Here is a 72,089-nt window from a genome sequence, read left to right as displayed (position 1 = left end):
TTTCGGAATACGTCATGTTTTAGTAAATGCATAATTTATCACATGTTTTAAATAATTACTCGTTTTTAAATTTTAACGTATTTGTGACAGATCTTTGATACCAAGTGAAGGGGTAGATATTTATTGTTTTATTAATTTTTAACATTACTTTTTGTTAAAAAAAAAACCATCAGAACGCTGAATTTTTTCACATGTTTTTTAACGGCCCCAGAGTTATTATTCATATTATTTATTTTATAAATTTTTAAGAAAACGATAAAGATTTCACCGGTCCGCAAAGTTTTTCATTTGCTTTTACCGCTCCCGTGGGTCAAAAGAGGTTGAGAAACACTGAGTTAGAGCACGATCAGATGAATTAAAGCTATGAGCACTTCTTAACTATGTTGAAAGCTCTGAAATATGATCAAATGCTGTAATTACATGTTTTAATCATTTCCAATACCGAGTTCAATGTGAAAATGACCAAAACGTAGAATATTATAAATCAAAACAAAACTTAAAAAAAGAAAAAAAAAACACAACTGTATTCAAAAACACACACAATACGGAAGAGGGGGGAGTAGGATCTGAGTGCCATTTCTCTCTCCGAAGGTTCCTTTTTTTCACTCCGGCTGTCTAGTTTTTAAAAGGTGCCTGTGTTTCACCCTATTTAGAGGTGCGATTTCGGCTCCGCATTGGGTGCCGCTGGTGAACAAGCGTTTCTCCCCTGAAAGGTGCCGAATGCATCCTGTAGTTATAACAGTGTAGACACGCGCTAGCAGATAAGTACCAACCGGGAAAATATTAACAATATGTTTGAAAATGTTTTCTTTTATTTAAAAAAATCAATATATCATCGCTAAATATTTAATCAGTAGTCCTTTTAAATTATAAATAACCAATAGCGGTTTTTTTTTTTTTTTTTTTGCAATGCTCGTATTATTGCAAGTACTTACATGTTTCAGGAAAATGTTATTCGAAACTTCTAAGCTGTAATGAAATATAAAATGAGTACATAAATAAGAACCTATTAATTGTACTGTGAAACAAAAATTACTTTTTATTTATCCTTTAATGTATTTTAGTTAAATACAATCACGGGTACATAAAAATGTTGATCAAAATGTTTAGGGTTAATTCGGGTAAAGAAAATGAAACATTATTTTAATGTTTCAAATTTTGATTCTTCGCTTGATAAATTCGCTTGGCGATAAAATTTTGCGGATTTTGTCCAAGACTATACATTCTCTGAGGCTCAGGGTACTGGGTAGAAAAAAATTGGTTTTATGACCGTCACCTGAGCGTTTCCTTTTACCCAGGAAAGACTATAGGGTAAGCGGAAACGGAAACATACCATTTATTTCTCCATTAGGTTGATGTAGGTAGACAACTGCAATATACACTATATTAAATGACTTAAAAATTGAAAAGAACTGTGGGAGCTGAGCCTTCGTGAGCCCCCAGGCAAATTAAGCCCTCAGTATTAAAATAGCAACAAAAACAAGTAACGTTGGAATAATGCAAGCAATCGTTATTTCAATTCTCAGGAGAAACTATCCTGTAAAAATCTTAACAGATTTATGTTGCTATGTGAGCTTTTATTTTAACCCGATTGTTAACATACTAGTTTAAAAGGTATGAAAATTTGTTCGTTTAATTAATTTAGATAAATTTAAATATGATTAGGGAATTCACGTGAAAAATATGTTTCGAATCAAAGCGGAAACAAGCAACATACTGGGGGGGGGGGAATTGGTTTGTGGTGTACTCTATATTACTATTTATTTATTTATTATTATTATTATTTTTTTTTTTTTGCCGTAATATTCGCATACGCTCTGCTGCCATTTTCTTTTTGTTTACCTGTTATTCTTGCTCTGCTTTGACAATTTTTTTTTTTGGGGGGGGGCGTATTTTCCATAAAATACAACCCAAGAAAATTCCACAAATATGTGTTTAAAATTGAGATAATTGTTCCGAAAATTACAAAATATAAAACAGTGACATTTAAAAAATTAAATTATTTCAAATTTCATTTCATTTTTTTCTTGAACTAAACGTTCGAAAGATGCAGTGTTTGTTTCAAGCGATTAAGTTCGTCACAATCAATTTGTTACGTTCGTCACTCAGATAACCAATTGGTTTAAATATCTTAATAAGATAGATAAGATAAGATAAAATTTATTAACAAACAAAATACACATACATAACAGTAAGCAAAATTAAAAAAAAGGAAAGTACAAATTATAGAACATAAATTACAAACTTCATAACAAAACATTAAGAAAATCTTGACTATAGTTCAACACGAGTTAGTATTAAATTTAACACTAAAGAGCGCCAAAGGCACTGTCCGCAGTGTTTTTTAATTGATTTAGTATGGAGTACAAACACAAATATGTATTAACAGAAATATTTACAAATTAATTTTACACAAGTAGTAAAAATTTTACACAGAACAATTATTGGACTGTTTGACTCCAGAGAAAAAAAAACACAATAACTCGCATTGAAACATTCAATAGTATAAAAATTACAATACAAAATCCCCCCCGGTTGGCAAGTCAGTATATTTTATCAGCTAAAAGTTAATTGTTGATACAATGTCATTATTTTGTATATATTCATTGACCCCTTTTTTATATTTTTTAAAGTTCTTCTCATTCCTAACATCTTCCGTTAGTTCATTAAACAGCCGCGGTGCCAAGTAAAAGAATTGTTTTTTAATAATCGTTTTATTTGGTTTTATAACTTTATATTGTTTACCTGAAATTCGAGTATTATATTGTTTTTCATTAATTTCAAACCAGTTATTGTTGTTATGCAAAAAATACAATATTCTCTGTGCATATATTTCTCTGATATTATAGATTTTCTCTGACTTTTGTAAAATAGTATCGTTTTTATTAAGTTCTTGTTTAGCTCCATAAATTATTTTCAAAATTTTTGCATAAGTTCTATTTAAATTGGTAAGATTTGTTTCATAATCGCCTCCCCATGCACAAATACCATACGTAATTATTGAGTTAATCCAAGCGTAAAATAAACATCTAAGAAACTTTTTCCCAACTATATTTCTCAATAGATAGAGCCAATGTATTCTACCTCTTAACTTATTCACAAGTTTATCAGTATGGCATTTCCATTTTAAATTTTCACTAAAAGTTATACCTAAATAATTTATATTTTCGACTCTTTCTATGGTAGGGCAGTTACAGTTATTTGTGCTGTCACATGTTGGTTCGTGATATTTTATGCGTAAATCAATTTTATTAATTCCATTCTTTTTTAAATCAAACTTTATGTATTTTGTTTTATTTATATTAAGAGATAACATATTGTCAGTTAACCATTTATTTATAGCAGTTAAATCAAGTTCCATTTGGTTTTTTATATCATTAATGCTCTTTGCAGAATATGTTAATGCTGTATAAAAGAATAGAGAATGCATAAAAATTTAACATTTTAAATGCATTCTAGGTAGCTCTTGTGAAGAGAAAAAAGCTAAATTTTTATAGTCCTATAAAAAGTGTGGAAGGGAAAATGCGACGTTTGGTGACGAACGTTACAAGCCGTTTAACACAGAATTCAAATTAGGCTCAACGAGAAAAAAAATAAAAATTCAATGAAAGAAATTAAAGAAGCTCAAGTCTCAAAGTAAAAGCAGTCACTGAAAATAAAAAATTATATACATAAGATGTATGCTTGAAAAACTACAGGTCGCGTTTCTTGAATGCGTTTTTGTTAAGGGGGTCCGGGACACAAAAATCGTCTAATTTTGCAATTTTTTTTTATCATGTAAAAAATCACTCCGTGTTTTTCTGCTTAAGAGGAGGTTTGAATCTTGTTTCTATCTTAAATAGAACGAAAGATATAATTATTTTTGTTTCATGCATAATGTGTACTTAACTTTAAAACTTTAAACACGTTTTTCTCCATGATGCAATTTTTCCCGATTTCTTGCATTCAAACTCTTATAAGTCAGGAACCGATAAAGATAAAGTAAAGAAACTTGGAGCATATCTTTTTCAAACAGTTTACTTTAAATTTTATTCGTCGAATTTGAAAAAACGTTTACTGCAAAAATTACGATTTTTTAAAATAAAAGTATCTTCGAAGTTTTCGAAATTTTTCTTCAAATATTTTTTATTTTTTATTGAATCAATATTTTTAAAATCGCCGATTAAAAATTAAAGCTTAGATATTTGCGTAATTCATTGAAAAAAAATTGAAAATTGTTTAAGAATATTTTGAGTTATAGCAATTTAAAGCAACCCTATTTTTTATAAAAAAAAAAACTAATTAAATTTAAATAAAAATTTTCTTTTTTTCATATTTATGTTATGATTTTGCTTATTAAATAAATGGTGAATCAGTGCAAAAAATTTCAAAACTCTAAAGTATATAATAAAAAAAATTTCAAAATGTGTCCCGGACCCCCTTAAAATTTACATGTTGTTGTTGAAGATCTTCAAGCAGTAATTATTCTACGCGCGGAATCCATCTTGAAAAATGTTTTACCAGGTTCGAAAATTAAGATATTTATCTCTAAAATGATGAATGACACATTAATATTGTCGGAGTTTGAAATTTTGCCCTAGAGGTTGACATTTTTGTGGAATGACCCGCTTATCTGCATATTTTGCTCAGAAATATGCAGAATATCTGCAAAAAACTTGCTTTATTTGACTGCCCGCCTCCTGGCCGGTCTCTTATCCACCCTAGCAGACTGGGCGCTAAATGCTTGTAAGAGCTCTTTTCTCATTTACAAGAATGTTTAATGTACCTTATAATAACTTTTTTCTGTGTAGCTCGGGAGGTTTATTTTCTTCAGAACTTCTTCTTTTAAATAGGTAGTGTGGTTTTCATCTAAATATTAACGGAAAATTGAAAAAAAAAAGGTGAGCACTCATGCAAATCAAGCCCTGCCTATATAGCTCATTGCCAGTGGTGACTAAGAGTCCGTGAAATTTGGAAACGCCCATCAGATCTAATTTTCCTCGCCTGAGTTCCATTTAAGTGTGTAAAGTAATCCAAGGGAAAAGAAAAACACAGATGCGTCCTCAGAAATGAAAAAGAAGAGTGAATATCATAGCAGAACATAAGAAATAAATAAATACCTTCATGCGAAAAAATAAAAGAAAATATAACAACGTTAAATTGTATAAATTTGCAGATTACTGCATACATTTCAATGTAAAATAAGTAAGCTTTGTATGTAAAGAGATTTGATAAAAACTTTTATCGGGTTCAAAAACTCAGTTTTTGTATTGGAAAAGGAGTTCCCTGAAAACCCGAGACACGTGTGTGCAGTAATCTGCACATTTTGCGCAATATAATGTCGCTATATTTCCTTTGAAAGTACAACATAGATTACCCAATTACTACAGGGCCGGCGCAAGTACAGCGCCATGAAGCAGCAATCTTCTTCGCTTCTTATGTATTTTACAGGGATTGAAAATATTGGAAGACTAAAATCAACTGACATTAGTATTAGTGGGACAAATTTATTTTTCTTCCTCATTAGAGGAAATTTAATGCGAGGGAAAAAAATTCACGGAATTATTTCATAAGCTGGAAAAGTCCGCCATAATGCGTTTATTCTGTCGAAAATATTGCTCTCGGTCTCGATATTTGATAATCTAAAATCATTTAATCTGTCTTACCACATAATTGATGTGAAAAATATTTTTTGATTTAGACAGTGCACGCGCAGTAGTATTCTAAAAGCAGTAAATAAATAGAGAAACTTTTCTGTATGGTTCTTATAAAGAAAAAGAAATACATCTATTGATGCTATAATATAATATCAAGAGCAACTTTACCCCCCCCCCCACACACACTCCTCAAGGGCCATAATTTGTAGGAATTTGTGATGTTTTCAAAAACTTTTCCTTTTTTTTGGCTACATTCTGATGTCTAAACAACATAGAAAAAATATATAATTTGTAAATTATTTGTGTTCTATCATTTATAAAATGCATCTTGAATTTAGGGAACATATACATTCCATAGTCCTTCAAGTAGTTCAAGTAAGTCCCATAGTTCCTGTCCGCAAAAAAAGTGGATCAATGTTCATTTTAAAAAAAAAGTTTGAATTTTGAGATCTTGAATTCTCAAATTATATTTTTCGCAATCACAAATTGCGATAGGACCCTACTCGTTGGGTTTCTTGTTTCTACGAATGGCTTTTATCGCAACCATAATTGAATTCAAGAAGTCAAAATTCAAATGAATGCTGGGGCTGGATGTTATGTGTAAGGATGCTGGATGTTGTGCGCTGGATACTGTTTTTGCGTAAAAAGGTTTGTGTTAGTTCGAGAAGGTCGTACATAAATAATTCGATTCCGAGGCACATGGACACCTGCATTATAAATATAGAAAACTAAAATTAAAAGACTGACATCATTCAACTGTCAAGTGAAAACCATAAGCAAAGTCGTGATTGCTCAAAAAAAAAAAAACTGATTTGAGTGTCATCAAATCTTAACAATAAATCCGGAAGTTTTCATGCATGTTTCCAATGGTCACAGTAAATAAAGAAATATCATTAAAAATAATAATAAAATTATAAATAGTAGACATTGGGGTTTTACAAAAAGCCTATTCTTTGAGGAATTTGATGCAGTGGCTACTTCACAATTAATAAAATTATTTTAAAACATTTTGATGGATCATGATCATGAATTGAGGTGTCAATACTTTAGCAATCAAACTGTTTTATTCCTTCATCTAATTCTTCGTAGGCAAGTATTAAAGATAACTTTAAAGAACATAAAATATAATAAAAAATAAATAAATCTTATATACACGAATAAAAGGATGTGTATGTGTGTTCCTTATAGAAATCCAGTCTATATTGGATTTACCAAATATGGCACAGAGCCCTTGGGTGCTCAGAATTTCACACAGGAGGTAGGGTTGTCCCTCTATGGAGAGCCAAAACCCCATACAACATACATAGAGGTTTGTAACCCTCCCCTAGAGGTTTGTAACCCTGTGGATTTGAATAAGAGAATCATAAGATTCTCTTATTCAAATCCACAATTAACATCGGATCTTCTCCATATTTGGCACAGAGGACTTTTGATGTTCAGGAGTACACATAGGGGTTTTTTCATCCGCTATGAGAGGCGAAACCCTCGTCATGACGAGCCTGCTTGTTCCCGGTCTACACGTGACTTTATCTTGGAGAACAAGTGTCCCTATAAGTGTTTTAAATAAGTTAAAACATTTATTTTTGCTCCCTGTTAATTATTTGTTCATAAAAAAAATAATCACAAATTAAAAAAGGAAATAAAGCAAAGTCAACAGCTATAGAAACTAATATAATTAACAAACAAAATCAATTCTGAAAGAAAAATATAATTACATTGCTAAAAGAACTCCTATTTTTTCATCAGTCTTGATCAAGTAAGTATTCAGTAAATAAATAATTTAAAAAAAAAACTTGTTAATTTTAATGGATGTACTCTAAAATACTAGCAAAATTGGTATTTTGACGTCAGAACTATTAAAATATTTCAAAATTGACACCAAAAATCAGCTGAAGGGAGTGGTTCGAATTATATATATATATATATATATATATATATATATATATATATATATATATATATATATATATGTGTGTGTGTGTGTGTGTGTGTATTAGATTTCGAATTTTAACGACGATTTTGGTAAAGTAAAATATCCGACAAGCTTGGTAATAGATTTAAAACTTTGTTGTGGGGTTTTTAAATACAAATGATGCAATGAGGGGGGGGGGGTAAAAGTTGTGTCATGTGCCGCATGTTCAGCAATCAGGATTAAAGAAAAAAAACAGTGCAAAATTTCCCGTCAACGTGTCGAAAAGAGCAATTTCATTACTAAAAATTCAAATTTAGACCTCTTTGAATTTCTTTAAACATCCAAGGTTTCAGCGACTGTTATTAATAGGCGTTAACTCCATTTCACATATTTCTCTGCGAAAACCGCCGGGGGAAAGATCTCCCCCTGTCTCATAGGGCGGGGGGTCGAAAAAATCCTATGTGAGTTCCTAAACATCAAAGGACCTCCAAGCCAAATTTGGCAACAATCCGACGTATACTGTGGATTTGTATAAGGAACACACACACACAAATAAACCTCCATTTTTATATCTATAGATGTACAGTAAAGCATCGTTTATACGTTTTTATTATTTATACCTTTTTTTAAATTGATCAATGCAGAGTTCAATTTCATTCATAAGCTTTTTTCATGCAGTCCCTCCAAGAACGTATAAACAGTGCTTCTCTGTTTACTCTTAGTTGAATTTTCTTGATGGGAAAAGTAAGACTTTCTATGAATAGGGTAGGAAAAGGGAAAATGTGCAACAGAAAAACAAATGCCTATACTGAAAGAGATTAGAATTTTCTGGGGAAAGACGTAACGGGTTTGCAGTAATGGCTTTATTGCTGGAAGATCGGATGCAAGCAAAAAGCACTACTTCCCTGCTTTGCTCTTATTTTCCAAGCTCATGTTAAATAATGTTTAAACAAGAATGTTAGGGCAGAAAACCATTTAATGAGGGGATTCACTACGGGCATGGGGAAGGTATAACTATTGTTTGAGTCTTTTACGGTATTATTAAAAAGTGAACGTTGGATGGAGAATGACCACGGGCAGTTAAATGTGTGGTCTCGTTAGTTTAATGAGGGAGAAAAAGAGAATTTTCATGATAAACATCACTGGAATTCAGGCGAGCTATTAAAGATTTTTTTTTCGTAATTTACTTCTCAAATTTAAAGAGAAAAACTTCCTGAAAGAGTGTTAGGTGTTTTTGTCCTTTCTTTTCTGCTTTTTTTTTTTTTTTTCCAAAACAACATTTTCTTCTTCAAAATCAAATTTTTTCCCGCAGGTTTTATTTTAAACTAAAACATGGTTTTCCTCATTTCTAATAAGCCATTCAAATGAATGTATTGAAAAATGTTTGTTGTTCATTTTATTTTAAACTAGAAGGAGCAACATTATTAACCCCTCCAAGCAAGATTTTTGTTTTCGGAAAAACTTTTTTTTGGGGGGGGGGGGGAGGGGGGTTGGCGGAAAATGAATGTATATATACATGTAACAGTGTAAGGTTTTTTCTTGCAATTTCAGTTAAGTGTGGGAGATGGGGGATACTAGGCAGTGGGAGAGGGGGTTTTAAGGTTATTCCAAAAATCACGCAAAGTGTAAACGATTTAATTACATGTTTATTTTGAATTTCGAAATATTAAATTAAAACTAAATGAAATTCTCATACTGAAAAACGTCGTATGAATGGCTAACCAAGTTATAAATGCTAGTAACTGAAACAAGTTACAAAATCACTTAGTATAAATCGGTTTATAGTTGAGTGTATACTTTTATGATAATAAACGCAATAAAACTGGGTACATTACTTTTTCACACCAAGCAACTGCTTTACAACAAAGAACCAAAAACTCTGAACAGACTTATAATGAATCATCAAAACGAGCCACTTGGTTTACACAAGAAAAATGCTGCATAATGGTACTCTATAAATGGCAAATAAGTTTAATCATAAACTAGTACATCTATTTTCACTAAAGCGGATATCAGACGGGCCATGAACATTAGAAAAACGAGCTGATGTGTGCATCACATGACTTCCTTTTACTCCAATTTAAAGTAATTTCCCAATTATTAGCAATTTTAATGCAATTCAATTGTTTACTCTCTAAATATCACCAACAGTGGCCAAATTGAAACCAAATTTAAAATTAAAAAAAAAAAAACACCGCCAAATTTGACGCCAAGTTGGCGACAAAACTTGGCGACTAAAAGACTGGCGATATATCGCCATGTGTCCGACAAATTATAACACCACTTGAGTTTACATCGAAATTAACAATGTTTTCCCCTCAAAACGGGGCAAAAAAAAACCCTTAGGTACATCCGAATGCAACCAAAAGGGAAGGTGCACAACTAGGCCCCACTAGAAGTCTACGTACCAAATTTCAACTTTCTAGGACATACCGTTTTTGAGTTATGCGAGATACATACACACATACGCACATACATACAGACGTCACGAGAAAATTCGTTGTAATGAACTCGGGGGTCGTCAAAATGGATATTTCGGGTGTCTGTAGGTTCCTAGGCATATATCCGCGTGTGGTCGGGTCGAAAAAAAAGTCAACATTCATTCGGGGGTGAGAAGAATCGAAATTAAGGCCAATTTTTTCGCGAATACAATACTTCCTTTTTTGTAAAAGGAAGTAAAAAATATTGCGAGATACAAGATCACTCATGTGAGACACGGGCATGTGATATTTACCGTAACTTTCACCCGTGTGAGGCATGGGCAAATGCTTCAAGTAGTTAAATAGGAATAAGTTTTAAAGTAAAAACTTTAAATAGACATGCCTTTCATATCGTCGCCTCAGAACAATCGTAAGATATCTAATCCTAGAAATAATACTAAGTTATCTTACTGTTGCTCTGAGGCGACGATATGTATACGAGCGTCAAATGTAAACCTTAATAAACGTCAATTTATCAATATAAATCTGGGTACTTTATGTAAAAATATTCGTACTTTATCTTGAATTGTAATTTAAATTTTAGTTTCCCATCCAAATTTTGGTGGATATTTCGAAAAGTTCAGGTTAGGAAATGAATACCTTTTTACAAGACAAAATTGTAAAAAAAAGTTAAATTGAAGAATAAATGTGTAAAAAAAATACATAGTTCGACGTTACAGGAAACGTTTTCTTCTATGCAAAGAGAAGTGAGCTTACGGATATAAAGACATTCGACAATCTCCCCTTTGTTTTCTTTTTGTTTTTATTTACTTTATTAATTCTATAAAGTTGTTTGCGTCTGCTAAAGAAAGAAATTTTTCGTATACTGTAAAAGATTATGTTCAGTTTAAGTATTTCACTCACTAGCGCAGCCAGAAATACCTTCTGAAGGGGATTTTTGATCAAAAATACCTGCTGGAGCGGGATTTTTGATCAAAAAAAACCTTCTGAAGTGGGCTTTTTGATCAAAACAGCCTTTTCATATGCATAAACTACTGTATTAGGATTTGCATTCATGCTGAAAACAATGTCTCTGGGGGGTGGGGGTGTTTTCACCCCCAAAACTCCCCCTTCGCTGCGCCACTTATTTCACTTATAACAAGTTTTTGTTTCTGAAATATTTGGGGGTCATATTCTGAATAAACGGCATTTTTTTTAAACCTGAATGCATAAATTGTTATTTATTATCGATATGTTTCATAAATTAACTTTCAGAAAAAATATAATTTATGGTTTTCAGGATGAAATATTTCAATTCAAAATATTAAAGTAATTTTCTGTATAAAAATTTAAAAATAAAATGGTTGATCAAACTAATGGAAAAGCAATCAGCATTGTGGCTTTAAAAACATGCGACTACTAAAACAAAAAACAACTCGAGATAACACATTAAATTTAAAAAAATATATATTCTCCTTTTTTAAAATTGGGTTAAGGGTGCAGATTTCAGTTTCGCCTTCTAATGCGGTGCGAAAGTGCTTTGCTGTCGACGCTAAGCAAAAGAAGTCACAAATTGATACTTTTATCACATGCAACATTATTTCGGATCTTCTACCATGCCATAAAAATAATGCATGTATTGCTTAGTTTCTTCAAGAAGGCAAGAGACCTTTTTGATCTACAATCTAAAAAAATTATCTCATCGCTGAAGACTCTCAAAGACACAGTATCTCAAATGCATGCGGAAAAGGAGTCGTTTGACACTTTAGGATGTAAATTTACCATGGCTGTTCGGTAATATTGCTGGTATTAAAATTGTACATCATTGTTGTTTAAAGATTTGAGGGGGGGGGGGGGGGAACTATACTGCCGTGTGCAGGTAAACGGCAGTAACTACAGATTTTTCGATTCTCATTTTTTTTGCATTTTTGATATCTATATTGATATAGTTTTATGGTACAAACATTTTTATTTGGTTGCCGCAGAAAAAAAAGCATTTTTTTACCAGTGGTAATTAGCAGTAACTGCGTTTTTCGCAACATTTTGCGGGAAGTCAGCAGTATGTACTTACTGCTCTTTACCTGTTCATGGAAGAACGAAAACTTTCTCCCGTGGGCAGGCAAACAGCAGTAACTGCTTTTATCGCTATATTTTGCAGGTAATCGGCAGAATGCACTTACTGCTCTTTACCTGCACACAGAAGAACGGAAACTTTCTCCCGTGGGCAGGCAAACAGTAGTAACTGCTTTTATCGCTACATTTTGCAGGTAATCGGCAGCATGCACTTACTGCTCTTTACCTGCACACGGAAGAACGGAAACTTTCTCCCGTGGGCAGGCAAACGGCAGTAACTGCAATTTTTTTTATTTTCATTTATTTGCATCTTTGAATTTTTTTGCTCACAACCATTCTGTCGTGGGAAGGTAAACGGCAGTGACTGCGAATTTTTTTTCATTTTCATCTTTTTTTGCGTTTCTAAAATCTATATTACTTCAGCTTTATGGTGCAAACATGTTTATTTGCTTGCTGCTAAATAAGAGCATTTTTTTAATCAGTGGTGATTAGCAGTAATTGATATTATCGCTGCATTGTGCAGGTAATTAGTAGCATGTATTTACTGATTTATACCGGTCCATAATCATTGCCAACATAAATGAATCGCTATACCAAAATTTGCACCAAGACGCAAAAACCGTTTTAACCAGTGGTTGGAAAAACTACAATTTTTTTGTAGCGAACTACAACTACTTTGTTACAAATGTAGTTAACTACAGCTACAACTACTTTTTTCAAAATGTAGTAACTACAAACTATTTTTGAAATGTAGTCGCTACTTCGCTACTTTCCAAAAAATAAGCAAATAAAAAGCATACACAATAGGCTGTCCCTTAAAAAATAAAAGTCAATTTTTCAAGTCGCATACACTCTTGTATTTTTCCTCTTGTGTCAAAACAATCGTGAAAAAAAAGTTTCATATAATTTGCACAAGGGCAACCCATGCCGACTTGCACCTAAAAGTGTAAAACAGTACTTGTATGCTAGGCCAAATCGCAAAAAAAAAAAAAAAAAAAAAAAAAAAAAAAAAAAAAAACTTTTTTTAGAAACTCGAAATTTCTGTTGGGAAACGTTGCCCCTGTACCCAACACCCTACATGTACCACAAGAACATTTATTCAAATTAAAAAACATTTAGATATGCCACACTTGACCTAAAATATATAATGAAATATATAATGTTACGTAAAAAATTGATTTTTTTTTTTCAGTTATCTTTTAAAAAAATACATATAAATTTAAATAGAATATCAATTTCAAAAATTAATAACGAACACATTTACAGATTAACAATTACAAACGAATAATAAAAAAATAATATATTTTGAATGAAAATTTTAACTCAATCTAGAAAAAAACCAGATTTTTGAGTACTATGTGGGAGACTTAAAAATTGCAGGAAAACAAGAATTTCTATTCAACGCTAATTCCCTACTTTTCTACTTTACTGTTTATATTTTTCAGCTTGGTAATTTCGCAAAATCTTACATATCTGAAAATATGTATCAAAAACTTAATTTTTTGAAGAAAATTATAAATGTTAGGCACGTGTGGGATATCTAAATGCTTTTTAATTTGAATAAATGTTTTTGTGGTGCATATGTGGGTATAGGATCAACGTTTTATCAACAGAAATTTTGAGTTTCTAAAAAAACATTTTATTTCAATTTGGCCTAGCATTACACAAGTGCTGATTTACACTTTCAGACATAATCGGCACTTGCTGCCGTTGCTCAAATTATATGATTTCTTTTTCTTTTTTTGGATGTAAAAGGATAAAATATAAGAGAGTGTGCGACTTGAAAAATCAACTTTCGATTTTTTTTTGGAGGGGGGGGGGATCCTGATACACACACACACACACCGTAAGAGAATTGAACAAAAGAGATTGATAAATTAGCTCATCAGAAGACATTAAGAAAAATGTCCGTTATCATACTCTCACACACTGTAATGCTCGTATTTATTTATTGTAAGTCTTCCAGAACAGTTCAATTTCATCTTTTTCTATAACATTTTAGGTAGCTTCTTTTTATTTGGTGAATACTGTCAAAAATTTAAGCCTCGCTAAAATATTTTTATTTTTTAATCTTCGATCAGTTCATATAAAATTCATCAAATGTTCAACTCGCGAAATCACCGATATCTTTATTTTCGCGAAAATAAGTGCTTTTTGCAATATGAATATTGGGGAAATGTGAAAATTACAACGGCAAAAAAACTAATGGCGTCAAACAGAACGTATGGCGTCAAAATGAAATACCTGAGGTCAGCTCGTATTTTTATGAGTCTTATTTCTCATTGCATCCGCTGATGTACTTGTGTAAAATTTGAGCCAATCAAATTCGTTTGAATCTTTTTTTTTTTTTTGTTTTCAGTTTATTTAAAAGTCGTTTCCAGAAATCGCTACAAACTTCTATTTTTTTGTAGTTAACTACTCACTACACTACTTTTTTAAAAAGTAGTGCGCTACATTACCAACTACTCAAAAATGTAGCTACTACAGTAGCGTCGCTACTTGTAGCGCGCTACTTCCAACCACTGGTTTTAACGATTTTTTTAAAACTCAATTAAGCTCAAGCAATAGCGCCCCGATTGGAGGTCATTGTGTGGTCTCTCAAAAAATTCTTTATTCGGCAAATTTAGAGATCATATTGCATTTTAAAAAATGATTCCTAGTCGCTTTTCATCAGATGTAGAGCGTGTCTATGCGTGCCAGGTCGTATTTTATCAATCGGTAAAATTGGGAATTATCGCATCTCAAAAATTTAACTTCGGGCATCCTTCAGCGCAAGAGAAACTTAAAACCATTACTTGAGGAAAATAACCATATTTTATTTCAAATAAAGTCGAGGAAAACGTTTTGTAATTCCACAGGCCTCAGACATTAAAAAAAAAAGAGAAATGTTCTTTGATTCATCATATTCGTGTTATAAAAACAATAAAACAAAATCAATTCTTGCTAACTTACAGTTATAAAAGATAACATACGAGTTAACACAAGCAATAAGGTAGGTGCGGGTATTAAGGCCTGTCGGGTAATAAGGCCTAAACAGCGAAAATATAATTTAAAATGGTTGTAGCCGCTCAAAAACGCTATCGTAGATAGTTTACACTCCCAGATAGCACCTCAAACTGGTCGCAACGCCATGCTCAGTTGTTTTGACCAGCGAGCCCAGATTCATTTTCACGGAACGCTTGTAAGACACGAATAATAAAAAATCGTCAGATTGAAATGTAAGTAATTTTTGTAATATCATACTTTTATGCATAGTTTTGCGCTACAGTTATCTGTCTTGAATGCTTCTATCGATATTTCATGTCTGAGTGAAATAATACGATCGAATTATTGTACTTTTTTGTATTTTTTTAAATTCGACTTCAGCGGCTAATAAGGCCTACGAAAGTTGACCGTAGGCCTTATTATACTCCTTTTTTTCGTAACGTAGTTTTTCAGCTGTGCATCTTATTTTGAACCTTTCTCAACATGGTATGAGTGTTTATTAGTAATTGCGGCTGTTTACGACTTGGTTCATTCTTATTTTAGTGCCTACATCACGAGTGCCCCCCAAACGAGCACTGTGGTCTGATAATGACTTAGTGTCGGCTGTCCAAGCAGTAAGAAGAGGTATGCTGAGCTCATATAAAGCAGCTGTGAGGTATAATGTTCCCAGGAGAGCCATTAGAAACCATCTCCAGACCGGAAGTTTGAAAAAAAAAAAAAAACACTTGGTAGAAATTCTATTCTCAGTGATGACCAGGAAGCTGATCTTGTCGTCAGAATTTTGAGGTTTGCTGAAGTAGGGTTGTCTGTGATAACACGTATTCTCCGACGCTTGGTTTATAAATTTTGTGAGCTTAATAACATAAAGCATAATTTTAATAAACTTGCTAAAGTTGCTGGTAAAGATTGGTTTAAAGCATTTATGAAAAGACACCCGGAAATATCTAGACGAAAAGCTCAATTTATGAACCCGGCCAGAGCTCAAAAGCTTAACAAATTTATCGTTAATGATCACTTTAACAGACTGAATGAAATTTATGATAATCTGGACTTGAGAAGTCATCCTGAAAGAATATACAACAAGGATGAGAAAGGCTGCCGTCTCACAATTCACCACCAGCAGACTGTTTCCGCAAAGAAGGGGACTAAAAGAGTGCATTTACAGTCTTCGGAACACGCCGAAAGTGTCACAATAGCTGGATGTGTGAATGCACTTGGTACTGCTATACCACCAATGATAACATTTAAAGGCAAACGGTTGAAGGCAGAATTATATGACAATTTGCCACCGGGTTCTTTGGTAGAAAAATCTACAAAGGGTTATATGACTAATGAACTTTTTACAGAATTTCTAAAGCACCTATCTAGATTTAAAAGTGCAGGAAAGTCCCTTTTAATATTTGATGGAGCGGCTTGTCACCTAGACTTAACAATCGTTGAAGTCGCCGATTCTCTCGATATATCATTATACTGTTTACCTTCGAACACCACTCATGAACTCCAACCCCTTGATAAAGCCGTATATCGATCATTTGAACGTCACTGGGATGCAGAAGTTTTATCACTTATGGAACAAAACCCAGACAAAAAGCTCACCAAGGCACGGTTTAATGTTATTCTTTCAAATGTCTGGTCTAAATGCATGACACATAGTAACATTACAAGCGGCTTTAAAGCCACTGGCTTGTATCTATTGAATTCACAGGCTATTTCAGAAACAGCTTTTGCTCCGTCTGTATTAACAGAAATTCCAGCTCCCGAAGCTGACAAATTTCAAGAAAAAAATTCGCAACCTCGCACCTCCCTCACGCCAATAACCCCATGGCCTTCCACATCGACAGCATAAGACGAAATAATTAATAGTACCCCAAACAAACCTCCTGGAATGACGTACGGCATGGTTTACGGTTCTAGTTCGGACGATGAAGAGGACAATGTACCACTAGCTCAACTTAAAAAAAAAAACATTTCAGGAGTTTATGCGTACTCTAGTGAAAAATACTGAAAAAACATCAATTTTAAGAAGAAAATCTATTAATTATCGAGGAATTAAAGTCACGAAAGAACTGTTTGAAGAATATAGAAAAGAGAAAAAAAGCAAAAAATGACGTCAACCTTCAAAGAAAGACGATAAAAAAAAATACCCAAAAAAAAACGATGCTAGTTGGTGCTGTCACGCTTGTGAGGAGGGTAAAATGATTGACATGAGGCCCTGTTCAAAATGCAACAGGTGGTATCATGAGCAATGCGTCGGTTTGACAGCCGATGACGAAGATATTTTTGAGTGCCCTGACGGCTGTTATTTTTTTTTTTTTTTTCTTATTTTGAAGATTTTCAGCATGAGTAATGCTTAAGGATATTACAAATGATCTCAATTACCAATGTTAATAGCTTATTTTGATTATTTACGAGTGTTAAAATATTAGGCCTTATTACCCTACCGTGGTATAATAAGGCCTAATTGCAAGGTTTTTTTAAATAATTAATTTTATGTTTGTTTTCGGCAAGAAAGGCTGTTTTTTGTTATTTTCGTGTAGTAATTGAATGGTATTTTAATTAAATTTGCCATTTGCTGATTCGGATCCTTTTCTTTCCATTTTATTCCAAATCTGCCTTAGGTAGGCCTTATTACCCGCACCTACCTTACTTGGCAGACGATAAATAAACGTGTAGCAACAGAACGATTTTGTTCCATTTGTTTTGTTTTGTCGCAGGCGATATTTTCCGCAATTTTTAATACTAAGCGCCGGCAATTTTAGTTGTTCGATGAGAGCCATTGTTAACATACGAAGCATTTCTTTTGCCTAAATTTTCATAGAGATTTATTGGAGCATTAAGCGATTTTTCATAATTTGTAAAAATGCCTAAAGAATCGTGCAGTTGCCAAGTGACAATACAGGAACATAAGAGTTTTCGATAATGCCGTAAGCAATCAAAACATATGCCTAGGAATCGGAGCGAGAGCACTCTCTCAATCCATCGTCAACTCGAAATTCCATGCAGAATGCTGAAGTTCTTCAAGCGGAGACAGCAAATTAAGCTGCCCCTTTTCCAAGACTGCCTACAAAAATACGACGTAGAACTGAGGCTCAACGCATTGCTCGAGATGCGTAATAAAAAAAAAAAAAAAAAAGAGAGAGATAGAAAGAAAAGAAAATCTAAAGGTTTAATATTCAACGTTTTATTAAAGTCAAAAAATATAAACTAAAAATCTGAGTTTGTTTAGCAAGGACTGTTTAAATAAGCAAGTATATCTGGTATTTGGGTAGGTACGTATATGTTATTGCATTAAATTTTTATCAGATGTATGTAGGTCATTTTGTTTGATACATATTTAAGTTATATCTTTTTTAAACCAACATATAATACATAAAGACATTTATTTTCATTTTTGTAAGAAAATAAAATTTTCTTTTTATTTTCAAGTTACATTTAATTTATTTATTTTAAATTTATGTCAAGTGTCTACACGGTATTTATTTATGTTTTAAAACAAACACTTTGCAATAAATATACTTCGTAATAACGTATCTACTTTGTATTATGTCGAATCTGTAATTATTGGTCATTCAGTAGCATATTGTGCAGTTACAGCTAACTACCAGTCAAAAGTGGATGAAAATTACTAGTGCGAAGAGCAGGTAAACGGCAGTATCTGCATTAATCAAAATTTTGATTAAAAAATCAAATTGAAACAGATTACCCAAAAAATATTTCGATATAAACATATAGAATCACCTAAAATCAAACTTTAATATTTTATTAATGTTTGTGGGAAATCAAAAACGCGTTTCTTCAAATATCTCAAAAACTCATTTTTGTAGATACTGCCGTTTACCTGCACACGGCAGTATAGTCTCGTGAGGGATCAAGTATCAACTCATTCCCGAAAGTCACTGCATCATCTATGCTACTCTTCCACCTAAAAGAGCTTCCACTTATTGAGCTAAAGAAGTTAAATTCTTAACAGTTCCGCTTCTTCATGGAACCAGAGGCCGGCTACTGAATAGGCCAACTAGGCCATGGCCTAGGGTCCCCACTCTTTAGAGGCCACCAAGTGGTTAAAATTGTTTTAGCCAATGCCTAAAATTGCAAGTTTTTGACTACAAGGGGACCAGTGGCGTATATAGCACACCCGCAACCCCCGCGGGACGGGGGAGGGGGGGCAAGAGATATGAAGGCACACGCTCTGAAAAAAAAACAATATATTAAAATTTAAAAAAAAGATATATTATGGAGGCAGGGCGCTTTTAAATCTGGCGGAGGGGGGGGGCGCACCGAAGTCTATGAATGCTACTGAGGGGCCCTGAATTCATTTGGGCTTGGGCCCCTCGATATCTTAATCGAACCCTGCATGGAACTATAGAAGGAATCAGTTTTATCGGCTAATCGTATCGGATTTTTCACTTAAGATAAAGGGCTCTTGAAGCAAATGTGGCATTATTCATTGACGAAATTCAATTAATGAATTGAACATAGTACAAAACTCTTGGATTTTAAACCAGTTTTTTTTTCTGTTTTTTCTTTTTTTTTTTTTTTTTTTTTGAGCAATCAGGATTGCTTATTGTTCTCACTTGACAGTTTTGAATTCCTATGATTTTATTTCCCCCTCCGCCTTCCTCTACAGCACCACCATCGGCCGGCCGTCTCACGATGCTGCTCCTCTAGCGAAAACCTTCTCCAGGTTGCGTCACTTACTTGCCTACACATACACCTACACACACATACATACATACACACACATACATACACCTACACACACACGCATACATACAGACACCTACACATACACACACGCGCATACATACAGACACAAACACATACACACACAAACACACATCCACACAACTACCCACACATACCCCCACACAAACACAACCACACACACATGCCTACACACACATATATATATACCCCCTACACACAAACAAAGATACCCCCACACACACACAAACACACACACACGCACAAACACACACACACTCGTGATTGCGAAAAACATAATTTGAATTCAAGATGTCAAAGTTCAAATGAATTTTCTTTTTTTTTTTTTTTTTTTTTGCAGTCATGCTGATGTTCTTTGTCTTCTCTTGCTTCCACTCAGAGTCTTAAATTTATAGGTCTTTACATCATTTCATTTGAGCTCCTGACCCAGCGAGACAAAGAAGCTTTAGCTTTTAGTACAAAAACAAAAAAAAAAAAGGTAATATGACAAAGGGTAAAAAAAATATGTAATATGACAAAAAAAATTGTTAAACGTTGCGTAGTCGGAGGGAAAATGACGGACTCCGGCTCTAGGAATTTTAGTGCCTTCGACTCCGACTCGGCAACACTGGCAGAGTTGCAGAATTTGAGGGAAAATGACCGACTTCGACTCTTGAAATTTCAAACTGTAGACACTCGACTCCGATTCCTTTACCCCAAAATCTGTCCGACTCAGATGCTTTGACTCCAACTTCATCCCGTTACAACGAACTTCAAGGGACCGCAAGTTTTATTTGTTATAATGGGAATTTCGTTGTAATGGAATTCCAGCGATGGGATAGAAACTGAATCGGGACTGAAATTTTTATTTGCTGAAATGAACATTTCGTTGCATTCGTTCTCGCTGTAACGGGAGCCAGTTGGCCCTTTTTTTTTCCCTTAATTTAGTCATTTGTTGTACCTTTAACTTTTCTTAAAATATGGACAAAACTTGGGATCTTAAAAATATTTGAATGTGATCACAAGCAGGGGCGGACTGGCCCGCGGATCGGTGCGCCCTCAAACCTGCAGGCCTTCGGAAATCTTTCCTTTTTTTTTTTGCACTCTCGAACCTGTGTGCCCTTTGAGAGCCTAGGTTGGTGCCCTCTTAGGGTACCCAGTTCGCCCCAGATCACAAGTTAAATTAAAACTATTTGAAAATACGCAATAACTTAATCAGCTGTTAGAAAGCGCCTGTCCTACGTCACTATGAGCACGAAAAACTAGCTCTCCATTCCACATCAAAACATACAATAAAAAGGAGTCCCTCGTCATATTCTAGCTCAAAACGAAAGAAAACGGAGCTCATTTTTATAACTGGATTCTGTTTTATTTACTTCGCTTTAGCAGAATAAATCTAGCTGTCAAATAGACCAGAGGTTCCCAAAATTCAGACCTCCGTGGCAGTGGCGGCACTAGGCGTCGGCGACGTCGGCGACTGCCGACGGCCTCGCGCAGATAGGGCCTCGCAAAATTCTCAGAAGTAAATTCTCAGAAGTTTTAAGAAATTTTCATGTTTTCAATTGAAGCTCTTATTAAATACAACAGACACAAAAGTAATCAAAATAGTGCGCGCAGGGGAGACTGCACAGAGTCAGTCTTGGCAAATGCAGGACCCAATTCTGTCGAGACCTGAATTAAAAATATTCAATAGCTACAGTTTATTGATCAGCCAACTCTATTCCCCCCACCCCCGTCCTATTTCTTTTCTTTTTTCTATTGTTTCCTACGTTCGTCTAAAAATAAGAAAATATTCAATAAAAGGCTGCTCTTCCGAACTCCCCCCCCCCATGCACACACACACACACCGAAAGCATTATGGAGCAACAGAAACTTCGTTCCCAGGTCTTTAATTTCGCGATATTTCCAGCTTAAAGCCCCCAAATATTCAACAACCTCGAAAACCGCTTAAAATTGTTTTTTTATAGCTTGAATTTAAAAATTTCCGAGTCTAATATTACAAAATATGGCCTTATAATCGGATTTTAAAGGCTTGAATTTCAGAAAATATTCGGGCAAGCGTCCCCATATCGCCTTTCTTTTATGTCATAAGCAATTGGGTTTTTTAAACTACATTAACAAAAAGTTTTAGTGGAATGGCTCTTAAATATAAAATATTGCTAAACTTTTTAGGACCATAATTTTCGAAAGTTTTTCGAGTGAAGAGCTAGCTCCCTTCTTTGTCTAAAATTCTTTTTTTGAAACTTCACTTTCGAGACTTTGCAGGGGATTTATTTTGACCTTTTTTTTAAGAATTGATCTGGGACAGTCTCTGACCCTAAAGTCAATAAATATGGCCTATAATTGCGTTTTTAAGGCTTCAATTTCTAGAAATTTCCACCAAGACCTCTGTACCTCTTTTACCGTAACATCAGCAAAGAAAGCTTAAAACGGCGTTTTTAAACTACAAATTTCAAAATTTTTCCGGGGGAGAACCCCCGGACCCCCCTTTGTGCCAGGCCATTTCTTTTCCTTTCAATGTGCCGCCCCCTCCCTCCACCACCAAAAAAACTTTCTTTTGATTTCGCTACTGATCATGAAATGTTTTGTCCTTGCAATTAAGTGAATTAGGAACTCAGTGCCAATAGTTAGTACAAAAATTAATTCCATGAATTCAATTATTTGTCTGAGAATGTTTTATGATTAAAAGGGCCTCGCAAAACTGTGCATTGCCGACGTCTATTTTTGCTCTCGCGCCGCCACTGCTCCGTGGACCCCCTCCGGAAAAATTGCGAACTTCACGCCCCCTCCCTCGGGCGAGCAAAAAAATTATTTGGCTCAGTTAAATCAATTTTTTTTTAAATATTTTTACACTTTTTTCTTTTAAATTTAATTTGTTCATTGTTCTGTATATTTTTCAGAGCTCTTGTCTGGTTTTCATTTCTCACATTGTTATTTTGAGTTATGGAAGCAAAATTCTATTTGAAGTTCAATTTTTAGTTAGGAATAAAAATGTTTTCACCAAATTTCTACAACAAGTTTACTAATAAAAATGAACATTTGAAGTTAGTGAACAAAACAGTTAGCCTAGTTTAAGTGTGTTAATTTTTCATATGAGTTGTATTTTTATGGTGTATTAGGATTTTAATTATTAACTATGGTTCGAGCAAACGCTGCTCTGGCAGTTTTGAAAAATATGAACTTCGTCATGTACACAAAATTAATTAATGTTAAGTGTGTTCACTTCCGAGAGTTCCGAGGTGGGGGGGGGGCTGAGTCCTGCATGTACTTGAGTAAGAATTTTTTTTATTCCCTATAAATGAGCATTTTTTAAAAATTTAAAATATCCTTACTCGTCTTTCAATCTCAATTATATTTAACGTTTTAGCTGGATAGCACTGCGAAACCCCTGGTATGGATTCGCGGACCACAGTTTGGGAGAAACCCTGAAATAGACCATTATTCCTCTCAGCAGGCATCGACGACTCGTCAAAAACTTACAACCAATTGCAAAGCTTGTTTTATTCCTATGATGGAAGCTATGAGAGAATATCGGAGATTGGCCGATAGAGAGAGGAGGATGATGCTGTTCGGGTGCTAGCTTGGCGAGAAATCGCTGCTCCAAAAATTTTCACTTCCAAATGCTGTTTGCTCTCGTCGAAGAGGGATGTGATTTACGACTCGGGGTGTTTCGTTTGCAATGAAATTTTAAACGCAGTTGGGGGGCTGCCTTTCATGATAGAGGCAAGGAGATAAGGCCTCACGGCCAGACGATAGTTAAACACCGTTCCTGCAGGAAAGGGGGAAAAATCAAAAGGCGCAGAATTAGGAAAACAGAATGAGAAAAAACCGCGATGTAATCTCAGAATTAAATTTAAAATTCTCAGAAAAGCAATGCTAAAATACACAGGGCCTGGGGCCCCATCTTTCTAAGGGGCACCAAATTTTTGATAAATTTATGCATAGCATTGAAGAATCATGTGAAGAAAAAATCAATGATTTATTAATTGTAAAAAAATATATATATATATATTGGTAACTTTAAAAGTATTTCTCTTATTTAGATGGTTCTATATGAGTAAAAAAGCTTTATTTCTTGAATTTCATGCAAAGCTTAGTATAGTTACTAGTGCTTTTTTTTCCCCTCCATAAATTGACTTATGAAGCTTAGACCTTAAAAAAAGGGAATTATTTGGTGAATGACCAATTTTTTTATTGAACATTTGGGTGGGAGGGAAGGGGGGATGGAGCAATATAAATTTCACTGTTTCATTGAGCTGTAAAATTATTAAATTACAAGATGAATATGAAAAAGCAGTGGTGATTCTAGGCATGGGTAAACAGTGCGACTATGCACTGAGCCCCGCGACGCTATGAACAAGGGCTAGTAACAATACTGCGGAAACTTTAAACAAAATTTTGCGTTGACTTAAATAAATAAAATAGAGAGCGGGTCTCCAAATTACTATGGTCCTTGGGCCTTACTTTTTGTTAGCCGGGCTCTGAAAATACAATAAAAATATCTAATTTTATGCATTAATGACCACACAACTTTTATGGTACTACTCCACAAAAAGATAAGTATACGAGTAGATAAAAACATCTGGCGACCAGAATTGAACCGGCCCACCTTTTTCAGCAATTTATACTAAGAATGAAGTTTGATTCTAGACGTCTAGAGAGATTAATTACGTTAAATATCATTCTAAGGTACACACTAGTAGTGGCCAGTGCTTCAGTAGTGGCCACTTCAAGGTTTACATTTGGAAAAATAGGATTCAGGTCGCCCGGTGGATTCAAAAGTGCATTAAACGTGCAGGAGGTATTACCTCCTGCACGTTTGAATCCATTGGGAAACCAGTAATCCTATTTTTTCAAATATAAACCTTGAAGTGGCTACTACTGAAGCACTGGCCACTACTGGGGTGTGTACCTTAGAATGATACTTAACATAATTGGATTCAAAAGTGCATTAAACGTGCAGGAGATATTATTCCTGCACGTTTAAATCCATTGGGAAACCAGGAATCCTATTTTTTCAAATATAAGCCATGGAGTGGCCACTACTGAGGCACTTTGAAGCACTGGCCACAATGGCGCACACAAGGGAGGGTCCATGGGTCCGGACCCCTACCATAGGTCTTTCTTTTTCTCCCGATTGATTACGAGAATATGTCTTTTGGACGTAGAGAAAAATTCCAACAAAAGTAACAATAATTGCAGTTCTAATAAGTGACAAAAGTAAAATCTTCATGTTAAATTTTTTTTTTTAATATTGTGCACTTTTTCAATAACGAATTGCCTATACGAAGCAGAATGGTGATTATAAATGAATACAATGTAATAACCATGTTTTTAGTTTTGTAATTACAGATTAAAATGAGATTCTATGAAATTGAATCCATTTTTTAATTATGAAAAAAATAAAAGCGTAAATTATTTTGCTCTCTGGCTATTTATTTAAGTATGTTTCATTGAATAATGCTAAATATTTATTCCATAGTTTATTTTTGTACTGCTTTTCTTTCTCGGGAATCAATAAAGTCAAGTAAATATGTTTGACGGCGCGCATGATATGAGAATAAGGCTTTCGCCCTTGGACCCTTCCCTTGGAAAATTCCTGTGTGCGCCACTGGAGGGGGGGGGGGGGGCAAAAGCGCATTGCGCATGCGCTTTTGCCTTAGACATACATTCAACCACCTCAATATGGCGGACAAATGATGATTGCGTTTGTGTGTCTTTCACATTGAATGAAGTACACTATTGGATTTAAACACAATTTTTCTTGGATTAATTATCCGAAATTACAAGTAAGTACAGCTTTTGATCACTTTGTAGCTTTTAGGGCTTTCAAACATAGTTAAATGGTTAAAAGTGCATTATTGCTTTTCAGTTACCGTTACTTTCTTTTAGTTTCCGTTAACCGTTACGATCGTGAAATTTTCATCATTCAAAACGCTACTAAAAATATCTGTCATTATTTTCTTGAGTACTCGATAAGCAGCTTTTATTAATCTCCAAAAAAAAAAAAAAAAAAAAAAAGAAGCTATAAGATATCAATAATCAACAAGTGAGAATCTTGCAAAATGATTCTTGTGCTACGTAGATTATAACAGAAAGCTAGCGAAAAAAAAATCTCTCTCAGTCTAGCTTCTTTTTTTTTTTCTTTTTTGGCTTTTTCATTCAAGTGTTAGAATCATTTCCTGTTAGCGGTTAATGTCTGGATAGCGTTATAAATTTCTTTTGGTTTTTTAACTATCGAAAAACTTCGTGTGCATTTTATTTTGTTACTCTTGATTAACGTTTATGAAACGATTTTGTTTTTCCGTAACTGTAATATCCCTAAATATTTTTGGCTCTTCATGTAAATAATCCATAAGTACAGCTACGCTTCATTTTCGGAATGCGTCAAGGTTTTAGTAAATGTATAATTTCTCACATTATTTAAATAATTACTCGTCTTTAAATTATACGATTTGTGACAGATCTTTGATACCAAGTAAAGGGGTAGATATTTATTGTTTTATTAATTCTTAACATTACTTTTTGTAAAAAAAAAAAAAAAAAACTCGTCAGAACTTTGAATTTTTCACATGTTTTTAACGGCCCCAGAGTTATTATTAATATTACTTATTTTATGAATTTATAAGAAAACGATAAATATTTCGCTGGTTCGCAAAGTTTTTCATTTGCTTTTACCGCGCCCGTGAGTCAAAAGAGGTTGAGAAACACTGAGTTAGAGCAATGAGCACTTCTTAACTATGTTGAAAACTCTGAAATATGATCAAATGCTGTAATTACATGTTTTAATCATTTCCAGTATCGAGTTCAATGTGAAAAATGTCCAAAACGGAGAATATCATAAATCAAAACAAAACTAAAAAAAAAAAAAAACACAACTGTATTCAAAAACGCACACAGTACGGGGAGGGGGAGGAGGATCTATAGTAAGGGTGCCATTTCTCTCTCCAAAGGTTCCTTTTTTTTCACTCCGGCTGTCTATTTTTTAAAAGGTGCCTGTTTTCCACTCTATTTAGAGGCGCGATTTCGGCTCCGTATTGCGTGCCGCTGGTGAACAAGCGTTTCTCTCCTGAAAGGTGCCGAATGCATCCTGTAGTTTTAACAGTGTGTAATGACTCTTTTTGCCATGCACAGTTGAAAAGCTAATATTGCGTCGATTAACACAACTTTTACGATTTTTGTTGTGTGGGTATTTCCAGTATTGTAGTGCTAAATGTTTTCTTACCGGAACACAAGACTAAAGGATTTTTTTAAATCAAACTGTAGTCACTCACTATATTGTTCACTCGTTTATTTTTTCTCATGCATTAATTAATTTATTTGTTTATTATTTCAGTATTTATTCATTCATTCGTTGATTTATTCATTCATTTGTTGAAAAAGGTTTCTAATAATCAAATTGAAAATATAGTTCGTTACAATCTGTTTTTATTACTATTTTCTCTTTGAAACATACATAGAGCAAAGTGAAACATACCACTTATTTTTTCGAAGGTACAAATTTACAGCGAAAAAGGAAAAGTGATACTTCAAAGCATGTTTTATTACAAAATACATTGCTCTTTCTTTATTTGTTGTAAATTGAAAAGCAACTTTCCGAATTTTTTAAAAATGATAAGTCATCTAAACTATTTCACCTATGTCCCACATTCCACTAAAGCTTGACCACGAAGAGAAGGCGTATGACCTTGAAGCGAAACATCATTTGTATCATTTGTAATAGGTAGAATCTGCCAGAAAGCACCAAATAGTAAGAGACATGGTCTCGCCAATCCTATCTATTCCAAAATAATATCAAACAACCTATTACAAATGATACAAATGATGTTTTTGCTTCAAGGTCATCCGCTTTCTTTTCGTGGTCAAGCTATACTATAACCAATGTTTAATTTAAAAAGTCACTAGAAAGAACCGGAAAAGAAAAACGCAATTGCCAACAGGGCCGATGAGAGGCCATGTCAGCTGAGTCGAATACTAGGGGTCCGGCCCTTGTGGGACCTGCAGGCTCGGAATCGGAGTTGTATAAATTTTATAATTTTTGGTGGGGTGGAGGGGATCTCGTGATCAAAGTGACGAGAGACCCACCGGCGAGAGGTCTCGGCTGCCAGGATTGTGAATGACAAAAAAGTCACTTCATTTTTCAAGTTATCCTTTATTGCAGCGGTTCCCAACTGCTGGTTCGCGAACCCCTGGGGGTTCGCGAAAAAAAAATTGCAGTAGCGGATTTTTAACTTGCCTGTTTTTGATGAAGTTTTATGTTCAAGCGGTTTCAAACAAATTTTGCTCTTATTTTATTCATTTGTCTCTCGCACATTCGATACTCTTATCATGAAAACGTTACTTTATGAAAACATTACATGGGGCATATGCGAGCGTCTCAAATATTTTGATGTTTAGTTTCTTTGCCATTTGAGTTCGACGAAGAGCGATCGCTCTTCTCTTGTGTGTCTTGTGTGTGAGTGAAAAATGCATAAAAGTGAGATCACGCTGTTGTTTGTTGCTATAATCTTCATATACATCGACTAAAAGTTACTTCGAGCTTTATTGTCGAAAAAGATAAAGAATGGCTAGCAATCCAAAAATTTCACGGGAAGTACGAAAAATTAATTACTTTAGAAAATTTTCGTGGGTGAAAGTTAGGCAGTGACGCGCAGTAAAAAAAAAAAAAATCAACCGAATTTAACCATGCAACTTAATTTGCGCTATATAAATAAGTAATTTATTAAATTTGTGTAGAAAATTTCTCTTGTAGTAAATGAGCTTAAAAATATTTACTTTGTTAAAAATTACCTTTTGTGTAAAAATTAGAGTTAATACGTATATTGAAAAATAAATGCTTCTATTATTTTTCAATATACGCATTTTACTCCGCACTTATAGTATAATTACAAGAAAATTCTTCAGCAATTAAACGATTAATGTGCGCAGTATATCCGTATCAAACAGCTAGGCTCGTAGTCCTATTCAAGAAGACTTAAACCTCGAGATCTTTCTCATATTATTGGAAGAAAAAAGCTCATTTAGGTAATCTGAAACAGTTCCCTGAAAGGAATTTTAAAGATCACTCTTTAATTGACTTCTGATTTAGTGATAGAGATAAACGTACCCTTGTGTCAAAAAAATTTCAGCCAAACTCTTTGGACCCTCTTTGTTCCACAAATATCCCATTTTCAAAATTTTATTGAAGCAAAGTTGATTTTTTTGGTGAATTTGTTTTGCATTCATTTTTTAGCTATCATTTTAGTTCGTAGTAATATTTGCATTTCTATGTTTTGCAATTATGTTTTCCTTGTTATAAAATATGGAGCAGTGTCAAACTAAAAAAAATCTCCCAATTTTTATTTTCTATGTGTGTGTGTGTGTGCGCGCGCGGTTTTTTTTTTTTTTTGCTTGTTACTTATTACCTAATACCCAAGGGGTTAGCCAAGTTCTTTCGGAGTTCGCAAGGGGTTAGCAAGAGGAAAAAGTTTGGGAACCGCTGCTTTATTGGGAAGTAAATGAGCCGTTAAAAACAAAAGTAGTGTGCCAATTTATTATTTGTATTTACACCATCAGAAATTAGTTTTAATCTCATTTTCCTCAATGCGAAAGTGCGAGTGCAAGTTCAACCATTTGCCGATAGACAGCAATCGTGAAACGTAATAGCAGTGTTTTGTACAAAAATGGCTACTAAACCATTCAATGACTCAAAATCTTATTTTATTGACCTAACCATTTTTGCACTCAACGGCTCGATTTTCGTAATTATTTTTTAAGTCTAAAACTAGAATTTGAGACACAGAATTAGCAGGGAGAAATAGTTAGGCAAATACGTAATAATTTTAAAAAACATTTTGGAGCACATTTCTTAATGAGTATATATTCTTTACTAGTGAAAAAATATTATTAGTCAACAAAAATGAACTTTTTGTCTGCATTCTGATTTTAAATAGTCTTCCTACTAATTTTGGGTCGAGAAAAATAATCATGGTAGTGGTTATTTTTATTTATTTTTTTTTATTAGTTCTTGTTTTCAAGATATATAAAAGCCTACTGGAGAAAGACACAGCAACTACACATTGATTTAAAAGTAATGTTAAAAAGGAAAAAAAAAAATCCTCCGCAATAAATGTTATTAAATAGGTCCTGTTTTATCAAACAATGGTTATTTTTCGGAAAGCAGTGGTTGCTTTTGGCTTATTACTGTAAACGCTTCATTTACGATTGCTTTTTGTGCGTCAAAGAAGGACCATCTCTTGTAATAGTTCAACAGCATTTGGTGAACATTAACTCAGCCCAATGACCCTAATATCTGCGTTCCATTGCAAAGATATCTTTTTGAAACCTTTCCTCATGCTCACAGCTTTAGTTTTTAAACAAAATATCCTGGAAAAAGTGAACAAAATAGAGTTTCAGAAACACATCATTCATCAATGGTCACAGTACTTCCGTAGGAAAAGTTTTTAGTTCTCGTCTTCTCTGCTGCTTAGAAATACTAGTAAAACACCCTTATAGGCTTCTTGATTGTTTTTATCTCCCCTCGCATTTTTTTTTTTTTTTTTTTTCAAAAACAGTGATTTTCACTATTGCGCGTATTTGAAGGGCCGTTAAAAGTTCTCTCCTTAACCTTAGCTTCAATACATCTTGGAAATTTCCCTCTAAGGTATTGGAAAATTGTCTTAGTTTACAGCTTTGACAAAGTTCTTCACTATTTCCAGCAGAGCGAGCATAGGTGGAGGAAGAAATGAGTGGATCTAGATCTACTAGAGGCTGATTTAGGGCATTTCTCTTTCCAGAAGTTCAATTTCTTGAAGTCCATTTCGGTTTTCATGCAGTGAGATTTTCTATCTCAACCTGGGGTCGAAGTTTAGAAGACAGTCAATCCCATTGGGGGTGTTTCTATCTGCCAGGAAAAAACAGCATTAGTAAGAATTCACTATCCTAGTTGGCTCTGTACCTTGAAAACTAGAGCTAATCTCTACTTTGTATGGTGATTTTCGTGTTTAGCGAGGCAAATTACTTCGGAGATAGCTATTTTTGAGCCGGATGCATTTTTGGACGACAAAATTCTTGTATCTCAATATGGTACATTGACCTATGTCAGGGATGCCCATCCCTCCCAAGTTCAATGGCGCAAATTCCCCCCCCCCCCAAAGTTTTTCTCAACCCTCTTTTTCTTTTTATTTTTAGCTCTCTTTTTTATTTTTATTCTTAAAAATGTTTTTTATTAATATATTTTAAAAAAATAGTTTTTGTTTGTTTGTTTTTAAAAAAATATTTTTATTTATTTATTTATTTTTACTTATTATTAATATTTTATTAGAAAAGTTCTGTGCTACACCAATAACACACGCCAACTAAATAAATAAATGAAATAAAATATAAACAGAATAAAATACAATAAAAATAATTTGACTTAAAAATAAACCGATAAATAAATTTAAATAAATAAATTTAAAACAAAATTTAAATCCCCCCTCAAAAAAATTTTTGATGGCGCATCTTGCGCCATAACCCCCCCCCCCCCCTGCGAGCACCCCTGACCTCTGTTAAATATCACTTGCATCTCACCCATAATGGAAATGAATACTCTGGTGGTCGATTTGTGAGAGGTAGGACGGGGTAATAAACGGTAAAACGTGTAGGTAAAACGTGTATTATTCTCAATAGCAAAATCAAAAGAACTAAGTTAGATTGGTGACTGTAGGAAGTATTGTGCTTCGTTGAATTGATTGTTTCGGGAGACTACTGAAGAAGAAAAGACGCATTCCGTCTGATATACAGGTTGTTTATAAAGTCTTGAAAAGATAAAGAAAATTCAATTTTAAAAAATCTACTTAAGATTTAAACCTCTTTTTTAATTTTGATCCTTATCTCATTTTTTTTTTCTTTTTCACAACGTTAACTCCAAAGCTGCGGAGCAGGGCTGCGGAGTCGGAGTCGGACGAATTTTCGAGTAAAGGAGTCGGAGTCTGGAGTTGAAGGTTTAAAGTTCCAAGAGTCGTAATTGGTTATTTTCCTTCCAAGTCCAACTCTGCTAGAGCCTGCGGAGTCGGAATCAGAGTCGAAGTCAGACAGATTTCGGGGTAAAGGAGTCGAAGGTTCTAAGATTTCCGAAGTCGGAACCTGTCATTTTCCCTCTGACTCCTCAACCCTGCTACTGAGTCGGGAGTCGAAGGTTTTAAAATTCCAAGATCGGAGTCTGTCATTTTCCCTCCGACTCCGCAACCCTGGTTTATAACACTTTTCGTAATTCTGAGAAGATTCAGACGATTTTCAACTTCGAACCAGGCACTAGCGCATACAGAATCTGTATTTATATAAACTCTCATAATATGCGTTAAATACCAAAGCTTCTGGGGGAGGGGGAGTGACTCTCTAACCTTCCTTCTCGACACCCTTGAGAGTTTTTTCCTTCATGGACGCCATTTTTAGTTTCCGATGTTAACCCCACCTATGTCTTTAGCTAATATTGCCTAATAGGGTAAAAAACGTTTTTGAGATAAACATCAAAATAAAAAAGAAATATGTATGAACATTATTATTATTATTTTTTTTTTTTTTGTGTGTAACATTTTCTTTATTAATGCAGAATTTTATATACAAACACGCTGTATTTTAATATTTCTTTTCGCATTTGACATTTTCCGACGGAAGAAAAATATTTACAAAATAGTTTTTTAACTTAAAGCTTTTCCTTTTATCAAACTGTTTTGGGGATCGCTTATGCTCTCATGTATTTTAAAACCCCCTTTTAAAGCAAGGGTGCTACCAGAGGGGATACTCGTGGGGGTTCAATCTCCCAGAATCTTTAGTTTGAAGCAACCATGTGCAATATTTTTTAAATGGCATCAGGAGCAGGGCCTGATTACTGAATAGGCCAACTAGGCCTTGGCCTAAGGCCCCCCGCTCTTTAGGGGCCCCCAAATGGCTAAAACTGCTTTATCTAACGAAAAAACGGTAATGTTTGATTACAAGGGCCCCTGAAAAAGGGTTTGGCCTAGGGCCCCTCGACGTCTTAATCGGGCCCAGATCAGGAGATTATGAGGCAAAGGAAAATAGCAAAGTGAAATGGTGAAACATTTTCACAGTTTGCAACTACTTAAATCTAGCAATGGGGCTCCCTTACTACGTTAGGGAGAGGGTTTTTCCTCGGATTTTTTTCAAAATTGAAGCCAACATTTAATACGATCTTCAACGATGTTGCTACGGGGCAGGGGGAAGCAGAGGACCCTCCTCCGAGAAATTTTTGAGTTTTAGCTTTAAATACGTAGTTTTCAACGATTTGTAGATATAGGGAGTCCGAAAAATCCTTGACACATTTTAAAAATTCATAAAAAAAGCAACATTTCGTCGTATCAATATGCGGTTCATAATCAAGAATTTTTTATGACATCGTGAAAAAAAAGAAGAAAAAATTTGGCAAGACTGTATTGTCACAGCCAGAATTTGTTTTTTTTTTTACCGTGATGATACAGCCGTTAATGTAAATTACTTATAATTACTTTATTTTATTTATTTATTTTCTTACGATGTCTTAAAAAAAAACTCTTGAACATGTGAAGTATTATAGGCGCAAACCGTACATTGATACCACAGTTTGTTGCTTTTGGGGTCCATGGATGGATCGACAGATGTAGCAAAGCAAATTCTGCCGTGTGCAGGTAAAGGGCAGTAACTGCAATTTTTTTCATTTTTCATTTTTTTGCATTTCTGTCATCTATTGTACGTTATCTTTATTGTACAAGCTCGCCTATTTGGTTTCTGCTGAAAAAAAAGGCGCGAAAAAGACGTCTAATTCCAACATTTTCCTATTGATAGTATTAAATCCAAAACGCGTTTCTTCAAATATCTCGAAAACTCATTTCTGCAGATACTGCCGTTTACCTGCATACGGCAGAATAGTCTAAGGTACTTTATTGCAATTTTTGCCAAAAATTTTTAGCAACAGCTGTAACTACTAATACCTTCTCTGTCCCACCGTAAAAAAAATTATTGTATTATAAGATGACCTATAGTGAGAAGAAAAAAGCGTCGTCCTGTTCAGCGCTAATTTTCATAACTGCAGACTTAAAAAACTGTGTAAAAGCCCTAGAAAATTTCCAAATGCACGAAAAAGTACATCTACCTTCATTACTAAATTATACATTAAGAATTTGCTTCTTTGAAATGAGCAACGTTGTATTGCTTTGTACAATCTCTTCGATAAATAGTTCAAAATGTGTACTACAAATAAGTTTTTAAAGAATTTTTTGAACATTATCTAAAAAAAAAATATTTTTGATATGTTTTTGCTATTGTATTTATTTATAAATCTTTACGTAATAAAAATCGGAAACTATTTATGAATGAGAAATTACATGTTGAAGTTGAATAAATTTTGATCGTCTACAACGAAAGGAAAAATAATAGAAATTGTTTGAATATTATAACTAAGTTAATTTCACTGAATTTTACATTTCAGATTCATTATTCTGATTTTGAAAAAGCTTTTAATTAGTCGTTTCAAGGCATTTGTACCCAACCTTCAATGTCGTTTTTCCATTTTTCTTTCTTCTTTTTTTTTTTTTTTTACAAACGCGATGTTATTACAATTTTACATCAGTTTTCCAACGTACTAATAATTTCTTCCTATAAAAAAACAGGCAGATAATGCGTTGTGGCAGTTATAAACGAAAATATAAAACAGTTTTAATGCTCCCCTGTAAGTTTGCTAATTTTGACATTGGAGGTCAAGAGCCTTCACCATCGATGTGAAACCACGAAACTCGAAATATTTCATTAAATTGGCCCATTAGTCATCCCACTTACTCTTTTCCGGTCACTGATTATGCATCGATGACAAAAACCTCAAGTTTAATGTCTTTTCCTTATAAACAGAATCTTGAAAACAAGGTAAGAGCAAAATAATTGCCTTCCTTTGAACGATGAACAAACAATTCTCTGGTGCCTCTCGACACGCACACGGTGCAGGAACAAATCTTGCATTACAATTGTAAACAGAACCTAAATGTTGGAAGGAAATGAGATAGGCCATTTTAAAATTTAATCACACGCATTGTTGCACTCACGACATTCCTGAAGTGGAGACTCATTGAGAAATACAATGAACTTTAAACTTTTTTTTAAAAGCTTTGCGGGTGAACAATCCGGGTACCGAACTTAAATTTTTGAGAGGGCGGAAATTCTCAATTTGCATAATGATGAAATACGGGTATGCACCCATAAATAGAGGAATGTAGGGTAAAGTGAAATAGCGGGACAAGGTGAAATGGTGAAATATTTACTCCTCTTTCAGCGGGACCAATCTGGTAATATTTTAACTATGTAGTAACACGTTTCGTCTATTCCATTCAAGGAAAAGCTACCTCTGAAAATCAAAGAATATAATAACAAAAGCAATTTTCAAAAATTGATTTTCATTTTGTTATATTTTGTTATAAGTCAAATATTATTTTTGTTATTATTAAATGATAAAGTTCTTGTTAACGTTTTAAATATTAATTGAGATTTACTAATATTTGGTGCAGTGTTTATTTATTCCTGAGGGGGGAGGGGCGGAGCAAAGTGAAATTTCTCAAAGTTTTATTCCTTCATTTAATAATTCCCTTATTTATTAATTCATGCATTTATTTTCTTATTCATTCACTATTTCGTTCCCTCATTTTTTTTTTTTTTTTTTAGTATATTAATTAATTTTTTTGTATACTTTTTCATTTTCATTTTATTTATTTATTCATTCTTTTATTTACTTATTTATTTGATTAAAAACATCTTTGTTAACCAAATAAAAAATATTTCATTTGAAAAAAAAATCATTTTTCACTTTGCTGAATGAAAAAAAAGGGGAAAATTTCTGTCCTTTTTCTGAGATACAAAGTTATACTGCCAGAAATAAAAGTAATGTTTCAGTGCAAGTATTATGAAAAAGTATATTGTTCTTTCTTTATGAACCGTAAATTTCGAAACAAAGTTCCGATTTGTTCATATTGAAAAAAAAGGGGGGGGGGGGATCTTAACCATTTCACTTTGCCCCACATTCCCCTACATTAATGAAATTGATATTCTGGCAATTAAAAATTGCAATATTACAGCTATGACCTCAAATTTGCCGATTCGACAGACAAAATTTGTCAAATTAGGAAAAAATTTTGGGAGATCAGAGTGACCTCCCAAAAAATTCTTTACTTATTCACTATTTACTTATTCATTATGTTAAAACGATTGAACTCTCGTACATAATACTGCATTAATCCGCATACTGTTCAAATTTGTGAAATACCTTTTTAAAAAAATGTATTATTTTTTTCGCTAATAAGATTTTTTCACCCTCTGGAACTCGTTATAACGGTATTTTATTGAATACTTTTTTTTTTAATTGAAATGAATCTTAATAAAAAGAATGTTTCATGAAAAAAATGTTTCAATAAAGCACTTTTTATGGATTTTTTTTTTCTTTTTAACTTTTTCAAGTTGAATTTTGTAAAAAAAGAAAAGGTTTTCATTTTGGAAAAATCATTTTGGCACAAGGGGGAATGAATTGAAAGCTGGATTTTCATTCATTCATTTATTTATTTTAAATTCAAATTTCAGGCTAGTTTATTGATTTAAAAAGTTAGAAAGTGCTGTTTTTACGAATGAAATTTTGTAAAAAGACTAACACTTAGGCTTGAAATTTTTGTGGAGAGGCCGCTTTTAACATTTAGAATTGTGTCAAGGGAACGCATAACTGGCCCATTTTGTTACTGATCGACATATGACATTGAAAATTTAGAATACTACACATTGGTCAAATTTGGCAAGTCTCATCTTATACAAATGCTGCATGCTTAGGTGAGAAAGGGAAAAGTACTGAAACTACTGAAACGATTTTTATAGAAAGGTAATGACTAGCTCTAGATTTAGCTTTGGGGGGGGGGGGGGGGAGAGAAGCAGAAGAATGGCATTCCGTAGTTTAAAAGGGCAATCCAACTAAAATATGTGTTCGCTATCCAATGATGTTTTTATTTTGAGCTTAATTGAAAAAAACATGATTCTAAAGTAATTTATTATCTAAATATTTAAAAGGAAAAGGAACAATTTAATCAAATTTACTGTTTTAAGAAACTAACATGCATTAAGAACGCGTCGCAATAACTTTTCATTAGAACTAGATGAATTTCAGTATTTATTCACTCATCTATTTATTCTTATTTGTTTATTAATTGACTATTGCGTTTTCGTCAATGATACAGGAAAAAATGCACAGACGGAAGAAAAAAGAAAGAGAAGAAAAACAATCAAATTTGTTGAGGTAGTGCTTGTGTAAATAAACAGAAATGTCTGTTCGATATTAAAATAGGGAGAAATTTCGTCATCCAACTGATTTTTACAAAACATATTTTTCTGCATTTTTACTCCAAATATATTTTTATAATATGTATTACTATTTAAAATTTATCTTCTGAAGTGACTTGGTCAAGAACAGATTGTGACATAAGAGTGGCAGTAAATAATGCTCGTCAGTCATTTTTATTGAAAACAGATTATTTGTACAAGTAGTACAAATTAATAATTTCAACTCACGAGAAAAAAAATTTTTAAATAACGCACGTGAGCAAAAAATAAATCTAAATGCTTGAAGAAGTGTTCGAACGAAGTGTATTTTTTAAGCTGTATGAATTTATGAGTTTCTATAAAATTGAACTAAGCATAAATTTTGACAAAACGTTTCTTTCACTTTGAATATTTAAAGTAAGAAGCTAGTTTTAACTATAATACTTCAAATAGAAACCGCCTCGATTCGCATTTAGAGGAAAAAATGTTGACAGCATCTCTCGCGAAGAGCGGGAATCAAGATGGGTATCCCATGATCCCATCCCGTCTTCCACGGATGACTTGAGAAGAGGAGGAACGGAGCAAGTAGTTTGGCGCGATTGGCGAGAGTCGTCGCAATGGTAACCCTAGTGGGAGAGCAGTAGCTCAACGAGTGCCATGAATGTTTGCTCAGGAAGATAAATGTTTGTTGTCGATTTGTACGGGCTCCGCGCGGAATGCACGCAAACTCGCGCCAAATAAAAGACGATCTCCCGCGAAGATAGTGACAGTTGCGATCCAGACTCCTTGGAGAGCAGGCGCTCTCCTCACTTTTCGGGTAGCAGACATTTGTGGAGTGCAATCAAAATGATATGTAAAATACTAGCCTGCATTTTATTTCAAATTTTCTTGGTGCATTGTTCAACTGACGTATTAGTCACAAGAACATGTGAGCCTATTACCATCGAGCAATGCAAAAATATAGGATATAACGTTACCGGAATGCCCAACTTTGTGGGACATGACATGCAGAGAGATGCCGAATTCCAGATAAAGACTTTTTCACCGCTCCTGAAGTATGGCTGTTCATCTCGCCTGGGTTTTTTTCTGTGCTCTGTTTATGCGCCAATGTGCACTGAAAAGGTCCCCCAGCCTATAGGACCCTGCAGGCCCCTATGCGAAGCTGTCCAAGGACTATGCGAACCCGTGCTTCAAGAGTTTGGATTCCCATGGCCATCAGCGTTGAACTGTAGCCAGTTTCCGCCAGAGAATAATCTGAAGCATATGTGTATGGACGGACCAGAGCATGAAGAGAAGAAAACTAATCCATTCCGTGAAAGAAGTCGCCCCCGAACTATCACCCATAGAGTAAGAGTATTGGGTCCAGGAGTTGGTTTCGTCACCCACAATGGCCATTTCGATGTTCCCAACAGTCGAGAGATTAGCCGGCAGCAATGCAAGCATCTGCGTCAACACGAACATTACATCTATGTAAACAAGACCGGACGATGTGCCCCTGCCTGTGACGCCGATATTTTATATTCGAAGGAAAACAAGGATTTTGCTGCAGTTTGGTTGGCCTTCTGGTCCTTCTTTTGCTTCCTGTCATGCCTATTTACAATTATAGGCTTCTTCACTAACAGTGCGCAGTTCAGATATCCCGAAAAGGCCATCGCTATGTTAGGCTGGTGCAGCTTCCTCTTCAGTGTTTCTTTTTCCATCCCCTTAATAGGAGGACGGAATGATACCTCCTGTTATTCCGACAGTCACTACAAAGAGCCTCTCCTCGTTCAACGCGGACTCGATAACATCAACTGTAATATAGGTTTCACTCTTCTCTACTTCTTCCACATGGCGAGCAACTTGTGGTGGGTCATCCTGTCACTGACCTGGTTTCTGACAGCTGGATTGAGATGGACCATCGAGAAAGTGGAGAGCTACGGAACATACTATCATCTCATCGCTTGGAGCTTACCTGCACTCAAAACCATCGCAATTTTAGTGTTACGTGGTGTCGATGCCGACGAACTCACTGGAATGTGCTATGTTGGAAACCAAGATCCTGAGCTCTTGCTGCAGTTTGTGCTCGTTCCCTCAATCGTCTACTGGATCCTGGGTATCATTTTCCTCTTCGCGGGCCTGATTACCGTTTACAAGAATAATGTGTTGAGATCCAAGCTGTCTCTGACCGACGAGAGACATGAACTGCTAATGGTGCGTACCGGAATCTTTACTGTCTTGTACGCTGTGCCTGCCACTTGTATCATTGCTGCAACTGTTTATGAATACAGTTGCCGAGAGCAATGGTTAGCTAATGATTCAGAATTGCGACCGAATGTGGAAATTTTTATCCTGAAGATTTTCATGTCTCTTATCGTTGGCTTTACTACCAGTGTGTGGCTGTGGTCTTCTCGCGCTCCGCATTTAATACGGAGCAATCTCTCTACATTTTGTGTGCGACGCAAAGATTTACCAACATGTGGCTCGGAAAATCGCATTATGCTTCTCAACGAGCATCAAAACCAAAAAATGACAATTGTATGAGAAAAAGAATTAACGGTTTCACTAATAACTTTGAGTGATTTCTCAATGATTCATCCTTAATTTATTTGCTTTAGTTTTTTGTGATTCTCATTTCCTTGGCTATTTGAACTATTGACATTGCTACTATATGTTTCACTATTGACATTTCTACTATACATTTGAACTATTTACATACCCTATCACTTGAATCTTTGTTGTGGTCTGCAAAGCTGTATTATAGAGCTTATTGTATATAAATTTGTACTTTTTATACATTATATTGGCAACTTAGTTTAGTAGTATTAGCTCTCTTTCCCCCTCTCTTACTACAAATTTCAGACATTTCTTTCAGATCCTGAGGAAAATAATCATTAATTCTTTATAGTTCTTTCATGATTTTGAGAAAAGTAGGAAATTTAGATTAAGCACTGAAATCATAAGGTTTATTCCAATAGAAAAATCGAAGTTAAAAAACACGAGTCTTAGTAACTGATGATTTAAAAAAACATTTAATATTTTCAGGAGGCATTCATATTATCCTTTGAATTTATAGGAAAAATTATTACAGCTGATGGTTGAGAAGGTCAAATGCGTATTTTTATTTATTTGTGTATTAAATAATATTCTGCCATAGGCAGAAAAGTGGCCGTATCGGCAGAAATGAGTTTCGAGATATTTGAATATCAACAAAAGGGAAATATTGGAATAAGATTTTTTTTCTTTTTTTTTTTTCCAACGAAAACTAAATAAGCAAGCTCGTACAATAAAGCTAACGCACAATAAATGACAAAAATGCAAAAACATGAAAAATGAAAAATTTGCAGTTGGTCCACGGCAGCATTTGCCCATTAATTTTTCATTTTTTTCCAATGCAAAATTTTTAAATATTTATTTCAGTCACTGAATCGATTTTATAAGCAGCCGTGTGCACAAAACATGTGGAAAAGTATGAAATGCTTCATTAGCCTAGCAGCGTAATTCAAATGTGGTCATTCGAAAAAGAAAAAAAAACACTTTAATGAAGAATTATTAAAAGTTCTAAAGTTCTGTTATTTATAAAGAGTGACTACTGAATCATAAGTGAATAAAGTTACTAAGAAAATTGAGTTTAGTTGCTGAAAATATTACTTTCAAAGTGATAGTCAAATTTTTCTGTAAAGCATTTTTAGCATTACAGTCGACAAATTGAGGTAACGAAATAAATGTTTCTATGCATACGTGTACTACGTTCATCGATTTCTCTTTTTTTTTTTCTTTTTTTGTGGCAAAATGGCTTACTTTTATTATTTTTATGAAACTAGAAAAAATATGCACGTTTATATTTTCAAATTTGCACATTTTCGTGTAATTAAAGAAACCTTTCATCTCCTTTTCTTAAATTCAAAAGTCATCTTAACGCCTAAAATATGGTTATTTATTTGTTCAATTTCAATTTCCATTTGTCCCTCATTATCGTCGTCATTACTATTATTTTATAAAATTACTTCATCATCATAAACGTTACCTTTAAAAGTATAAAAACAATGCATAAAAACAAACCCATCAATTCATGTTCACAAAAGTACCGTAATAGCTTTTATGACACATAGAAGAAAGATGCAGAAAGGTGTAGATGTATTAAAAAAGTAGTAGATAAATTAAAATTAAAAAGTTTTTTTTTTTTTTTTTTGAAAAATAGATACAGTATGTTGTGAGATGAAGAAAACATTCGGTGGAAGTAGCGAAGATTTTTTTTTTTCTTCAAAGGAGATCTGAAAAGCAATCAGTAGCAGCTTTTAAAAATTCGGAATAATCCGGATGAGAAAATTGTGGGGAAGAAAAAGAAAGGAAATAAGAAGGGTGAGAGCAATATCTTCTTCTTCTTCTAGGGCATACGCAATGTACAGGGAAAGGAGGGTCCTTGAACGAATTGCTTTCAGGATCTTCAACAATTGAATGAACTAAAAAGACTCTCTTTCATGGAAAAGGGGCTGAGAATTTAAACTTATTGGTGAAAAAAAAAGAAAAAACCTTTTGAAATATATTTAAAGGGTTAAAAAATAAATAAATGAATATAAGAGACATAAAAAAATTATATTTTGATTTTTTTTTTTTTTTTGTGCAACTTAAACAAAATAAATTTATTAATAATCTTTCACAATTTCAGTAAATCTTAGACATTATAGATCTGTCAAAAGGAGCTGGTAAAAAGTGCATTTAAAGATTTTTTTGTTTCAGTTTAGGAAGGGGGGACATTTGAAGCATTATTAGAAAGTTTTAGCAATACTTGAAGTTTGAAAATAGTTAAAATATAAATAACCACAGTAGCTTCTTCAAGACCACTAACACATTTTTATCTTCAATTGAAAAAAAAAAAAAAAAAGAAAATATTTGAAAATATCGCTGCGAAAAATTATGACTGGGCAATTCTACGGGTTACTGTCTGACATTCACAAAGCAAAATAATAAGTACATTTAAAACATACAACGCAAAAAATATATATTTTGAATAATCTTCTCCTCTGGCTTATTGTTTGTATTTTTTTAGCTGAATCAGAGTTGGTAGTTTTGCCTACAAAAGCGTATTTTTCCGGGACAATGGAAAAAAACCTTGCCAAAAAGGGGAAAAAAAAAAAAAACACGGCACAAATGGGGAAAAAAATAACAAACCAATTACAAATAAAGTTGCTTTTATTATTAATAAAACTAAATTATAAATTTTTGAAAAAATGTAGTTATGTTAATACTAATGATTTTAAATCTTCTGCTACGACGTATTGCAACATAGTAAAAAAGTTTACAAGTTCACTTGCATTGATACTTTAAAATTTTTAAGAAATTATATTTTTCAGATTAGTAAATTTATTTAAAATTTGATTTTTTTTCTTTCTAGTTCCATTTTGATTATTTAGCTATTTGATTTTGGCATAATGTATCTAATAATATTGAAAAATATTATGACCTTTCTTCTTCTTCTTCTTTTTTTTTTTAATGATTTTAAAAACAAAAATTTTCGAACTGCTTAGCTCTTAAGAAAATTAAATGATGCACTTATTTTAAACAAACAAACAAATAATACCACATTAAGTTTTATCAAAGCTTATTAAATGTTTTCATTAACTTGCTAAAGTAAAGATGACAGCAGAAACTCTATTTTTGCCAGGTGGTAAAAAACCAGTTTTTTTCATAAATTTTCCCACTCATGGAAAAAACATGCCAAGCCTGGCTTTAATTGTCTGGTCATGAATTAGGTTGGAAAATGGAATTCTGTTTTGAATTAGTCAGATAGTGAATTTGGTTCTTTTCTGTATTAGCTAATGCTTGAAACAATGCTTGAAACAATGTCAATGACCAAATTATAACAAAGATTATGACATTATGAGAAAAAAGAAATCACTATATTCCCAGTGATGATTACAGTAAGTGGCAAACAAAACCCTCTCAAATTGCTTCTGACATCATTCTTGCAGAATCCTGTGCTAAATGAGCCCCCTAAATCCGAATATGACCATTGTTTTCCCTTTTCACTTACCCTTAAAGATAGGGCTCCCCCTTCCATTTTTTCTTTCAGTTTTTGTCGCTAGTCATTTTTAGGGATGACAATTTTGCTCGCAAAAAGGTATTTCTGCCAAGACAGTAAAAAAAAAAAAACCATGGCATAAATTAAAAAAACGGCAAGAACCCAATTAAATCAAGTTGCATTGAATTTTGTTAATTAAAGAATAGTAATGATATAAATAATACACTGTGTAAATAAATATTTCAATTACCAATTTTATTATTAAATATACAGGGCAATTCCACGGGTAACTGACTGACATTCACAGAGCAAAACGATAAGTATTTTGAAACATAAACCACAAAATATTGACTAATAAAAGAAATTTTATGGTATAATTGAATTTCCAAAACACATATTGGGTGATTTTAGAAAAAATGTTAAAAGCTTGGTAACTGACTGACATGAATGCAACCTATGTGAAAAGTAATACTGATTCAATAAGAGATTTTTCTGAAAGTAAAAGGAATTTTTATTAAATTCAAATCAGGATCAAAGAACAATGAATAAACTTTCGGCCTATGGCATTTGATTTGGAAAATATTTCTACAATAAAGAATTACAGTAAGTAGGACTGCTTGGTAACTGACTGACATTTCTGAAATTTTTTAACTATACTAATGCAAATGTTTAAAATTAAGAAGCAAAACAAACTAAAAAGTTAACATAAAATTCAAGCAATGAAAATACAGTTGTTAAATTTGATACAGTGGACTCCGGTTAACTGAATCAGTGAAAAATTGAATCAACCGATTTAATGAATCAAAGTTCCGAAATCAGAATAAAATTCAGCTTTATTGAACTAGCCGCTTTATTAAATCAGTCGCTTTATGGAATCAAAACTGTTTAGAAACAAATGGGATTCATATACTCGGCGACCAGTGTATTACTAAAACAAAGATTTGCAGTATTTACGACAAATTGGTAATTCACTGACAGATTGGCAACTGACTGATATTACAAACATGCAACACAAAATATCTATTAAAAAAATTAAAAAAAAATTCTCTAGTTTATTGATTTCTTCAAACTGAATCGAATGGTGTAATTGAATTTTTAAAATGCATTTTAAATGATTTAAAAAAAAAATGTGAAAAGCATGGTAACTGACTGACATGAATGCAACCTGCAGAAAAAAATTAATACAGATTCAATGAAATATTCTCCTTTGAAAGCAAAAGGAATTGTTCCTAAATTTCTATTGGGATCAAAGAAAAATGAATAACCTTTCGGCATACGGCATTTGATTTCTAAATTATTACGAAAATAACAAAATTAGAGTAATTAGAATAGCTTCGTGAGCTAACTGACTGACATTTGTAAATGTATTATTTATCCTAACATAAACAATTCAGAAGTACGAAGTAAACATACAAATAAGTGTACACAAAAGCAGAGCTTTCTTTGCTTTTAGGGCTAGATCAGGGGACCCTCTGCCTATGAGGACCCCCAAAATAGTAGACCATATAGAAAATTACTACAAAATATAGTTTTCATATGCTAATTATGACGTTTAAAAGCAAGGGCGATACAAAACGTATATAAAGATTTATTTTTTAACATAAAAATAACAATTTTGTGCTACCTAGTATTTTGTTCAAGTAGTTTACATTCTCAGTGTACCCTAGCTGTAGTATATGAAATGACAAAAACTGTAGGCGATTGCAACTCTGCAGCACTTCCTTCGATAGTATTTTTTGTAGCATCTATAGATGTGTTTGACCGAATGTCTAACAGCCTTAAAACTTGTAAATAAAACTCTACGCAAAAGAAAAACTATTAAAATAAGACTTTTTTTTCTACCGATAACCTCTTTTCCCTCATATTTTTTTTAATTGCTAGAGGATTTGAAAATCTTTTCTTTTTCTTCAATGTATAAAATTAGATCACAGTAAAATTACATTGCTATAAAAAGTATACTATTTCTATTTCCTCTACATCATCTTCGCCCCTCATATGATTGAACAAGTCCTTTTATCAACAATTTCACTTTAGCCTTTCCCCTGTTACCATCTATCACTCTTGCTACAAAATATTGTAGATCACAAGAAACTCCACAGAAATGTTCTTTACTAGCAGTCACTTCCCATATTTCTGAATTTTATTCCTCCTTATGAAAGTTGTGATATTGTAAATTTGTCATTTGGCGGTACTGACGGAAAAATACTTTCCTCTTTTGTTTTGAATTGATGTATTTTTCCAATATTAGGCAATTATTTTTGAAATTTAGGCTCAAGCATTACTATATTATGTAAGAATGAATAATGAATAAAATCAATAAAATATGTTATCATTCTTAAAAATTAAGAGAGTTGGGTTGTTTGATACCACTTAAAGGGCTAAAAATAAAATAATTCTGTTTTCATGAGTATTAAGTTTAATACATTGCAGCCATTTTAAATTTAAACAGAATGTCAGTCAGTTACCGTATCAAGTGCACTGTAAAAAAAATCCGGAAACGTTTCTGAGTATATCGTGCAGCTGTGGTTCATGAAAGTTTCAAAAACGTTTCTGAGTATTTCGGAATTATCTTTCTGTAATGTCCAGAAACGTGTCTGAGTATTTCGGAATCCTCTTTCAATGTTTCTGAGTATTTTGGAATACTCTTTCTGTAATTTTCAGAAACGTTTCTGAGTATTTCGGAATCCTCTTTCCGTAATTTCCAGAAATGTTTCTGAGTATTCTGTGCAGCTGTGGTTCATGAAAGTTTCGAAAACGTTTCCGAGTATTTCGGAATTCTCCAAACAATTTTCAAAAACGTTTCCGAGAATTTCGGAATCCTTTTTCCGTGATTTTTTCTAAAATATAATTCTTTATTATACTATTGCATACCATATCAGTTTCAATTCTTTCATATCTAGGAGCAATAATACAAGCAATTTTGGAATCATTCGTGGATTTTCTTTCTTTTTTTTTTTTTTTTTTTGAATTTCTAATGACAAATAGCATGGTTAACAGCATAACATATGCACAGTTATAAATTTTTGAAAAATTATGAAATAATCTAGTAGTTTCATTCCTAATCACAAATTCGTCGGGGAATTGGGGGGGGGGGTACCTTCTGAAAAGTGGGGATTGTTTGTTAAACAATCTTAAACTTCAGTTTTTCTCTCAATATTTTCAAGACAAAACCATCAACATATTGTATTTTTAATGCAGAACTTAAAAACATATCTTGTATCAAACTTGATAGCTTTTATTTTCGGATAAAATTTGACAGAACTTACCTTCCCTTCGCGTCAAGTCTATTTCTCTGACGAACAAAGTGTACCGAAAAGTACAACAGAGAAATTGGTGAATTTAAATATGACACCAAGTCCTCCTGTTGGAACCATTCGGGTTGATTCTTCTGTTCTTGCCCTTTTCCAGCTCATCACAAATATAAATACTTATTCAAAATAGCTTACTGATTTTATTTTTACAGTGTGCGCAAAATGCAATATATATTTTATTTATTAAAACATTGAACTCTATTACATGATTATTCCATTTCATATATACGAGAATCCCCCCCCCCCCACCATAAGAATGATGGTGCACCCATAAAATGTTTAATTTAGCCGAGGTAAAAAACCCCTACTTTTAATTTTAGGTTTAAGCTCTTTTTTATTGCATATAGTTTAGCATATGGTGCGTTTGGCCCAATGTAATGCATATATTAGAGCTTAAACACTCTCTATTTAGTAAAGAGTTTAATATCTTTTGGTCTTTTGACCATATTTATCGAATCTTCCACGGCTGATGAGCTCCGAATTCAACCTTTCAACTTTATTCTAATAATCGCTACTTTTAATTTTCTTTTTCTCATTGCTATTCATTGCTTGTGTATTTCATATATATACAAAAATAATTGAGAAATAATTCTTGTTTGTTATATTGCAGCTTCTTTCCCTTAAGGGCAGGTACATTGCAACTAAAATAAATCGTACTAATGAAGCTCTGCTGAGATAAATAATATTTCATGTATAATATAAATTATAAATCAAAGTATCATATAAATTTTAAGTCAAATACTTTAATATGGTGTAAAAATACAAAATTATTTATTTTATTAAGTCTTTTTTTTTTTTTTTTTTTTTGCTTTTGGTAAAATTGAGGATCGTAAAACGACAAAAATGAAGACACTTTTAAATACATATATGAATCTATTTGTTAAAGAAATTAATACACATTTAACTAATTTAAAGCGTTTCGCTAATGCAAATATTTAAAGAAATATCGTCATTTAGATAATACTGAAGCACTATGTTCCTAATTACAAGAGATAGTTTTTTTTTTATTTCATACAATCTAGCTACACTGTTTACAAGAGAATGAAAACATCCTTATATATTATTTCTGTAGCCTGTTTTTGGTTTCTACGCCAGATTTTCCTCAATTCTTGATCGATTTCTTTGATTTACGCCTTATTTTAAAGCTTATGGTGCTGGCTACTGACGAAAAATAGACCCACGGTCTAAAAATTGTTTTTTTTTCAGCCGAAAAACCTGTTTTAAAGAACCAGAATGAGGTTTTCGGTTAAACTTATAACTTTAATTTGCGCTATGACCGACAGAGCTGAATAGCTTGATCGGCAGAGCGTTCTCTTCGTAACCAGGAGAATCCGTGTTCGGGCCCACGTCCGGACAATCTGCAACAAAAAATTAAGAGAAATATCGCGCATTACATGAACACTTAATTAAGTGAATAACAACTATGGAGGAAAAGAATAAATGAGAAGGAAACGCTCCTTGCTGATATGAAAACTTGAAGTGACGTTGGGCTAAATTACTTCGGAATTGTACGTTTTTTTTTTTTTTTTTCTTTTTAAGCTTTGGCTCTGGTAAGAAAATTAAAGCATAATGTAAACGAAAATATAAGTAACTGGTTTAAGATTTCAGACTACAATAGAATTGTTTTTTGTTCAGAAAAAAAATAATAAATCGTATATTGAAATATATATTCGTCTAATGAGTTTTTGACTCTTTGTACAAATAAAAAAATTACTACCTCAATTTGAAGGGTAAAATATATATTTTTTCTACTTTTTGCAAAAAAAAAACAAATAGCTTATCACATTTTTACTACATTCGAAAAGCTACGCTTAAAAAAAGAGCATAGTTCAATTTATTTTGTATTTTAACCGTTCTGTTAAATGATGAACACGTGCTGCCATATAAGTCATAACGGTTCAAGCAGCCTGCGGTAAGAAATTGTAAAAATTTTCAAGAATAAAAAAATGTTTCTTCAATATCTTATCTTATATATTATTCCCTTCTCATTTTAAAACTTATCAGGCTGGCTAATAAAGAAAAATAGACTTAATGTCGAAAAATCAAGTTTTCGAAAACGCCCCTAGCTGTTTCAAAACCTTGATGCTGCCTGTAGTTCTTATGCATTTTTTAAAAGCAAAGTTATAATGCAGTTTTCCATTTTTTACGTCGCTTTCAGCAAAAAAAAAAAGCCTGTGCGTGTGTTCATATTTTAATAAAGCTTAAAAGCACTGGACTTAGTTGTTCGGTTAAATTGATAAGTTTTTTTCAGTAGAGCGTTCGGCTATAAACTATTCGAACTTCGGGCAAGTTTGGGCTGTCCGAAAGAATATCAAATTTATATTAGTATTACGCATTACATGTACTCATAACATACAAACGTAATAAAATAAATGCAGTGGGATTGCTACTTTGTGTTTCGACTCCTTTATGCAGGCTACAGTTATCATTCGGATAAGTTGACCGTTAATCGAAGAGTGTTCTTCCTTTTTTTAAGCTTTCACTATATCCAGACCATTCAGCATAATGTAAGCATAAAAAAGTATTAGATTTACCAAAAGGAAATCCTTTTTGTGCAGAAAAACATTTTCATTGTATGCTGAAATGTAGATGTTTCTAATAGCAGTGTTCGACCTTTTGTACAAATGAATAAATACTACGCCAAATTAAAACTACGAGTTTCACCCAGTAAACCTTTAATTTTTCATTCGCGCGAATACGATAGAAAGCATTAAAATTATTATCAACTTCATCAGCAAGAAATCATTTTCTACTCCTCTACTTTCTGCTGAAAAAAAAAAAAAAACATTTTGTCTACGTTCGAAAAATTACACTTAAAAAACGGACTCAGTTCAACTGGTTTTGGCTTGAATTTTAAGTGTTCGATTAAAAGCGAAACATGTGCGGACATTTAAGCCGTAACTGTTAAAGCAACCTTCTATGTGAAATAGTTCAATATTCAAAGATAAAAACACTTATTTTCAATCTAATTTATTACTTCTCTAGAATGTTCGTTTCAATCGCTACGTGAAATCTTCGTCATTCTTTAATCGAATTCCATGTTTTTCGAATAATTTTAAATCGTATCATGCTGGTTAATGACAAAACATAGAAGCATGATCTTATTATTATTATTATTATTTTGGCAAAAAGCTTTTTTGCTGTTTTTTACAACGCATTCCTTCAATGAATAGCTTTCGAAAAGGAAGGCGCAATTGCTAGGTTTGTTGGGGTGTCGGGCTGTTACTCAGAATGGCGCCAATTCGAATCCGTGCCAATAAATATCTCTTTAATATTTCTTTTTTTCCCGTCAGATGCTCACATGGGCAGGACTCTGTTTGCCACAACCTGTTGTTTTACATGCACAATTATTGTTTTTTCACGAGTCACTACTCAGCCACACTTTTAATGATATTTATGTTTGAATTGTAAATATGTACGACCAAAAGGTGAGCGATGATCAAATTATCACAACGTTGTATTTAACGAGGTTTTGTTACTGATGTCTTTAAATTACATGCCTTCTCTTCTACGCTTACTTTTTTTCGGTTCTTCTTCATAATGTTCTTCCTTTGAAATTCTTAAAGAGCGAAATACCGTATGAAACGATTCGAAGCACAGTGCGGAGTTCCGCACGGGTCGACTAGTGCAACCTTAAAGACGAACTATCAAACCTCAAAATTTACATATTATAACATTTAATTCATAATGCTTGATACATAAATGTTCAGCCAAATATTAACTGAGATTGACACATAAAAACAAAGTACACAATAACACTTATTTAAAGTTTTTTATAATCTTCAATTCATAAATTTTACAGAATAAAACTATACACACTTGCACTTTAAATATGTGTTCTATGCAACGTAAAATATTTTCAAATTGCAATAGTTCACAACGAAAAAATGATACTGAGGAAAATATTTTTTTTTTAACGAGATTTATATAAACTAAATCACTTTAAAGTAATAGAGTTGCAAAGCGACTTACCTATTCGTCGGTGGTGGTCTTTTGCAGGCTTTGGTCACCAAAAAGGTGAATTTTATGACAGAATAAAATTATGCCTACAAAAATTACCCATTTGGTAGAAAGAAGAAAAGTATCCAAGAAAAAAGTAAATTACCTACACAAGTTATGCGACGCAACGAATTTACATGGCGTCCTCTCGGCAGTTATTTGGTTTTTAATTTCAGTTTGTATTCCTTCCGCGAGTATGCGTCGAGAAGTTGCACTTCGTACTTAAAAATAAGTGACATAGCTTCAAATTCAATCTCATGACGATTCCTTTGCAAGAAAATATAAGACTTTAAAATTATCTTCAGTGAATTCATGCGAGGAACAAAACTTCTACTAATGGCCTTGATGAGTGTTACTTCGCACATGAGTCATTACTTCCTGTTACTTTTCTAGAGAGAAGAACAACTTATTGCTTTAGATCAGAAAAATGCATTTGACAGGAGGATTTTGTTTATTCCAAAGAATTTTTCTCTGAGACAAAAAAAAAAAAAAAGAATACCGATTTTTTTTCTTGCGCAATAAGATTCTTGGTTTTCATTGCGTGCTTTCACGAGTTTCAGTTTGGATTTGGTGCTGTACTATAAAATTGCCGTGTGAGCTGCGCAGGCGTCGACTCTTACTTTCTTGTTAAACGGGAAAGGTAGTTGATAAGAGCAGAAAACTGCTGAGGGCGTACGAATCTGTTTATTACGGAAAGCTTTTTTGTATATTCAGAGAGGTTTCCGAGATTTTTTACAGTGTGTGTCAGTCAGTTACCAAGGAGTTTTCGGTTTTCCGAATGTAAATTTTCAATTCTACTTATTCAGCATTTAAATACTTCTGATGTAGGCAGAGCATATGAATTTTGGGAAATTTCCACCAATAATTTTCATGGCGCTTGTTACGGCTTATTTTTAATAAGAAAAATTATAAATTAAAATTTAGTTTGGTACACTTTAAAAATATATATGTCAAGCTTGTAAATGATATACAATACTTAAAGTTTTGTTAATATTGAAATATTGATGCTCCGGTTGACATTTTCATGGAATTGCCCTACATTAATTTCAAAATTGAAAAAAATCATACAGTAGCAATAGCAAGTCACTTTTAAATTTCTCTGCTGCAAAATATTGCAACACATTACTTTTATAAGTCCAATTATTTTAATATTTTAACAAATTATATCATTGAGATTAGTAAACTTTTTAAAAATTGTGAATTGTTTAGATTTTTTTTCCTGGTCCTATTAAGATTTTTGAGCTATTTAGTTTTGACAGAAGTAGTCGAATAATATAGAGAAATATTAGGACTAAAAGAAGAATACCATTTTCTCCTTTACTGGCGAATTAATATCTGAGGAAAGTAACAAAGAAGGACCTACCTGTATATCTCCAGTTCTGTAAGACAATCAATCACCTTCACATTATAAGTTAACAATTATTTTCCTGCCTTAAATACAAATAGCAAATGTTGTTTCTATAGTCAAACAAATTAAATAAAAATTTTCAAAATATTTAACTTTTAAAGCAAATTAAATATTACATTTATTTTAAACTATAAAACAAATAAACCAAAATTAAAACTTTCAAATTATGTTTAATGTTTTTTATTAACTCGCTGAAGAAAACATTCATGAAAAAAAGGCGTCCGTAAGTTTTCAGTAGAAATTTTAATTTCGCCACTTTTGGCAAATTTTGGTAAAACACCTATTTTTGCAGGATGACAATTACGCAATTTTTCCCATGGCTTTTACCACCCAAGGCAAAAACTTGCCAACCTCGGCTGAATTTATTGGTATAGCTGAATTTCCTAAATATATTTTAATTAAAGCATGGTAACTGACTGACATTATTGCAACGTATGTGAAGAGTGATACAGATCCAACAAGAAATTCTTCTGAAAGTGAAAGGAAATTTCATAAATTTAGATTCGAATCACGAAACAAGTAAGCCTTTGGGAGTATAGCATTTGAGTTTGAAAATATTGCTAAAATAAAGAATTACAGAAATGACACCAACTTAGTAACTCACTTGAAATTAATACGGATCGTAATGTTAAAAAAAAATATCAAAATTACGCAGTAAAATACGCAAATCTACACAAAAGCAGAACTAGATTAGTAATTAGGCCTGACTAGGCTCCTTCCTTCCAGCCTACGAGGTTGTGGTTTTTAAAACAGTGAGCGATACATAAAGTATATACATTTGTGGCTTTAAATTGCGGCCAATTTTTGTTATCTATTTTTTTCTTATATCATATTGCATATGAAATGAAAAAATTGTGTCATCTACAGCACTTTTTCGACTGTATTGTTCAAGGAGGCATTTGCAAATGAGTTTGGTCTACTCTTTTAAAATTTCTAAATCAGACCTTGCTCAAGGTAATCAATTTAAAGATTTAGTTTTTTTTTTTTTAATGATCTTTAACAATTTCATTCTCCTCGTTAACTTGAAATGGACTAGATCTTTGTAAATTGTTGATCCCTAAAAATTAACTGCTCTTTTATTTATCTTATACAGCATCAGATCTTCGCCACTTCCGAAGGACGTCCGAAGTCCATTTGCAAGAATTTTAATGTAACCTTTCCCCATTATCATCTATCACTCTTCCTGCACAATATTGTAAATCATAACAAACACCATAGAAATTCTCTTTACCATCAGTTACTTCCCATATTTCTGAAAAAAAAAAAAAAAAAAAAAAAAATCCCCAGGAGAGGTGTGAGGTTGAAAATTTCTACTTTGGTTGCATTCCTTGTACTCTTTTGAAATTATGCATTTTTCGATTGTAAGAAATGGCCAAAGCGTCACAAAACAACGTCGTGATGAGTATTGAATGAAAATATAAAAAAAGAAAAAATACTGCTATTCTTAAAACTTAAAAATGAAAAGAGAAGTTTTTTTTTTTTTTTTGTTTGCTTTAATTAAGACGTTATTACTGAAAATATTTTTCAGGATTATTGTTTTAAATACATTACAGTCATTTTAAAGCTAAACAAAATGCCAGTCAGTCACCTTTTCACGTCTGTCTGTCATCAATGACTTTTCTGTGTTCCAGATCCAAACTTCCCGCTCTATTTATTCAGCATTTAAACACTCTAAATGTAAGCAGAAAATATGAGTTTTGGAAAGTTTCCACCAAAAATTTTTATGCTGAATGTAAAAAAAATTGATCCTTTGAGGTATCCTTACTCACATTCATGAACTGAATTTAAAATATTTCCTGAACGAATCACCAAAAGAGATTTTTTGAGACAATAGTGCAGTGTTCATTGATAGTCTAGAATGTGAATAAAAAATGCACTAAACTTTTTTTCTTTTAGTTAGGAAATGTTTTGAAAAACACAATTGAACTGTATCATAAATTATCGAACAAAATCCCGAAACGAGATAGACATCTATTATTACATCTGTTCATTTTCAATGAAACAATTTATGATTTAAAATTAAACTTTGTACAGAAATAAAATACATAGGTCATTTTTTAAAATGATATGCAATACTTGGTGCTTTGTTAACACTGAAATTTTGATGCTCGGGTTGACATTTTCGTGGAATTGTACAGTTGTATTTTATGTGCAAATATTTAATAAAACAAAATACACGAGCAGCTAAAATTTGTATTCGAAATTGATGATTTATTTATTTATATATTTATTAAATAGCAAAATATCGCAATGAAATGCACACTAATCTTAAAAGTTTTATAGTGAAATGAAAAAAGGATTTTTTTTAAAAACTGAACTGAATAACACTTCCTTCCCTTTCGATTATTAAAGTTGATTTTGTAACTATCTCAGTCTGAGATAGTTAAATTTGATATCTCAGTAATGTGCCGTTTTTTGTTTTTTTTTTCTTCCCGGTAAACGATTATCTAAAAGTAAAATATATCTATATATATAAAGTGCACTTTTGATTGCATGGAAGCATGCAAAGGTAGAAAAAAATGAAATGTGGATATGTATTTTCACAAAGATTCGTCTCAGTATAAAATTGAAAACTGATTAAGTTTTTACCAATTCAGTAAATTGCTAAAATAAGCACCAGTATAGTATTTCATAAACACTCTTTACTTAAACTAGAGTATATTGAACTTGCAATCATTACTTCATAAAAAAACAAATGGTTTTACTTTTTAACTGAAACCAAACAATGCGAAAAATATATACTTTGATGTCGGAAACTGAGAATGAACTCTATTTCCAAATCGTCACTTGAGGGTGTCGACCGTCATTAGGGTACTGTAGCAGAAGAAAATCCGACTTTCCGGCGTCTATTAGCACATGCACTTTTTCAGCTAAAAAAAAAAAAAAAAAAAAAAAAAAAAAAAAAAAAAAAACTTATTCATATTTTTAAAAAGGTCTTTTGAAAATTTTTAACCAGTTTGAAAGTTTAAACGAATTCTTGGACACTTTCCTGCTTCTATAAAGTGCTGAAATTATAGATAATTCTCGTCCATAACTAAATTTGATGTTTTTGTTGGCGTGTGGAAATCTGAAGCTGCAACAACAAAAGTTTAAAAATACGTGTAAAAAGAACCAAAATACAATATATAAGAGCCTCCGAGTCTGCAGAACAGTAATTAAAATGCTTATTAGAAACCATACGATAGTGAATAATGAAAAGAAATCTAAAGAAGTAGCAATCGGAAAAACATAAAGTGCAGATGCAGATGGTGAAGTCGCGTAGTACCTTCAATTTCTCGCCAAGAGTTTCAACTTGGTGACTTTTCATAAAAAGTCAGCAGAATTAAAGACCTTATACATCTATAAGGAGGGGATGAGGATAAATAATTTATGTGTGAAAAAAAAAATCTCGATATGCTACTCCGTATTCTACCTATTTAAATGTTTCCCAATTTTACACTATTCCTGTGGTTTTTTGGTTTGGTTGTCAGGGCCCAATACAGATTGATTTTACTACCGCTTTTCGGTACTTTCACAAAAATCTTATTTTAAAATCGGTACTTTCACAAAAATCAAGTTATAAAATCAGCAGCTTCACAAAACTAACTTTGAAAATCGACACATTCTAGAAACAATATTAAAAAAAACGAAAGTTTCACAAAAACCTGTGTTTTAAAATAGAAAATCTGTTTTTCTGTTTAAAACATAGTTTACTCATAAAATAAAATGCTAAGATAATTTATATGAACAATCGCTTAGGTAACAGCTTTTTCATAGTATTAAACTCAAATTTCACTGTTTTTTGCCAAATTGCTTTTAAGCAATCTTTTAGCATCAGTTTTAGGGGATGGTGTTTTCCTGAATTGTACACAGTACAAAGCTTTTTGAACTGAGATACAATGATATTTTCCCTATCTCTTAGGTCCCCCCCCCCCCAAAAAAAAAGAAGTTCGAAATATTAGTTAATGACATTTGCACTTTTCAAACTAACATTTAAATTGCTCTAATTTTCTGAGACAAAAATTAGAATGTGCCTATAAAGATCACAAAATCAATGCTGATAAAAAAAAAAACTTTCACAAAAATAGAATTTTGATGCAATACTTTCACAAAAATAGGTAGTGGGAAAAAATCCTGGATTTGCCTCTGGTTGTAGTTAAACGATGCAGGAAAGACAGGTTTACGGAAATTCATTATAGAAATATCGGTAGGGGAATCTAGTAAATATCGCCAATATTGCTAAATTGATAATGGATTCGGCCTCTCATTTTTGGCATTAAATTTGTGCTTTGCGATAGATCACCAAGTGGTCACCAATTTCGGACGTTACTTCAGTTTTCATTGAAACTAACATGGATTTGCCACAAAAAACCATGGGGGTCCTTTTGGAACATCCGATTATATCCGTAAACAAAAAAAGAGACTAGACCCTACACACGTCCTACTTATGAGGCAGTGCGAAGCAAAGAGATGTAAGTGGCAAAATTGAAAATTTAGAGATCACCAGTGGAAATGGTAGGTGAACCTCTCCTCTGTCTTGGGCTATGAGATAGTACTAGTAGCCCTGGTAGGTGCTGCTGTACAGAATGATTTACAAAAAAAAAAAAAATTCAATGAAAGTCTACCTAGGAATTTATATCTTTAAAGGCGTTTTACTCAAAACTTGAAAATGTCCACTTACATCCCTTTGCTTCTCACTGCCTCATATGAAATTTGAACCTTCTACGGCTTAACCATTCTTGAGGTATGCAAGATGCATGCATACGCACATTCGAGATGACGACAAAACTCATTATATTGAACATGGGAATGGTCGAAATGAATATTTCATATGCCCATACCTTTCTTACGTACATTTCTACGCAGTTGAAATGGAAATTTAGGTATACATTTGAGTGAAAACATGATCCTTGATAAAACTTATTCCAAGATGTTGTTCCCGATATTTTAATGCCAAATGTTTATTTATAAACAGAAAATCTAAAGCATGTGAAATAACAAGATTCATGATTTAAAAGAGCAACCGTATGGGATTTTTCTCAGACTTTTCAAAGTTCCTCAGCTGACAAATTATTATAACAGCTTTCGAAAAGTCATTAAATCGTTATTTTCTTGTAATCAAACAGTTTTAAAGAATAATTTTTATTAAAAAGAACCTCATAAAAGATGAAACAAAATAACGTTTCGCACAATTACTTGTTACAAGGAAACGCTAACATATTTAGTCACGATAAAACCACGTGAAAACAGAATGGAAACTTGTTTGATCCAGAAAGCAATGAAAACGTTACTGGCAGAAGAAAAAAATCAGATCATTAGAAATCCGGGCCGTTTTCAAGGGTGGTCGAGACGAGTGATGTATTGTTTGTCTACACCCACTTTCTAATGCCATTCTCTGTTGCTCGTTATTGCTGCAATTAACTGCAGAAACGTTCATTATTTCATGAGACCATCAGATGCTGTTTTGAACTTTCGATTCTTTTTATTTTTTAAATATTCACAATTGTATTGCTCTTTTTGCTTTTTAGACGTCCCACACGCTGAGCGGTTAATTGAAACAGCTTTTCGAAATAGTTGCCTGTCAACTAGTTGACTAGTGTTTTTCGTTTTCTTCACTCGGGGTAACTTAGTTGAACCAACTTTTCTTCTCGGAAAAAAAAGAAAAGTACATGAGAAAAAAAAAATCATTCCCCACACCGCTGGACTAAGCCGAATTTATACGAGCAGCTGCTCCACAACGCTGTTAAAACTGAAATAGGTTCACTCAACTAGTTTACTCGCGTGTATAGCGAACGCTTGCAATTTCTTTTTAGTTGATTCAAGTCATCGGGATGAGAATGATGGCGGCACTGATGAGTTGGCAGTCATGTGAAAAATTCCGGACAATTCCTTCATTTTTTCTACCTATACTTTCTAATACCTGCCCGTTCGAAAGTTGATTCAACTAAGTTTTCTCGTGTGAAGAAGGCCTTAGTTCGAATAGTCAAATGTGGATTCAGTCAAGAAAAAAACAATGAACCATGCTGTTGCTTTTTAATAGAAAGATTTGAAAAGCCACCTTTCTCTGGTATCACTGAATCAAACTCTAAACTTACTATTTGCGTTTAGTATGGTTTTATCTTTTTGATATAATACCACATAATAAATGTTAAGATATTCTATGTAACTTTAAAAAGTATTACGTTAAAAGTCATTACCCGCCCGGAGAATGTGTTGAAACGAACGAAAGAGAAGTAAAAAAATATATATAAAATTAGCTAAGAATGATAAAGAAGCTTTTAAATATTATGTATGCATAACAAAGGAATGAGGGACAGAAGTTTAGGCCAATCAGAAACAAATTTGGGGGATGTGGGGAAAAGTGAAATTGTTAAGATAACTTACCTTTTTCAAAATGAACAAGTTAGACATTTGTTTTGAAAATTGCAGTACATAAAGAAAGTGCAATGTATTTTATAAGCATACATTTTTATTTTTGACAGTAAATGTTTGCCTTAAAGAGTGGAACATTTTTACCTTTTTTTTTTCATGGGGAAAAGAGAAAAATTAATTATTTTTCTAATAAAATATTTCCTATTTGATTGTTAAAAATATTTTTGATAAAAAGAATGAAAATAAAAGAATGAATGAATGAATGAATGAATAGATACGGAAACAATAAACAAATAAAGAAATAAATTAATTGATATATGAGAAAATCTAAATGAGTGAATAAAAAAGTGAATGAATAAATAAATGAATCATTGAATGAAGGAATGTAAATGAATGAAGAATAAATGAATACATAAGTTATATAATAAATGATTGAATAAGAAGAGAAATGAGTTATTTCACTATGGGCCATTAACTTTGGGCCGCATGCATTTGATTAATTGTACAAAACATTTCAAATAAAAATAAGCGTTATCGATAAATCGGTATAGCTTTACCAAAAAATCGGATAAGCTGCACTAATAAATAAATAAATAATTCGGTGCAGGTAAAATAAATAAATCCGCACCGAATATTAGTATGACTCAATAATTATTTTAAATGTTAATTACACAGTTTTTGCCATTTTGAAATAACAAAATATGTTTTAACTTGGTACAAAATATTACAGCATGAGTATCGATTTTTGAAAATAGCTTGTATTGTCATATGCGGATCTTCGGAGATAACTTTTTCATGAATAAAATAGTCTACAAGTGTTGCTTGTTAAAATATGACCAGGTCACACAAAAAACAGAGTAATTATTTTACCACACTCTCGTGTTCTTATTAATTTGTGGTGCTTCAGGGTGTCGTCACCTCACGTGGAAGCCGCCTGTTGATCGTAGAATGAATAAGACTGTACACTAAAATAAGCAATACTGCCGCACTAAGCACAAAAGTCGTTTCTGCACTTTTTATCAAAACTGAGCTATTGTCACGAGATGGCATTTTCTAACCCTTTTTACCAGTATACAATGTTTTGTAGTCATTTGCGAATAGGAAATATTTTTCGAAAAAAAATGAGAGTAGTCTGAATTCAATGGCGCAGCAAAGGTTTTGGATGGTAAAAACACCCCTAGAGACCTAGGTTTTAACATTATTGCCAATCCTAATACCTTACTACCAAACGGCACGAACTTGAGGGTCACGGATTTGGACAAAATTCTAGATATAGGTCAATTCCAACTAGATATGAGCCCAGGTATAGCGGTTTGACTGCATAGTCCCTAGTTCAGCTGCAGCAAGGGTCCAAAGTTGATAATTTGGACCCAGAAATGCAATGGTATTTCCTGTAAAATTACCATTTTTATCGATTTTTCTGCTGTTGTACTGCAGAATGAGCTGTTTGCATGCTTATCTTTGAATTAATTAAGTTGAACACTAGTTTTTAATAAGCGGTTCTTAAATTCAAATTGGCTCCTACTTTTAATTTCAATAACTTGAATGCCGAAATAACATAGTAACAGGATATTTATCGTTTGCAAATGAAAAACTAATTATTTTCATTTTATATTAATCGTCTGCTATTAACAAGTATTTATCGTTTGCTAATAAAAACATTTACTTTAACTGGATATTTATTGTCTGCTATCAAAGATATCCCACATTGATAGGCAAAAAATGGGAGAAGAGAAAACACTCTGATTTATTGCACATGGCACACAAAAGAACAAAAATAAAAGATTGTTTCGACTTTTCAACTAACTTAGATCATGCCCATAAATAAATACGTGTCCTTCCTTATAAACAATTTATTTACAAAAGATGAAAAAGATGTTGGGAGATCGAACATAGTGTCAAATTAAGAAATTCCAATGAAAACGCTATTGCATTTCTGGGGCCAAACTGGCAACTTTGGACCCTCGTTGCAGAGAAACTAGGGCCTATGCAGTCAAACCGCTTTACCTGCGTTCATATCTAGTGGGAATGGACCTATAGCTAGAATTTTGTCAAAATCCGTGACCCTCAAGGTCGTGCCGTTTGGTCATTAGTTTATATACACGCATGGACTATTTTGATCAAAAAAAAAAACCCTCCAGAAGGTAAATCTGACTGCCCTAGTGTCTGAATCAAATGTATGGAGACGTAAAACTTAAAAGCAGTTTCCCATATGCCCTGCTGATGATACGATTTTGCGCGAAGCAGGGGAGAATACAGAAAACTATATTTTTTGGTTTTACTTAATCAGCAAAAAAGAATGGTCAAAAAATTCTGAGTTGGATTTTAAGTAGTTTAGTACTATTTCAAATTAAAAAGATAACTAGTTTTCCACTTTAAACAAGTGGTGCACACGTAAAAGGAACATTTTTTGTCATCGTTCTTACGAACTGATCAATAATGGTTTATATAGGGGAATATGGGCAAAGTGAAAAGGTGAAATATTTACTCTGCATCTAGCACCACCTATATGGTAATATTTTAACTATGTAGTTGCACATGTTGTCTATTCCAGTCAGGAAAGACATACCGCCGAAGATTAAAGCTTATGATAATAAGGCAATTTTCAAAATTTGATATTCTTACTGTAATATTTGTTGTAAGTCAAAGATTGTTTTTGATATTGTAAAATAATAAAGTTCTTGTTATTAACATTTTAAATATTAATTGAGGCCTTCTAATATGCGGTGCAATATTTATTTAGTTAATACTAACTACCAAACGGCACGACCTTGAGGGTCACGGATTTGGACAAAATCCTAGATATAGGTCAAAGGAGTTTCTTTTAGAATTACCATTTTTACCCCCTTTTCTGCTATTGTATTGTAATATGAGCCATTTGCATACACTTACCTTTGAATTAATTACAAAAAAATATTCTCAAATTTAAATTGGACACTTCTTTAAATTTTAATAACTTCAATGTCATAACAAATAACATAGTTACAAGATATTTATCGTTTGCAAATGAAAGTAATTATTTTCGTTTCATATAAATTCTCTGCTAGTAAAAAGTATCTATCGTTTGTTAATGAAAACATTTACTTTAACTGGATATTTATCGTCTGTTATCAAAGATATTCCACAATGATAAGCAAAAAGAGGGAGAGGAGAAAAATCTCTAACTTATTGCACATGGCACATAAAAAAACAAAAATGCAAGATCGTTTCAACTTTTCAAGTAACTTAAATAATGCTCATAATTAAATAGGTGTTCTCCCTTCCATTCGTTGTACTAACAAAAGATGCCAAATTTGTTGGGACATCGAACATAGTGTCGAAGTTTGAAATTCCAATGGAAACGCCATTGCATTTCTGGGATCAAACTAGCAACTTTGGACCCTCGCTGCAGCCAAACTAGGGCCTATGCAGTCAAACCGCTTTAGGGTCATTTTCCCTAAACAGCGCAATTTGGACAGGGCAAGGAATGGCGTTCACTGTGCCAGGGGAATGACACTTAGAGGAAATAATGCGTTTTACTGACGATATTATAATTTATGTGGGAAAAGGAAACACTAATTTTATGAAATTGAAAAAGATCCAATGTCGTGGTGTCCAAAAAGTAGTTATTGTGGTTATTTGTTTCCCTTACATTTTACAGGGGAAGGACGACAGGGGAATGACAAAAATTAAAGTTAACTTATATATTGTTATAACTGCAAACAACAAATATCAATGTCACTTAAAGTAAGGAGGGGGACTCTATACAAACAAGAGTCAATCATTCATTGAGCGATTATTACAAAATTAAATGAATTATCAAAGACAGGGTAATTACAATCGTTAAAAATACTTATCAAGATTTAACTTGAGATCATCCGAATATACTCGACACCGTGTATTTATTCAAAAAGAACTAATTAAGATTATTTCTATAATGAGACCAGAATTCAAAGATTAAATTATGAGTTAATACAACTATTACCAGGTGTGAGAAACATTCATTCCATTCCTCAACAGGGGAATGACAAAAAATCAAAGGACATTTTTTACTATTTTTTTTAAATAGTTCAAACCTTGAAAAATTTTTATTTTTCTATTTTACAACATTGCGTAACACTTGTTAAGAGGTTAAACAACAATTTCTGCACAAATATGCATGACTTCCTGAATCTTTAGAGCTGATTTTGCTTTAAGGTGGAGGTAGGGACACACAGGGGAATGACATTTATCGTGTCAAAAAATTATTTAAATGTATAATAATAATAGAGTGTTTGTTTTAACTTATTTTACAACATAAAAACATGTTGTTAAAGCATTCTAGCGTCAGTTTTATTTCTATACTAGTTAGTTTGTTACTTTTGGAGCAAGGACAAGAATTTAGCAGTTTAGAGAAAATGACCCTTTACCGGGGCTCATATCTAGTGAGAATGGACCTATATCTAGAATTTTGTCCGAATCCGTGACCCTCAAGGTCGTGCCGTTTGGTCGTAAGCTTATTTATGTTTAAAATATTTTGCTCAAGTAGTCGAATACATGTGGGGCAAAGTAGTGGATGGGCAAAGTGAAATAGCTCATTTCGTTTACTCACTCAATCATTAACTGAAACAATTACGTATTCATTCATTAACTTATTCATTTACATTCCTTCATTTGGTAATTAACTTCTTTATTCATCCATTCACTTATTTTCCTATTCATTCACTCTTTTACTCACTCATTTGCTTTTCTTCACTAATTAATTAATTAATCTAATTATTCGTTTATTGTTCCATTTTCTTTTCATTTCTTCATTCAAAATTTCATTTATCGATTCATTTGATCAAAAATGCTTTTTATAAGCAAATATAAAATATTTCATTACAAAAATATTTCATTTTTCACTTTGCCCCATGAAAAAAAAAAGTGAAAATTTTCCACTTTTTTTTGAAGGCTCAAAATTACTGCCAAAAATTAAAAATTAATGTTTCAATGTAAGTTTTATTATAAAATATAATGCTTTTCTATTTGTACTGTAATTTTCAAAACAAATTTCCAATTGGTTCATTTTGAAAAAGTTAATCCCTAACAGAATTATTCTTGACTCGCTACAGATTTTACATATATCTCATTTTAATGGTCTTTATACGTGTTTAACATGATGTGGTACATCAAATTGGGCTATAAAAATCACTATTTAAAGCTTTTTCTTTTTCTTAAAACATCATCCTCAAGATTTTAAAAAGAACTTTTAATTATCGATTACAAAGATACTAAGTTTCAAACTGGAGAAACGATTTGGTTTTGAGAAGTTTAATTTGAACAGTGGTTTAAAGAGTGGTTTCGTTGTAACTTTAATTATACACAGAAAAAAAAATTTTGAATTTTGACATTTTGAATTCAAATTATGTTTTTCGCAATCACAAGTGTGTGTGTGTATATGTAGGCGTGTGTGTGTGGGTACGTGTGTGTTTACGTGTGTAAGCGTGTGTGTTTGTGTCTGTGTGCAGGCATGAGTGTGTGGATATGGGTGTGTAAGTGTGTGTGTGTGTATGTATGCGTGTGTGTGTGTAGGATTGGACGCAACCTGGAGACGGTTTTCGCTAGAGGAGCAGCATCGGGAGGGACCGGTCGACGGTGGTGGTGGTGCAGAGGGAGGCGGGGGGAAAATAAAATCATAAGACATCAAAACCGTCAAGTGAGAACAATAAGCAATGTGATTGCTGAAAAAAAAAAGATGTAAAATGATCAAAAAAAATAACAAACTTACCTTTGTTTAATTCGTCCCACCTTCATTCCGTTCTACTCGAAACAGGTTAGTAACATAAACGAAGAATTTGTGTGACATTAAAGTTAAGTATGAGTTAACGTTGTTTGAGACACTCTTAAATTATCATTAAAATTCTGCTCCATGCAATGAGTGTAGAGTAATTTCCTAATATGCTAAATGTTTTACCTCAAAATAAAATGCACATACTGAAGAGTTCACCAGTAAAATACTTTGAAATTGAGCCAAAATGTTCATCTTCAAAGACAATAAAATATCCAAAGAATATTAAAACTTTCTTTCATTTTTCTTTTTGTGCTAGAAGAACTAATTTGAGTTAATTAAATCAAAATAAACAAATTACTTCTACACTTATTTTTAGCAAACCATTTCCATTCCTTTTTTTTTTTTAAAACCCGACTTGTTCACTTCTAAACGATAAGGGAAATATTAACACTTATCTTTTTCTTTTTAGAAATAATGAGACGACGCATTTAAAAATTATGGATTTTGAAACTAAACAGTATTACAAAATACTGTTTTACTTAAAATGATTAGTTTATTGTTTTGTTCAAAAAAGATTGATTTTGCATTTAAAATCATTTGTTGTAACAATTCAATAATTCATCTCATTTTCGATTTCATTTCCACTAGTAATTTTGTAAACACAAGAATAATGGATTTCACATGACAGAAAATGCTTGACATTTTAATTTTGTCTTAGTGCTAGAATTTGTTATGAATCTACACTGTCTTGTATGAACTGAGAAACGAGAGTGAGAGCCACATTTTGTCCTTTCTATTTTGTTAGACAATCTGTGGTTGACATAACTAACTTGTCCGCTACGCTTTTTTTTTTTTTTTTTTTTCACTTTCCCCACTAGCTTTGTCTTCAGAAAAATGGCTTGAGGCTTCATTACTTTCCTTCAAGATTTGCAACGACGAGCGGGGAAGAGTGATTTATTTCACAGTGGTAGTGGCGTTGGCGATTTACTGCCTTCAAGGCATCCTCTAACATCTTTTCGCGAAAGTTGTCTCGCCAATCTTTTCCTGAATGTTGGCTTTTTTATTACGCGCGCGTTTTCTGCCAGCTCTGGAAGCTGTTTGTTTACATTAGTTTCTCTCAGATGAAGGGTGTCAGGGGTTAACGTTGGAGAAGCTCTCGTCGATCTTCCTCTCGGTGTTAGCAGCGATCCGAAATCTTGCCGAAAAGCGGTCTTTAGAGTGCATTCGAAATGTTGTGCAAAATATTAGCCTTTATTTTACTGCAATTTTCCTTGGTGCATTGTTCAACAGACATTTTTGTTTCAAGAACATGTGAACGTATTACCATCGAGCAATGCAGAAATATTGGATACAATGTCACCGGAATGCCCAACTTTCTCGGCCACGATAGGCAGATGGATGTTGAATTAATAATAGAGAGTTTCGTACCATTAATTCAGTATGGCTGTTCATCTCGCCTGCGTTTTTTCCTTTGTTCCGCCTACGTTCCAATGTGTTCCGAGAAAGTCCCTCAGCTTATAGGACCTTGTAGACCGCTTTGCGAATCTGTCCAAGAACTATGCGAGCCAGTGCTAAAAGAGTTTGGGTTCCCATGGCCACCGTCATTGAATTGCAGCCAATTTCCGCCAGAGAATAATCTGAAAGATATGTGTATGGACGGCCCCGAGTATGAAGAGAAGAAAACTAATCCATTCCGTGAAAGAAATAACCCACACTCGGGCATCCAAAGAGGTTCAGGTGGATACGTTTCACATTCGGAATCCCACTTCAGAGTTCCATCCGTTCAAGCGATTCTACGATGCAAGCATCTGCATTCCGCCGATCTCTATTATTACCTAAACCACACAGGACGATGCGTTCCCACCTGCTATGCTGATATTTTATATTCGAAAGATAACAAGGACTTCGCGCAAGTCTGGATTGCCACTTGGTCCTCTTTTTGCTTTTTGTCTTGCCTGTTCACGATTACATTCTTCTTCACAAACAGTGCCTATTTCAAGTATCCAGATCGGATCGTCGTCGTCTTGAGTTTGTGCTATTTATTATATAGCTTTGGCTTTTTCATACGACTAATGGGAGGACGAAATAATACCTCGTGTTATTCGGATATTCACTACAAAGAACCTCTTCTCGTTCAACACGGACTCGATAACATCAACTGTAATACGGTCTTCACTCTTCTCTACTTCTTCCACATGGCGAGCAACGTATGGTGGGTCATCCTGTCCATTAGTTGGTTTCTGACAGCTGGATTGAAATGGACCGTCGAGACCGTGGGGAGTTACGGAACATATTTTCATCTCATCGCTTGGAGTGTGCCGGCACTCAAAACCATCGCAATTTTAGTGTTACGTGCTGTCGATGCCGACGAACTCAGTGGAACGTGCTATGTGGGCAACCATGATCCTGACTTCCTGCTGAGGTTTGTGCTCATTCCCTCTTTCACGTATTTGATCCTGAGTGTCACTTTTCTCTTGGCTGGCATGATAACTGCATTCAGGAACCACAAGTTGAAATCAAGGAATACTTCGTCCGAGGAGAAAAGGGAACTACTCAAGTTGCGTACCGGAGTCTTTGCCATTCTGTACACAGTGCCCGCAACGTGTATACTAGTTGCGAATTGTTATGAATACAGTTATAAAGATCAGTGGCTAGCTATTCATTCTGAAGTGCGACCGAATGTTGAAATCTTCACACTCAAAATATTCATGTCTCTTGTAGTTGGCTTCGCTATCGGTGTGTGGTTGTGGATTTCTCAAACGCACTTTTTCAGACGAAGAAATTGCGGCTCTACATTTTGTGCGCGAAGCAAAGATTTGACAACAGGTGTCAGCGAAAATCGCGCTATGCTTCTCGGAGAGCGTAAAAGCCATAAAATGACAGTTGTGTAAAAAACTGGCGGCTTCATTAACAACTTTGCTTGAAAGTTCTGAATGATACTTAATTTATTATCATTAGTTAGTTGATATGTGATTGTATTAGCTGCATGAACTGTTTACGATATTCACATTCACTGTTTACATTATTCTCAAACACACTTTTTTAGGCGAAGAAATTTCGCTTCATCTACATTTTGTGTGCGAAGCAAAAACTTCACATGCTTCTCGGAGAGCGTTAAAGCCATAAAATGACAGTTGTGTAAAAAACTGACGTCTTCATTAACAACTTTGCTTAAACGTTCTGAATGACACTTAATTTATTAGCATCAGTTGCCATGTGATTGTGTTAGCTGAATGAACTGTTGACATTATTCACATTCACTGTTTGCATTATTCTCATGCACACTTCTTTATGCGAAGAATTTCCGCCTCTACATTTTGTGTGCGCAGCAAAGGCTTTTGGCAATAAGTGTGCAAAAACCGCACTATGTTCCTCAGAGGGCTTAAAAGCCTTAAAATGACAGTTGTATAAAAAAACTGGCGGCATCATTAACAACTTTTCTTAAAAGTTCTTATTGATCCTTATTTTATTAGCATCAGTTGTCATGTGATTGTATTAGCTGCATGAACTGTTTACATTATTCACATTCACCCTAAACGTGAATCTTTGAAGTGATATATCCACCTGTAATTGTTGAGCTTATTGCATTGGAAAGTGCAGTGTTTGTTTTTATTGCTGAGTCAAAAATATGTTTATTCGGAGGTGAGCATTCCACGATTCCACGCAAAGATTCACGTAAGTACTGTTTCAAATCATCTGTCTGCAAAGTAGTTCTATTCCATCGTGTTAAGCTTCCTTGCTTAGATACTCTTTCATTTATTGGTGTTTTGTTCACAGTGGTGTAAAATGTTTCTTATTCATTCGTTCTTCTGTATTTTGGATCGTATATACTAAATAAATTTTGTACTTTTTAAAATTTAGTATTGACAGCTTTATATTTTTGTATTTTATTTTTTCTCTAATTATAATTCTAGATATTTCATTCAGATCTTTTCAGAAATATGATCATTTACTGAATGGAGATCGTCTTATGATTTATTCAATCAGCAAAGTAAAAATTCTGAGAAATATTTAATAGTAACTGATGGGGGCATAAAATATGTGGTTCTTTCAATTTTATGCAATGCTTTTTCTTTTCTTTTCTTTTTTTTTTTTTGTAATAATTGGTAACTACTATTTCAACATCTCGGTACTTATTTATTCATCCCGGGGAAATTCAAATTGCGTACTGAAAGCATAAGGTCTATTTCAACAGAAAAATTGAAGCTAAACAAAGTGTTTTATTACTGATAATTTACCAAATATTTCATATATTTAGGCATTTTTACTTCATCTGATTTTCTGAAGAAAATTACCATAGTTGATTGATTATTCAGTAAGCTTAAATGTTTTATTTATTGTTTAATTTACTTATTTATTTACATTTATTTGTTAATATCTCTTTTTCTTCTCAATGCCAAATCAAAAAATATTTCAGTTACTAATTAGACAAATTTTAGTAAAACCTTGAAATATGTTAATAAAATTCAAGAGATTATTATTATCATAGAAATAGAATTCTTCGATAATCATTGGTTAAAATCAAATATTTAGGGGGAAAGGGGACACATGTGATATTTTTTTTTTTCATCTCGTTATTTTTTAAAAAAATATCATCTATTTCTCAGGGCAAAAATTTCTCCATGATTGAAAAATATTTTCTTTGTGCCTTGGATTTTTTTCAGATTTTTAAAAAATATATTTCTTTACTTATGGTATTTTAAAAAGTGTCTTCTATTGTTTACATGTGCCCCTATATGAGGCACTTGTAAACAAGCCTGAAGCACATATGAACAGGATTGATGAATGAAGGACAAGCATCATATTTATTTAAAAAGGAAAAACATGAAGAAAACTCTTTAATATGAACATTAGGGTGGTTCAAAAAAATTTTTCGAGTTAAGTCCAGGACACCACTGTTGTTTTTAGACTTACTAATAGTATTATGCTGTAAAAGTTTTAGCTTCTTACTCAAATTTTAAGAGAGTAATCAATGACCCCTTAATTTAACATTAGCCGTAGTACAGAAAATGCAACAAGTTTAGAAATATTCAGTTTCCCCAGCTGTTTTTTTGTAAATAATTATTTTAATGCAATGTATATGCATATTACTAGTGCATATTGCAGCATTGTTTTTTCAGTTCAATGTACATTTTTTAACCCCCCCCCCACCCATACGTATGAAGTTTGGCGGAGGGGGTTGAGCACCTTCTTTCAGTTGAAATAAGAGGCTAAAATTCTTCCAGTATATTACTATCCACAAGTCTAAAAATATTGTGAAGTGTCCCGTTATCTAGGAGAAACTTTTTTTTACAAGTATTTTTGAGCCACCCTAATGAACATGTACGTATCTAACAATTCATTTGAAGGGTTTGTAACCTATACTGCGTCAGTTAAAATTGCAGAGTAATTGTTTCATCAGGAGAGAAACTATTTTTCATCAAATATCTCTCCTCACTGTCAAATTTTAAAGACTCGCAGCCTATTCTAATCACTGGATAGATACAAAAAAGAAAAAAAAAACTAATAAGGCTACGTAGTACAAATAATATTTTATTACGTAACTAGCTGTACCCGACGCGCATTGCTACGCCAACAAAAAAATATATCATTATACTGATTTTCATGATAATCGGTTGAACGGGGCAGAAGTTGCTACTCTGTAGTGCCACCTGGTGGCGAGTGGCTTCAATGAGCATATTATGCACCTTCTCCGTGGAAAAATACATATATATAGCAGTTTTCATAATAATCGGTCCAGGTATCAAGTGAAGCCGTGACTATACTCAAATTTTGTACTCACGCAGTTTGCAAGATCAATCAATCGCTAAAAATATCAAACAGAAAAAGGTTTAAATCCCCCCGTTGCATGAAAAGCCATAAAACAATAAAGAAAGAATTTATTTGTTCAAACTCAAGAAAAATGCTAACTTCTTATCAATGAGATCTTTCACGCGAATTAATTTCTGCAGCCGATAATTTTATTCGTATTTATCCAATGGATTGTGACTTAAATTGGAATAAAAAAGGAAATATCGATCGGATTTTTTTCGAACTATAAACATTCCCAGTACCAAAAATAACAAAAGGTGAAAGTTTCAGCCAAATCTACCGGGTAGTTTTTGAGTTCATGGATGACATACAGACAAACATTCATTTATATATATATATAGATGATATTTTAGCTATATATTGCTTTTAAGCTTCATACAGAGAATGATAGGGTAGACCGGGGCACGTTTACGCAGTGCCCTTTTTTTCGAAACGAATTATGACTGGAGAGCCAACAGTCATACAGATTGATGCTGCTCCCTAGCAAATACAGTAGACTCCTGATTATCCGCGAGCGGTTTATCCGCGGGGCGGATTATCCGCGAATCAATCAACAATCACGAACATGTATTTTCGCAGTAAAAAGCGAATACCAGTGGCTTTTTTTTTTTTTTTTGAAAAATTGTAAATTTACACTCGGTTGTTTTTGCTTGATTGATTGATTTAATTTAATTTTAAATTATTATTATTATTATTATTTTTGTGCGTTCTTCATCGTACATACACTTGTTTGTTATTGATGTTAAGTTCGGTTGTGCAAAAATACAAAACATTTGTACCGTACTCTATATATATATATTTTCACTGTTTGCAGAAACTGTTATGCATCAATACAGTTAAGATTTTGAGATAGGACAATTTTTACCTGATTTGTCCCCCATTTTAGTCTTTTTGCGGTTATCCGCGATTTTTGTTATCCGCTGCACTTGTGCCACCGAATTCCGCGGATAATCGGGAGTTTACTGTATACTCAGATGTTTTTGAGCATCAGTCGAGCTTCAGTCTAGAATGCAGAAAGAAGACAGTCGAGTCCCGACTTACGCGAGGGATGCGTTCCAAGACTCCTCGCTTAAGTCGAAAAATGGTGGAATGGTATATAATTTTTCTAGAAACATACTAAATCCCTTTAGACATTTGTAAACACCCCTCAAACTGCTTTAAAGCATTCATCAACTATACAGTTTCTTACACCAAGAATTGAACTGTTACTGTATTTAAAAAATAAGAAGAGCTGTTTTGTTCGACATAAAATACTTTTAGATGCACAAAATGATTGATCGATAGGAGGGAAAGACATAAAATAAAACAACACGGTGCGCACAGTATGTAGTAATAACAAAATACTGCACTATAGTAGTACTGTACAGTAGATACAGTAATAATATGAATGAGTTTAAAAAAAAGAAAATGATGATGGTTCATGCTCCACGATCAGATTGTTATTCTTATCTAATACAGTTTAAAATACGGTTGCTTCGGCTTGCCTTTTATAACGTTTCCATTTATGGCAACAGCACCTCTTCCTGATATCTTTAATCCACAATACAAGAGCAGTTTCCATTTTCATAGTACGAGGCATGTTTTTAAAGTAAGTATCATTTTGAAATAAAAAAAAAACAGGTACAGATAAAGCAAAGATATTTATTGCACAAAAATCTACCACCCTTACGCTATTTTTTGACATTGCTCCCATGATTTTCCAAGTATTTATCATAGCATGGTACAGGTTTTTGTATAGCTATTCGTAGAAAGTTGCCGCCAGTGTAGTCAACTATGGGGTAACATGTTATCTGAGATCATCATTGATGTTGTGCCATCGACCGCCAAGGAAAGACTTTATATGCCGAAACAAATGAAAATTGCTGCGAGCGAGGTCGGGCAGTTCCGGGGGATGTTCAAAAACTTCCCAGCCAAAGCTATCTTCACAGGCAGCACCTTTCTACGAACAGGGTATGCAAAAACCTGCACCACGCTTTGACAAATGCTTGAAAAATCCAAGAGCAATGTCGAAAAATAGAGTAAGTGTGGTAGATTTTTGTACAATAAATATCTTTGCTCTATCTGTACTTGTTGTTTTTTTATTTCAAAACGGGACTTACTTTAAAAACGTGCCTCGTATTTACTTTGCTTAGACTCTGCAAGCTTCAATATTGAAACTAAGTTCTGAACTTTTACGGATAGCTTTTTGTATTGACTTTTAATTGTATGTCGTATAGAAGATTCACTCATACTCATTCTACCGTCGACGTTTTGTAGATGTTCAAGCATATCCAGAACCTTGACTTTTTTTTTGTCAGAAACTTCCTTCCCCCCCTCCCCCCATCTTCAAACTTTAGATGAAACAACGCACAAAGGTGCCATTATATTTCATCAACTACAACTTTAATGTTTAGAAAGAAACAAAAACAAATGAAAGATGCTGACCAGCATTTCATGCATTAACAACGCTATG

At 33.2% G+C, this 72,089-nt stretch overlaps 2 protein-coding genes across 2 annotated transcripts; both read left to right on the top strand.

Moving 5' to 3' along the window:
* The first annotated feature begins 37,742 nt into the window (after positions 1-37,742).
* Positions 37,743-39,791, top strand: LOC129218572 (frizzled-4-like). The gene has a single exon (XM_054852882.1). The coding sequence runs from the start codon at positions 37,872-37,874 to the stop codon at positions 39,546-39,548; it is 1,677 nt and encodes a 558-aa protein (XP_054708857.1). The 5' UTR covers positions 37,743-37,871; the 3' UTR covers positions 39,549-39,791.
* Positions 39,792-65,021: 25,230 nt separating this feature from the next.
* Positions 65,022-66,717, top strand: LOC129219115 (frizzled-4-like). The gene has a single exon (XM_054853434.1). It carries the CDS (start codon positions 65,056-65,058, stop codon positions 66,715-66,717), a length of 1,662 nt encoding a protein of 553 aa, XP_054709409.1. The 5' UTR covers positions 65,022-65,055.
* Positions 66,718-72,089: the final 5,372 nt, after the last annotated feature.

This window comes from Uloborus diversus, chromosome 3 (genome assembly GCF_026930045.1).
Source record: "Uloborus diversus isolate 005 chromosome 3, Udiv.v.3.1, whole genome shotgun sequence".
In the NCBI taxonomy this organism is placed as follows: domain Eukaryota; kingdom Metazoa; phylum Arthropoda; class Arachnida; order Araneae; family Uloboridae; genus Uloborus; species Uloborus diversus.
This window is presented reverse-complemented; position numbering and strand designations above follow the sequence as displayed.

What these genes read in the sequence shown, in the direction of transcription:
- LOC129218572 (XM_054852882.1), top strand. Translation starts at nt 37,872, where the DNA reads ATGATATGTAAAATACTAGCCTGCATTTTATTTCAAATTTTCTTGGTG.
- LOC129219115 (XM_054853434.1), top strand. Translation starts at nt 65,056, where the DNA reads ATGTTGTGCAAAATATTAGCCTTTATTTTACTGCAATTTTCCTTGGTG.